Source organism: Gastrolobium bilobum, unplaced genomic scaffold (assembly GCF_033153095.1).
Source record: "Gastrolobium bilobum isolate Gb01-03AN ecotype WA unplaced genomic scaffold, APGP_CSIRO_Gbil_v1 utg18565, whole genome shotgun sequence".
NCBI classification, from domain to species: Eukaryota; Viridiplantae; Streptophyta; class Magnoliopsida; order Fabales; family Fabaceae; genus Gastrolobium; species Gastrolobium bilobum.
In genome coordinates this window covers 29,731-94,929 of record NW_026895576.1, presented here as the reverse complement: position 1 = coordinate 94,929, position 65,199 = coordinate 29,731, and the positions used below count along the sequence as shown (strand labels likewise).

At 33.2% G+C, this 65,199-nt stretch overlaps 3 protein-coding genes across 3 annotated transcripts in view; 2 read left to right on the top strand and 1 right to left on the bottom strand.

Moving 5' to 3' along the window:
- Positions 1-8,822: 8,822 nt before the first annotated feature.
- Positions 8,823-17,035, top strand: LOC133317492 (protein NETWORKED 1D-like). Its single transcript, XM_061519360.1, has 5 exons — positions 8,823-9,046; positions 9,425-9,486; positions 9,625-9,765; positions 10,794-14,980; positions 15,675-17,035. Exons 3-5 carry the CDS (start codon positions 9,663-9,665, stop codon positions 16,833-16,835), a joined length of 5,451 nt encoding a protein of 1,816 aa, XP_061375344.1. The 5' UTR covers positions 8,823-9,046; positions 9,425-9,486; positions 9,625-9,662; the 3' UTR covers positions 16,836-17,035.
- Positions 17,036-18,285: 1,250 nt separating this feature from the next.
- On the bottom strand, positions 18,286-24,834 carry LOC133317501 (sulfate transporter 3.1-like). The gene is made up of 12 exons (XM_061519370.1): positions 24,495-24,834; positions 24,113-24,320; positions 23,424-23,595; positions 23,154-23,219; positions 22,045-22,158; positions 21,436-21,552; positions 20,014-20,140; positions 19,478-19,764; positions 19,189-19,379; positions 18,993-19,078; positions 18,829-18,905; positions 18,286-18,711 (listed from the first exon to the last, which is right to left on the bottom strand). The coding sequence occupies exons 1-12, from the start codon at positions 24,832-24,834 to the stop codon at positions 18,526-18,528; spliced, it is 1,971 nt and encodes a 656-aa protein (XP_061375354.1). The 3' UTR covers positions 18,286-18,525.
- Positions 24,835-61,821: 36,987 nt separating this feature from the next.
- Positions 61,822-65,199, top strand: part of LOC133317449 (serine/threonine-protein kinase Nek4-like) — a 6,612-nt gene continuing 3,234 nt past the window's right edge. Inside the window, exons 1-12 of the mRNA XM_061519321.1 lie at positions 61,822-61,926; positions 62,014-62,135; positions 62,310-62,376; positions 63,040-63,105; positions 63,417-63,463; positions 63,579-63,624; positions 63,742-63,822; positions 63,928-63,970; positions 64,102-64,151; positions 64,228-64,309; positions 64,425-64,474; positions 64,686-64,759. Coding sequence (XP_061375305.1) covers positions 62,050-62,135; positions 62,310-62,376; positions 63,040-63,105; positions 63,417-63,463; positions 63,579-63,624; positions 63,742-63,822; positions 63,928-63,970; positions 64,102-64,151; positions 64,228-64,309; positions 64,425-64,474; positions 64,686-64,759 — 692 coding nt within the window. The 5' untranslated portion in view covers positions 61,822-61,926; positions 62,014-62,049. The remainder of the gene's footprint in view (positions 61,927-62,013; positions 62,136-62,309; positions 62,377-63,039; positions 63,106-63,416; positions 63,464-63,578; positions 63,625-63,741; positions 63,823-63,927; positions 63,971-64,101; positions 64,152-64,227; positions 64,310-64,424; positions 64,475-64,685; positions 64,760-65,199) is intronic.

Genomic DNA, 65,199 nt, shown 5'->3' with positions numbered 1-65,199 from the left:
TGTAATACAGAAATTGGTACTAATTTTGTAGAGAAATTTTTTTTAAAAAAATTATAATTGTTTTAAAAAAAAATTATAAATTTTTTCGACGAAATTTGTTTTTCGTTGAAAATCTTTACATAAGTTTTCGACGGAATTTCATTCATTTTCAGTGAAATTTTTTTGACAGAAATTTATTTTCCGTCGAAAATTATTACAAGATTTTTCGACGGAATTTTATTCATTTTCCGTTGAAAATTTTCGACGGAAATTTGTTTTCCGTCGAAAAATATTACAATATTTTTCTGAGGAATTTCGTTTATTTTCCGTCGAAAAATTTTGACGGAATTATTTTTCCGTCGAAACTTTCCACATAAATTATTCCGTCGTAATTTCCGTCGAAAATTTTCGACGGAATCTCTAATCCTGTTGAAAAAATCATTACCCACGAAGAAATATTCGACGACTTCATTTTCGTCGAAAATTCCGTCGATAACATTATTTTCGAAGAAATTTTAACCATTTTCGACGGAATTTTTTCGTCGAAAAAAAATCATTTTTTAGTAGTGGGTTCTTAATTTTAATTAACAAAATTCAACTCCTACAATAAGGGTCATAAGCACCCTTTTATAGACTATTTATAAAATGATCTAATATTTAAAATTCAAAATCTAAAATTCTAAAAATAAGGAAAGTTCTTAAAAATAAATATAATGATAATTAACTTCTAAAAATAAATAAATAATTATAATTATATTATTTAAAACACGTCTCAAATCTTACATCTCAAATCATGTCAAATGTGTTGTTTTTCTTTTCTTGGCAAACAAATCACAATCATATCTGCTATTTCATTTGGACTTGGATTTGATCGCAATTTATTATATTTCAACTACTGCTTCTTTTAATAATTAGGTCATATTTATTAGGCCACAATTTAGGTTAATTCTGAGCTTCTTGAATCAATGGTTGAGCCATATATAATGGGTCAATTGTAAGTGAATCATTTTCACCTGCTAAGAAAAGATTCGTCCTCGAATCTTCTTCATCTTCACTGATATCAATCTCTTTACGTAAAAACTCATAATTCTTCCTCTATTAGATCTTTACCATCAGAGTCTCCATCAATTTTATCATAGACTGTATTAACATCATAAACTGAAATTTCATCATAAGATGGATAATCATCAATCATCATAAAAGATATCATCATCATGAATTGTGTGTGTTATGATCATAGACATCAAAGTCATGAATATTTATTTGCATCTCGATATCTTGAAAAGTAGACTGATTTCCAGTTCGTATTTCTCAATATTGTCTCTATTTTAGAATCCCTAAGGGATTAACGTCTTCCTCTTCGTCATCATATGCATCCTCTAATTTCATTCCTTCTTTGCATTAAATGTTCAACTTTTTTTTTGGTAAAAATTAAATGTTCAACTTTGTCCACGCAAGTCGTCGCTCCAAATCTTGGATTGTCTTGATCTGAATCCGCACAAGTAGTCGCTCCAAAATTTAGATTTTCTTGTCCAATGCCTGCTCAAGTTCTCATTTCAAATCCTGGATCTCCCATCCGAGCTTTTCATTTTCTATGTCTCACGGGTTTACTTGATGCAGTTGTTCGTTTTTTAGAAACGAATCCACATCCCTTGCCTTCACGACTCCGCCATCCACAACCTCCACAATTTTGTTAAGCCTTTGGTTGAAGAAAACCTAATGCTTTGATACCAGATGATGCCAAAAGCGCATAAAAAATGATGGCTAAATAAAAAGTTAAGATTGATAAAAAAGTAATCCTTCGATTCTCAAAATAAGAAAAATTCCTAAAAAAAGTATAACGGTAATTAACTTCTAAAAATAAAGAAATAAATACAATTATATTATTCAACACACGTCTCAAATCCTATATCTCAAATAATGCCAAATTAGTTGATTTTCTAAACAAATCATAATCATTTATGCTGCTTTATTTGGATTTGGATTTGAACGCAATTTGTTATATTTCAAATTACTGCTTCTTTTAACAATTGGAATCACAACGCCCAAAAAAATCTTGTGCAATGGGTCAACTATAAGTGCATCAAGGAATATATAAATAATGGTTACTTTAGAATTTGACAGAGTAACATCTCATGAAATTAATGGATGCAAGATGCCTCTTCGTGGAGAAGAAAAGTATATATAGGTGGAAAATATTATCAAATGATATGATAAAGAGTCTAACAATTTTTCTCACTAACTCATTGTTGCGAGTGAGTAGGTGCACCACTACATTTACATGGTGAGTTATGTTGTGAGTGAGAGATCCTCTACATTGAAATTTATGTGCTTACTATAGAGAGACACGAATATGATCCCTTATTAGGTCTTTTGCATATTATAACTTTTTTTTTTTTTTTTTAGATTTCTCCCCCCGATATTCTCATAGGTTTTCTATGGACTAATCCGGAGTTCGGGCGGGTCTAGGAATAAGGTTTTAAACCCTTGCCAAAGATGATACTGGAGAGTGTCGAACATATGCTCTCACCTCACTTATTTAGCTCCCATGGCAAACTGAGCTATCATAATTTGGTGTAAGCGTCTTTTTTGTTTTGGAGTTACCCAACTCTAATTACATTTTTGAGGCGAGATGGCTCCCTCTGATATCTCCATATATTTTGACTCTTTGAGCCGGTTATGAGATTAATCAGAAGTAGGAGGCGGATCCAAAATGAAGATATTTAAGTCTCTTCCAAAGGTGGTGTGTGAGGATCAAACTGATGCCCTTTTTTTTTCACTACTCAACTCATTTGCTATCAAATGAGTTACCACCATTTAGTGTGTAAGCTCTTTTTAATTCAATATACACTCTATACGTTAGAATAATATAATAAGTGCGGTAAAAACATTCTATAAATAAGTGGTTATAGACATAGATATACAACGTAAGATGAAATACTACATGCATTATGTATCATCATGAATTTGAGATGTTACAGGTCCATTTTTTTATGCATTATCGTTATAATAAAAATATTATAAATGTTTTTTTAAAATGTTCTATGAATAACGTTTATTATTTTTATATTTATGATTATTGAATTTTAAACTTTTTTTTTTAGTATATGAATTTTTAATATTATATAGTAGCATTTTAATAATAATTAATGATTTAATATTAAATAAGAAGTCCACAACAAATAGGAACATAAAATAACAAAATCGCTACCTAATACTTAACAAGTCCATAGAGTTGAGACATTAAAAGAGGTCGAACTCATTTAATAATGGAAAAGTTCAAAAATCCCCTAATGATTTTGTTATTAATCACTTGTACTATTATGCTTTTTTTTTAAAAAAAAAATTCATCCAAACTCATCATTAATATCATTAGAAATTTTAACTAATCTATTTATTTTACCCTTATTAGAAGAATGGAATAAACTAATGACAAAAAAAAGGAAAAAATAAGATAAAAATGTTGAAAATTTATAACACTTATAGAAAAGACTAAAAATAAAAAAGACACAAAAAAGATTAATTGTGTCTAAATCAAAAAGAAGGAATTAGATTGAGAACAAAAAACGAAAAAAGAAAAAATGAGACCAGATATATTGAAAATTTATAACAGTAACACAAATGACTAAAAGTAAAATATATATATATTATATATATATATACCAAATAAAAACTGAAAATAGTCTAAATAAAAAAATAGACTGAAAATAAAAAAGAAATAGAAGAAAAATAAGACTAAATATATTAAAAATTCACAACACTGAGTTCTTTTTCTTGTATTTATTTTTTGTCTAATTTTTTCTTCCATTTTTTTTAACAATGACAGAGAAGACTAAAAGTGAAAAAACTAAAAATAGAAAAAAAAACCAAATATATGTAAATAAAATAAATAAAATAAAATGAGAATAAAAAATAAAAATAAATAAAAAATAAAATTAAATATGTTGAAACTTACAACAGTGATTTCTTTTTCTTCTATTTCTTTGTGTTTTATTTTTTTTCTTATTTTTTCTTCTATTTCTTTTTTGTCTTCAGTTTATTTTCTTATTTTTTGTTTAGAATTTTTTTATTTTTAGTCTTTTCTATTATTGCTGTAAGTTTTCAACATATTTGATTTTTTTTGTCCGTAAATTATTTTCTTCTTTTTTTGTTTAAACATATTTTATTTTTTTCTTTTTATTACTATTTTTTAACTTTTAGTCTTTTTCATAAGTGTTGTAAGTTTTCAACAATTTTTGTCTTATTTTTTCCTTTCTTTTGTTGTGTACGTGTTTATTCTCTTATTCTTTTTTTTTGTTTGATAAAAAGTTTATTCTCTTATTTTAAGAAGGGTAAAATAGATAAATTAATTAAAGTTTATAGTAATATTAAAGATGAGTTTGGAAGGAAGAAATCATAGAGGTAATTAATTGAAAAAAATTAAGAAGTATGTGATTTAAAACAAAGGGTTTGCTTTTTTTGCAGTTACTGCAGATAAGTTATCTGCAGTAAGTCCAATACGACGTCATTTTGGGACGGAAATCACGGTATTTTTGTAATTTTAATTTATTTCAGGTTATTATAGTATTTATAATTACAATTTTCTAATTTTTCAATCTAAAACGACGTCGTTTTAGAAGTAAATGCAGATAACTTATCTGCATTAACTGCAGGAATATTTTTCTCTAAATCAAAACCGTAAGTGTTAAAAAAAAAAAAAAAACACATAAGAGAGTTTTTAAACTTTTCCCTTTAATAATATATATTTGTTAGGATTTTCACAAAGTACTCAGTCCACTTCCTAGTGAAATACAAGCCTAATCTGACTTTGAATCCTTTGATATCAGAGTCACCCAGATCCAAGAGAAGTCCGTGGTGAAGGATCATCATCAGTGGATTAAAGCTACACCACCATATTAAGTAGGTCCAACACTATATTTTAGCTTAAAATCTTAAGGCATTGATTCGTGAGTTCTTCAATTTATATACACTTTACTTATTTCATTGTCAATCGTTATAAAATTCATCACACTTGAATATTCTAATAATATTTATAATTATTTTATATCTATATATATATAGGGTTTTATAATTCTCATTTAACATGAGAATCCAAATTTTCTTACACACCCTTCGATTTTCGTGCTGACATGGGTCCTACATATAATTTTTTCTAACACCTGGGTCCCACATGTTTTTTATCTCTACAACATGAGAATTGAATTCTCATTTAACATGAGAAAATCAAATCCCATATATATATATATATATACATATATATATATATACATATATATATATATATGTATATATGAGGTAGGATCCTTTGACACCGGTGTCAAATTTCAAATTTGACACCTCATCTGAGAGCCGTTAGATCAAAAAAGATCAATGGTGTCACATGCTGTCAAATTTGAAATTTGACAAATTTGACACCTCATCTGAGAGCCGTTAGATCAAAAAAAATCAATGACTCTGATTTGTAAGCATGTGACACCATTGATCTTTTTTGATCAAACGGCTCTCAGATGAGATGTCAAATTTTAAATTTGACACCGGTGTCAAAGGATCCTACCTCGTATATATATATATATATATATATATATTGGGGCGGCACCGCCTTTGCTTTATCCACCACAACAACCCCTTAAACTACAATTGTACTGTGTAATGTCCGCAGCACAATCCATTTGGCCTAAACAAGTGTCCTTATTTTTCTTCACACATTTTTTTTTCATTTTAAATATTTTTTTTTTTCATTTCAAATAACAAGTGTCCTTATACTTTTTATTTTTTCTGATATTTTATTTTCTTTTATTCCTTATAACATGTAGTTTATTGTATTCAACATCATTGCAGAGATCAAACGTTAACGGGAAGTCGGGAACTGCTTCGATATTATTTTAGGGTAAATATGTTATATATGAGAGTCAGTCTATCTTATATTGTGAAATAAAATTAAAGTAGATCCCATTAAAAAAAAAGTTCAAAATGAGATTTATATTGATTTTATTTCACAACATAAGATACATTTTCTTATGTAACATAAAATTAGTTTTACTCATTTTTTTAATGGATAATAATATTTATTGTTTCCAATAATCACCTACCAAGGTTTGGTAATTGCTGCATTTGATTTTTATTTGGCAAAATCCCAGAAGCCTAAAATTAAAAAAAAAAAACAAATTGAAAATGGAAATAGTACCTTCTACCTCATCAATCACCCGTTTTCAGTGTCAAAGTTCAAAATTATTTCCAAAATTCTTATCCAATTAATTACTTAATCACCATAAAATCAAATTAAGGCAATACATAAATGTGAGTATCATATTCAAGATTATTGACTAACTTAATAGATATGTTTTCTTATAAGGATATTTTAGGTCTAATTTTAATACGAGGAGAGATATTCTCACTATAAAATTTTTTTACTACCAACTTACTACCTATCTAATCACCATTAGATTAACATTTTTTCTTTCTTTAATTTTTTTTTTTTTTTGTATAACTTCTTTAAATTTTTTTTAACATTCTCTCTCTTTGATCCAACGGTGATCTGATGGCTAGTAAGTTAGTAGTAAAAATTTTTAGTAGTTAGAATAGGGGAATGTTATACTTACAACTTATTTTCTTTACAACCTCTTACAACCATATATCTTAACCGTTGATTTCCGCCAATCAACGGTTATCATTTATTGTGATTTAATAATTAATTAATAAATTTAATTTGTGAAAATTTTAACCGTTGATTAACGGAAATCAACGGTTAAGATATATGGTTGTAAGAAGTTGTAAAGAAAATAGGTTGTAAGTAGGGGTGAAAGTGGGCTGAGCTGGGCCAAGCTTTGCCCCGAAAAGCCCAAGCCTACGTCAAAAAATTTCAATTTGGCCTGGCCCAAGCCTAGTATGAGTCTAACTGTTAGCTTGGTTTGGCCCGTTTATAAAAAAACAAATGGTCTGGCTTGACCCGTTAGCCTGTTAATTTTTAACTTCCAAGTAGAACCATGAATCAACTTTACAAAGTACTCAAATTCAGTTGCTACACCAAAAATCATAATTTCAACGTCTAAACAGAATCATGAATCATAACAAAACTCATACAATATGCACTTAAGTCATTTTCGAAAGCAAAATGCTCAAACTAAATAACATATATTTCATCAGATCCAATAAACAAATCCATACTATGTAAATTAAAATAACTACATGAATCCAACAAACAAATCATGATGTTTGTAGTAAGGATAACTCTCCCAAAAATCATTTAATATATTCATTTATACAATCTAACATGTTGAGATGTTGGTTCCTCCTATAGAAGAAATAAAATAAGATTTCTATTAAAATATAGTCGAATATAATTAAGTTATAAATAATTGCAATTGATTAAATTTATATCTTTTTTTTTTTTTTTATAATCAAATTTATATCTTTTGTTTTTTCTTCAAGACATACTTACTCTATTTTATTTTATTTAAAATAAATAGTACAATATAGGCTGGTTGTGGGCTTATAGGCCCGGCCTTTTGAAAGTGGGCTTACGGTCTTTTTATTAAACAGACTTTTTTAAGGAACAAGCCTGGCCTATTATACAAAATATACTAGGTCAGATCTGGCCTGATGTAGGCCGAGCCGTATGCCACTGTAGGCCGGCCCGGCTCAGTTTCTCCCATAGTTGTAAGTATAACCTTCCCCGTTAGAATATCCTTTCTCTTTTAATATTACATGAAATTAAGGTATTTCCCTAAAAAAATTTAAGGATACATCATACATGTCTAAAGTCTACCTATAATTAAAATTTTCAGTCTAAATGTTTAAGGATAAATATTTAAATTTTTAAAATATAATAATTAAAAGAAACTCTTAATTACGATAATATCTAAAAAATTAATCTGCTAGCAATAATTTATAAAAATAGCTCAATGAAAAAAACCTAATAGTTAAGAAAATGAATTTTAATATAATCAAATATTAAATGCCAATGAGACATCAATATGCAAAAAACGGCTACTAATTACTAATTTAATTCATTTATTCAATTAAAGGTAAACAATAAATGCATTTAATACTTTTGAAATTATAACTTTTGAAATAATAAAATTACAGTTCTACAAACGAGTGTTAAAAAGACTTTTATTAAAGATTAAGCAAATAATATTCAAATTTAAATAATTTATTTAATATTTTTTTAATTCTTAATAAGCGTCTTAAAAATACTAAATGACATTTTTCATAAAATTGGTGAATTAATATTTTAAGAAGGTTAATTAACATACGGGCTTTATATTTCTCATGTGATAGGAATCAAAAACTTTTCTTATGCATACTCAACCAAAGTGGAACCCATTATGAGAAAGAGAAAAAATAAATCAAAAAAGTAAAAGCACGTGGATTGATGGGTGAGTAGGAATTTATTCTCCTCTCATGCAACATGAGAACTTCGTTACCCTTAACATTATACCTACCAATTTATCTGTCATAAAATTATTAAAATTGGGGGCAGGATATTCTTACACCGGTGTAAGAGTAGAAGTTTTACACTCAATCTTGACCATTGATCCACTTGTATCCAATGGTTCACATTACTAAAAAATTTGAACCATTAGATATAAGTGGAATCAGCGGACAAGATTAAGAGTGTAACTTACACTGGTGTAAAATGATCCTAACTCTTAAAATTGATATTTGAAGAAGGTTTGATAATTTACCTACCAATTTATTTCATTTTTTGGTGTTTACTTTTCTCGCTCCCTACTTTTTATTTTTCTTCTTTGATTGGCAATTTCCCTTTCACTGCTAGTGCTCAGGATAGTATATGCTACGCAGCATAAAACTTAAAAGACAAACAAAGCAGAGTAGGAGAGAGAGAGAGAGAGAGACACAATCACACAGACAGACAACATTGTGTATTGTGAAACTGTGTTTGTGTGCATAACACAGAGATCTAACCAACATGGGGTGACACAGAATTTTTTAAAAAATAAAAATAAAAAATCAATAAAGAATAAAAGCAGCTGAACTTGTTCATCGCCGCCGGTGGAAATCAGAACCCAATAACACAAAGTTTCAATTTTTACTTCAATTTTTGGTGAGTAACTTGATATCTGAATTATAGGCTTTTTGTGTTTCTCTTCTTGAAGAATTGATCTCTTTCCCATGCTTGTAACTGTAACCTCCTCCTCCTTCCCTCTGATCACTGCCTGTTCTCAATTCAGTTCTCATTTTTTTATTGATCTCTAGTTTCTTCTTCTTCTTCTTCTTCTTTTTTTTTTTGTGAATTTTAAGTTTAATCATTTTGGTTTGATTGATCAGGTTGTTCCAATTGTATGGTTTCCATTTCATGCATGATCATCATAATTATTGTTAAAATTTGATAATAGATTGTTGATTTGCCAAATTCTAATACTTTTTATTTTAGTTTTGGGTTTTCTGTTGTTTTAATTGGATTTTTTTTTTGCTTGATCAGGTAGTCTGTGCTCATCAGATATTTGTTCATTCAGTTTTGGAACTTGAGGTCCAATTGATCAGGTATTTTTTGTGCTGCTTCAGATCATTTGGAGAGAAAAAAAAAAGGGTGTGACTTTGATTCATCTGAAAGTGAACTTTTGTGTTCCTTTCGTTTTTTGTTTTGCATCTTTGAATCTTACAAGTATTAATTTCCTACAGCATTAGAAGACAAAGTGCTGGTGTCCTTTGCTGGAGTGATGGCGACTCTGTCTCATGCAGATTCAAGGAGAATGTATTCATGGTGGTGGGACAGCCACGTAAGCCCCAAGAACTCAAAATGGCTCCAGGAAAATCTAACAGGTAATGCCTTCTATCTTTGTGACTTTGGTTGCAATTCTGTTTAACATGTTCACATAATTATTTTTCCTGACTTGGCACCTTCATGTTTGGAGATTGAATTGCAACTTTTATTGTTTTCTTATCCAATGGGGAAATAAATGTTTCTGGCATCAAACTGGAAATGAAGGCTAATTGACCTTTTTTACCCCCTCTTTTATTTCTTTGCTATCTTATATAATTACTGAGATTGATATGAGGCCTTATAAATTATAGTTTAAAAATAAATTTTCTGCTAAAAGCTTTAGAATATTGGACTGGACAATGGAAGTATATTTCATCTTTGGTAATGTCTGGCACAATGATATAATCTGGTTTTAATTCGCTTCCAGTTTCACTTTGGAGTTTACTGGCAGTCATATGATGCACTCAAGTTGAGACGTATAGGCGATATATCGATTTTGATGGAAGAATTCTTCCAAAACTGAGGGCTTGTTTGAAATCTGATTTGAAAAACAGTTTTTTGATTTTCAGAACAAAAAGACCCGTTTGGTAAGGCCTGTTTTGTAAAAAAATAAATTAAAAACTGTAATTTTTTTTAAAAAAAATCAAATTTAGAGAACATGTCTGAGTTTTTGGTTTTTAACTTTCAAAATAAAAAAAAATAGAAAACACATGTTTTCATAACTATTCTACAAAAGAACAAAACAACCAGAACACAATCAAAAAGACCCTCATGTCTGTATTTGTATACATCTTTTTGAATCTTCTTCAAAATTGTTTTCCTTTTATAACTATAGATGTTGAAAAATGAGGTGACATGATTTAGTCCTTCCTATAGGGACATGTTACATGCACTTTGTGTGGTAGTCTGTTAATATGTTAAACCCATATCTACTTCCTTTATTACGTCTTTCTTTTCAATTATATCATTTATTTGTTAATCACTCTGAAAGACATGAAAATATTTGATTTTTCTGTTATCATCGATTTACTGCCCTCTGTCTTTAAACAAACGTGAACTTATCACAATGATATATCCTCTTGCGCAGATATGGATGCCAAGGTGAAGCAAATGATTAAGCTTATTGAAGAAGATGCAGACTCTTTTGCCAGGAGAGCAGAAATGTATTATAAGAAACGCCCAGAGCTTATGAAATTGGTTGAAGAGTTTTACCGGGCATACCGGGCACTGGCTGAGAGATATGATCATGCAACCGGAGTGATCCGCCAGGCCCATCGAACCATGACTGAAGCATTTCCTAATCAAATCCCTATGATGCTGACAGATGATTTACCTGCAGCTTCTCCCTTGGAGACTGAGCCACGTACTCCAGAGACACACCACCCTTCACGTGCATTTCTTGACACAGATGAATCACAAAAGGATGCTTCTGCTCATTTCCATGCTAAAACAGGTTTAAAACAGCTCAATGATCTCTTCATACCTGGTGAACATATAAATCTTGCGAAGTTTGTAGAAGGGCATGCTAAAAGGGGGCTCAATTTTCTTGAGACACAGGAAGAGAGTAGCGAGCTAAACAATGGAAGCCATGATACTAGCGCTCAAGTCTTGTCTGAGTCCGAACGCATGACAAAAGCTGAGACAGAAATTTTGGCCTTAAAGAAAGCCCTCGCTAAATTAGAAGGTGAAAAGGAAGCTGGCTTGCATCAGTATCAGCAGAGTTTGGAGAAATTGTCTAATCTCGAGTTAGAAGTGTCTCGTGCAAGAGAGAATTCTCAAAGTCTTGATGAGCGAGCAAGTAAAGCTGAAGCTGAAGTTCAAGCCTTGAAGGAAGCCCTCTCCAAATTACAGGCTGATAGGGAAGCTAGTCTTCTTCAGTACCAGGAATGCTTGGAGAAAATATCTAATCTGGAGAAAAATATTTCTTTTGCTCAAAAGGATGCAGGAGAACTTAATGAGCGAGCTACTAGAGCTGAAACTGAAGCTGAGTTCCTAAAGCAGGACCTTGCTAGAGTAGAAGCTGAAAAGGAAGCTGCCCTTGTCCAATATAAACAGTGCTTGGAGACATTATCAAAACAGGAGGAGAGATTAGAAGAAGCTGAGGAAAATGCAAGAAGGATTAATGAGCAAGCTAATATAGCTGAAAATGAAATTGAAGCTATGAAGTTAGAAGTTACTAAACTTAATGAAGAGAAGGAAGATGCTGCTCTCCGTTATCAGCAATGCTTGGAGATAATTTCCAGTTTGGAGCATAAACTCTCTTGTGCTGAAGAGGAGGTGCATAGGTTAAATTCCAAGATAGATGATGGGGTTGAAAAGTTACACAGTTCTGAACAGAAGTGTCTTCTCTTGGAAACATCAAATGACACTCTGCAGTCTGAATTGCAGTCTTTGGCACAAAAGATTGGGTTTCAAAGTGAAGAACTTAGTGAGAAGCAGAAGGAATTAGGTACACTTTGGACTTGCATACAAGAGGAGAGATTGAGATTCATTGAGGCTGAAACTGCTTTCCAAACTCTTCAGAATTTGCATTCTCAATCTCAGGAAGAGCTTAGATCTCTTGCTGCTGACCATCACAGTAAGGCAGAAATACTGGAGAATGTGGAATCACGTAGGCAGGCTTTAGAGGATGAAGTACACAGGGTCAAGGAGGAAAACAAAATTCTAAATGAGTTCAAATTTTCTTCATCTTTGTCCATAAAAAATTTGCAGGATGAGATATTGAAATTGAGGGAGACAATAGAGAAACTTGAACAGGAGGTTGAGCTGCGAGTTGATGAAAGAAATGCTCTTCAGCAAGAAATTTACTGTCTTAAAGAGGAGCTTAATGATGTGAATAAAGAACATGAAGGTACGATGGAGGAAGTCAGGTCAATTGGCTTAGACCCACAGTGCCTTGGCTCATCTGTGAAAAAATTGCAAGATGAGAACTCAAAGCTGAAGGAGACATGTGAGGCTGACAAAGATGAGAAAGCAGCTCTTCTGGTAAAATTGGAAATCATGGAAAAACTGTTGGAGAAAAATTCTGTTTTGGAGAATTCACTTTCAGACTTGAATGCTGAGCTGGATAGTGTCAGAGAAAAGGTAAAGGTCTTAGAAGAATCATGCCAATCTCTGCTTGTGGAGAAATCAACTCTTGCTGGTGAGAAGGCCACCTTGTTTTCTGAGTTACAAGTCACAACTGAAAAACTGGAGAAGCTCTCAGAAAAGAACAACCTTTTGGAAAATTCACTATTTGATGTGAATGCTGAACTTGAAGGATTAAGGGTAAAATCCAAGAGCTTAGAAGATAAATACCAGTCACTTGATCATGAGAAGTCCAGTATTTTCTCTGAAAAAGAAACCTTAGTTTCACAGTTGAACATTACTCATCAAACACTGAAAGATCTTGAGAAGCAACGCAGTGAATTGGAACTAAAGCATTTGGAACTGAAAGGAGAAAGGGAGTCTGCACTTCAAAAGGTAGAAGAGCTACTGGTTTCCCTATATTCTGAGAGGGAAGAGAATTCCAGAGTTCTGAAATTGAATGAAAATGAATTGGCTGAGAAGGAATTACAAATTCATATTCTACAAGAAGATGCAAATTGCCAGAAAAAGGAATACGAGGAGGAACTGGACAGAGCTATACATGCTCAAATTGAAATTTTCATCTTGCAGAAATGTATCCAGGATTTGGAGAAAAAGAACTTCTCCCTTCTAGTGGAGTGTCAGAGACTTTTGGAGGCATCCAAAATGTCCGAGAGAATGATATCTAAATTGGAGTCTGAAAATGTTCAAAAACAGGTTGATGTGAATTCTTTGTCTGAGAAAATTAGAATCCTAAGGATTGGGCTGCTTCAGGTTTTGAACACTCTTGACATTAACGGCGTGCATTTCTGTGAGGATATGCTTGAAGAAGACCAGATGCTTCTGAATCATATACATGGAAAGCTTCAGGAGAGACAGAAGTCTTTTGACACAATTTTCAATGAAAGTCAGCAAGTGGCTGTTGAGAATTCAGTTCTGATTACATTCCTTGGGCAGTTGAAAGTAAAGGTAGAAAATCTTGTGACAGAAAGAAGTACCCTTGATGAGGAGTTCAGGATTCAGTCTAAGCAGTTCTTGGCATTGCAAACAGAGGTCGAAAAGATATTGGAGAAGAATCAGGAGTTAAAGTTGACAATAAGCAAGGGAGAAGAGAGAATGGAAGTAATGACAACTGAAATAGACAATCTATGCAAACAGCTGTCTGACTTGGAAAAGAGTCACAACAACTTACAGGAAGAAAGTTGCAAGGTATCTGAAGAGAAAAAATCCTTGATGAGAAGATTTCTAGATCTAGGTGAAGAGAAAAGTAACTTGGAAGAAGATATTTCTGTCTTGATCCATGATACAATAGCTCAATCTAATATGTCTCTGATTTACCAGAACATTATCTTTGAGAAACTCCTGGAACTTAATGAGCTATGTGAAAATCATGATAAACTTGTGGCAGTAAATAATGACCTTGAGGGGAGATTAAATACAACGGTGCACAAATTAGAAAATGCAGAAATGGAAAATTCACATCTTAGAGAGTCATTTGTAAAGTCGAATGTTGAACTAGCATTAGTTGAATCTGTAAATGATCAATTGAGTTGTCAGATTAGGAATGAAAAGGAAATGTTGAGTCAAAAGGAAATTGAGCTTTTGGAAGCAGCCGAGACGCTTCGTGCTTTACACACGGAGAAAACAGAATTGCAAATAATGGTGGAAGATCTGAAGATTAAGTATGATGAGGCCAGGGGGATACTTGAAGAACAGGCTAATCAAATTCTAAAATTGTCCTCAGATAAGGATCATCAAAATGAAGAGCTTGGATACCTTTGTGAAGTGAATCAGAAGTTAGAGTCTGAAATGAAGCACCTACATCAAGAACTTGGAGAAACTAAACTGAGAGAAAAGAATCTGAGTTATGATGTACATAAGAGAACAAATGAGATTGAACAATGGGAAACTCTGGCTTCAACACTCTATGCCGAACTGCAGACTTCTTCCGTCAATGAAGCATTATTTGAAGGGAAGGTCTGTGAGCTAGCTGATGCATGTGATAATCTTGAACGCAGAAACTACTCCAAAGACATGGAAAGTGAGCAGCTAAAAGAAAGAATTTGCAAGTTGGAAGGTGAAAATGGAAGACTGTGTGATCAATTAGCTGCTTATGTCCCAGCTGTCAATGCTTTGAATGATTGTGTAACATCTCTGGAGATGCAGACTCTTGTACATGCAAAACCTCATGACTACAAAGAATCAGAGGTATTAACGTATTATTTAAGTATTTGGTTGTGACTCTCTTGTAGTTTCTGTATGTGTGTGATTTCTGTTGGGGTAGGACATTTGACAGGTTTGGGGTGGGTTAGATCCCCGTACTTGTTGCACTCCTGTGTGCTTTGAGGCATTGTATTGGGATATTGAGCTAAATGTCCAAGGTCAACCCCTTTTATAATGTCTTATCCCATGAAATATGGGGTGAAAATTTTGGAAGATCAGCAGCTACAATTGTGGAATGGTATCTGGTTTTGCAATTCATTTGTTTACCACATCCTTGTAAAATACTTTGCATCTTTCAACTAAATAATAGTTAACGTTGTTAAGATGTAGTCATTTTACATCGTTGATTATATGCGAGCATTTGGGTTTTTGACATACAGTGCATTATATCAGGGATTCTGATTTTTTTGGAATAGATCAGCTTCCAAATCCATTTAATTAAGATAGACTGATTTTTTCCCCATAATTTAGTTCAATAAACTACTTTGTACTATTTCAATGCTAGAGAACTTGTAGAATGTAGGCTGCTCCTTCATTGTATGTTAATGCCAGGTCATTGCTTGGTGATTTTGTAATAAAGTGAAATTAATTTCCTCTTTCTGAACTTTTATCCGACTATTATTTGCATTTTTTTTAAACATTAGATATAATATAGTTTGCTTATAATCACCATTTCCAGGTTAAAGATTTGGTGAATCACCAATACACTGAAAGTGGTCGACAAACAGGTGAAGGTCAGACTGTTATGGCCCCAGATGCACTCCCAGACTTCCAAGACATGCAGAGAAGGATCGAAGCAATTGCAATGGCAGTTAAGCAGATAAGTTTAAAACGCAATGATGAAATGAGAGAGATTCAAGAGTTGAAATCTAGAATTAGCTGGCATGAAGAGAATATCCAAGCAAGCAAGCATGTTACTCAAGTGGATGAAGTAAAGGAGCACCAGCATGAACCCACTAATGAGCAGAAGATGGGGAAATCAAGTCTAGATGTTCCTGCAGAAGAGATTGAAGTTCTGCCTAAAGACATCATGCTTGATCAAATATCCGAATGTTTATCATTTGGGATAAGTAGGAGTGAAACTCTTGACGCTGATGATCAGATGCTTGAGTTGTGGGAAACATCTGATAAGGATGGAATTATTGGCCAGCAAGTTGACAAGACACAGAAGATGGCTGCTGGACCGGCTGACTATCATAAAAGAGACAAATATCCTTCAACAGAGTCTTTGGTTGAAAAAGAGTTGAGTGTAGACAAATTAGAGATCTCAAGGAGAATGACACAGCCACATGAAGCAGGGAACAAGAGCAAGATCTTGGAAAGGCTTCATTCTGATGCACAGAAGCTATCAAATCTCCAAATAACATTACAAGATTTGATGAAGAAGGTGGAAAGTACTGAGAAGAACAGAAAAGGAAAAAGTGTTGAGTATGATAGTGTAAAAGGACAGCTTGAAGCTGCTCAGGATGCTGTCACAAAGCTGTTTGATGCCAACCTCAAGTTGATGAAGAATGTAGAAGAGGGTACCTTGTCTTCTGGTGGGAAGGCTGCAGCAGAGTCAGATGAGAGTGGAAGTGTCAGCAGAAGGAGACTTTCGGAACAGGCAAGGAGAGGATCAGAAAAAATAGGACAACTGCAGTTGGAGGTGCAAATGCTGCAGTTTGTGCTTCTGAAACTGGAGGATGGAAAAGAAAGCAAAGAAAAAACAAGAATGGCTGATCGAAGTCCAAGAGTGCTTTTGCGAGATTATCTCTATGGTGGAACAAGAACCAACAACCAAAAGAAGAAGAAAAAAGCACCCTTATGTGCATGTATTCAACCTCCCACCAAGGGAGATTGATTGTTACCATAGTTTAAAGTACCGGAGACAATTGAGATATTAGCTTTCTTGTTTGTAAATTTTCCTTTCTATAGATGCTTTAATAAGACCCTACATATTTTGATCCTGCTGTACATGTGCCTCATTTACTCATAAGAAGAGGCTGAGATGGAATTTTCGCCATTTCTTTTAATGTTTAATTCTGAATAATCTCCTCTTTTTTTCTCTGGTTTAGACGAGTGATTCATGTTTTGGCTATTACTTTCTTTACAATTGTGGCGCAAAAGACTATTAAGACTCAACAGGCTTGACTCAGCCCCATATAGTAACTAAAAGGCTCTTGCTGTGGACTCTACCTTTTTCGTAGTTCAATTTGTAATTGGGGGAAAAGAAAGGACTTCTCAGGGGAATGATTTGTGATATTTAATGACTTCTAGATTAGTGATGAGTTCTTTTCTTTTTATTTTTGTGTTAGTCATTAGGGTCTAACCACAAAAACAAACAACTACAAAGAACAAGGTCAGAGGGTAGCAATCCCCTTGGCATCACACAGCATCACATTCCTCAAATCAACAGGAGTTACAGGATTCTTATTCCTGGTTCATTCCCGGCTAAATTCTAACTACCTAATTCTACTCATTAGTTTAGTTGTGATGTTTTGATAGTACTTTTAGAGGTTTGAAAACGAGAAACTTATATATATATATATATATATATATATATATATATATATATATATAGGGTTATGATCATTTTACACCAATATAAGTTACACTCTTAATTTTGTCTGCTAATTCCAGTTATATCTAATGGTTCAAATTTTTTAGTAATGTGAGCCATTGGATACAAGTGGATCAATGATCAAGATTGAGTGTAAGATACACCGGTGTAAGAATATCCTGCCATATATATATATATATATATATATATATATATATATATGGGGCAAGATCATTTTACACCGGTGTAAGAATAATAAGTCTTACACCAAATCTTAACCATTGATTTTCTTCATCTAACGGTTAAGATTTATTAGATCTCATTCATTAATTAATTTTTAATTCCCAATAAATCTCAATCGTTGGATGCATGGAAATCAACGGTTAAGATTTAGTGTAAGATTTATTATTCTTACACCGGTGTAAGTTGATCCTATCCCTATATATATATCACAAATTTCAATCTCAATCTTTAATTGACTTTTACTTTATTTGTATCAGCTTATTGGTTATAAATGAATTCTATCCGGAAACATTTTATTTCTTATATTGATATTCCTGTTAAGTGCACCACATTCTCCCCTCCCAAAATAAGGTGATACATATGCATATAGCCTAATAATGTAAGCTTTACTTTTCTGTTGTTTTTTGGCCAGTAATAACTTAAGTTCAGAACTTGCGATCTGTAATCCACTTTAATTTGTTCTAGTTCTATGACGTTTCCACAGGAACACTTTTCAATTCTCAAGGCAATTACTTTACATTTGAATTGATTATCAAGCATGATACATAATGATTCAGCAGCCTACGAAGGAGATTCTATTCTAGCTTAGGATACGAAGTTGAGAAATTACAAGACCCATGCATCTTTCATTTTCCTATGCCTTAAAATCTGCGGAATGATTCACAAACTCTCTTGCCACATATTGTAATGGTTGAAACGAAAACAAGTAAGCTTTGTGAGCTCTTTAAAATATGCTTTGATATATGGCTCAGACATTGTTCCAACCCTCTGATTCATCTTTCCTGGGATTCGGTTTGCAAGCATGGAGCATGAAGTTGCATGCTCCAACAGCCTCTTCAACTGTCAGATAGATCCATTTCTGCCCTATATGTTCTTGGACCTTGGATTTGTTCAGTTTCTTCATCACCTCGCTTCCAGGATTGACCAAAACAAGCTGCATGCAAAAAATAAAATTAAAAAAAAAAAAAAACTAATCAAGCATGCTAAAATTGAAAATTCTATAAGAAAATATTGGTTCATAATTAACAGATAACATGAGAGAAAGAATTACTTGTAGCCCTCTTCTGTCTGCAATCTTCTTCACCTCTTCAAGCATGCTTATTCCACTTGTATCAATGTTCCCAACAGCTGCCAACAAAATTACACAGCAACTTAGACTGGAAATTCAATAACCAAATATTAATTACACTATATTTCTTAGGCCCATTTGCTTACCACTCATATCCATTATTACATACTGCAAACTTGTCTCCCCTGCAGTTTTAATTCTGTCTTCCTCTTCATCAATCCACCTTGTGATCCTATGAACAGTAACCAAGTTTTGAAACTAGGGTAAGTGTCCACTTCTATTGTAGGCCAGAATTTTTTTGCATGCAAGAGAATAACTAACTCCAAATTTACACCAACTTACCTTTCTCTCAAATAACTTGCATTGGCAAAATAAATTGGTGCATCAATCTGTAGAATTAGGATTCCAGAAACATGTTTTGCATTTGGATATTGCTCAACATTTCTGTATATAACAGAATTTGGAATGTTGCCCAAAACATGTGTCCTTGGCCTTGCAACAAATAAAAGTACCCGAAGTACAGATATTGCAACCTACAAGAAAACACATTAATTTCATAAACCTTTATATTAAACTCAGAAGTTAGTGAGAAACATAAAATTTAGCAGAGTGGGAGCTCATTGGTACATACTGCTATGACTAAACCGATTTCAACACTGCCAAACACCACGCCAATATATGCACTCATGCACACGACAAAATCAAATTTGTCAACCTTCCACAGATGGATGGCAGCTTGATAATCTATAAGGCCAAGCATTGCTGATACAATTATGGCTGATAGCACCACCAAGGGAGTGTAATGGAACAAGGGTGTTAGGAATAACAATGTCAACATGACTGCAATTGACATTACAATGTTTGACACCGCAGTCTTGCATCCAGCATTGTAGTTCACGGCTGAACGCGAAAATGGCCCTGAAACATTAATATTGGTTTTTTAAACCACATTTGTTAGCAGATGTAAAAAACGAAAAAGTAATTGATTGATTACTTTTCTTGTGGTTGATGGGTGAAAATAAGCCTGTAAATAAAGCTCATGCAAAAGGCAAAAAGAAGAAAAGGGTATATATATTTTTGTTAGCAATTGGTGATGTTCTGGCTGAGCAAAGCACCGAACTTGTGGGGTGTATAACATTTGGTTCTAATAGTTAATAAAACCTTTACCTGTTGTGAGGTAGCAAGAGGTGAAAGAACCAACTATGTTCATGGTTCCAATAGCTATCATCTCTTTGTTGCCATCAATATGGTAATTTTTAAACATTGCAAAGCTTCTTCCCACTGCTATTCCTTCCTGAACAATATCATCAATGATCAACACTCAAGACCTTGTTGACATCTACATTAACAAGATTAGCATATCTAGTACCTCGTCTATTGCATATGCCATTCATTTCCGAGATTAAAAGTTTGCTCTTCATTTAATAGGAAAATATGTAAAGTAGGGATAAAGGAAGATCAAAATGATTAACAATATAAGTTGTGAATAGATTAAGGGTGACATGCTTATCTTTTGGAAATTTGAGAAACACTGGGATGAAATGGAAAGGGGAGGAATTTAGCTGTTGGAGCAACAAGCTCTAAACTTTTTGGTTAGAATTTTGCTCTTTTTTAAAAACCCTTTATCAAGGGTTACGGTTTAATCTAGTTATAGCATAACATGGCCTCTAATTGTTTTGATTCTGACTCACTTGACATTGTCAGGATAAAATGTTAGCTTACAAACATTTTCCTTTAAGCACTTAGTATAATAATTTTATGCCTTTTGAGAATCAAACATGTAATTTAAATTTTAATATCACTTATAAGATCATGTTTACTAATATTGATTTAAAAGTTATAATTTTAATTCAAATAAAATTATTCTTAGTTAAGCTTGTTAACAAGTGTGTCGGGCATTGCGAGAAAACTTTGGATACTCCTGCTATAGGTAAATCTATGCCAAAAGGAAAAAGTTTTTAGAATTTAAAAAAAATTATAAAGGAAAGCATGGGCTAAAATAAAAAGAAAATTTTTCTCTTTAATAAAGAGGAGTACCGAGTTTGATACTCTCCTAGTATTAAAAAGGAAATTATTTTAAGAGAGAGAAAGAGATAGATAAAAGAAGAGAGAAAGTTGACAAAAAAATAAAAGTGTGGGTCCTATCTCTTTGTAAGAGTGAAAAAATATAAGTTATGTCATTTAAAAGGATAAACACTTTTTCCAATTTTGAAGATAGGCAGAACTATTTTACCTAAAGTTTTCTCCATGTGATCAGACGTGAATTTACGTGATTTTGCCTTTTGAAAGTTTTTTTTTTTTTTTTTAAAGGCACAATGAACCAAATTTGACTATCTAAATCACTTTCAAAGGGGGAGGACCATATGATTAGACTAAAATGCCACAAAATATAATAATGCCCATAATGCTATTGTTTAACATTGTCTAATTTATTTTGGCTAAGGATGTGACTTTTCAGAGTTGTGATTTGTCTCTATTACGTACGTTGTCACGGGCCACGCGTAACTGGGTTAACGTGTATCAATGGCATTACATTAGGCATGCATATATGATATACTAATAAAGAAAATGACGTTGTGATGCCCTTACCGCAAGTGCTATAATGCCAACGACAAGGCCTGTTTTGATAGCTGTGGTCATATAAGGCGACACAAATACCAAATGTGTGAGAGATGGTGGATTTAGCCCCTTCTTCAATTCTCCTATCTGAACATATATATATATATGTACAAATTACAATACACAAACAATACTCCACATCAGATCCCTAACTTTTTCTAAAGGCAATATCTTAAAAAATAGAAATATGATAATAACTTATAATCAGGTAAATACATTAACCCACATAATATTTAGACTTAATCATCGTGTGAACTTTGTACTCATGCTTTTAGAAAAATGATTCATCTGCTAGCTGGTCCTAATACGTATAAGGAATTTCATGGATGGACGGTATCTGTAGGACCCAAATCCAATACTATAAATAGTTGTATTATATATTTGATAAAATCATGATTATATAGCGTTTTAAGATGATATTTTCCCTAAAATAGAATTTGAATAAAAAGAAAAAAGAAAAAGTTTATTTAAACGATAGTTTGCAAGCTAGCAACATGGTATAATAATAACATGTATATATACACTCTAAATTCCACTGGGGTGTGTATGGTTATGAAACTTGTAATTGGAAATGCTCACCACTTGAACGCCGTGCTTCTCGGCGTGAGTGAAATAAACCAGCAGACTTCCCAGTATAACGGACGTCAACGGTGCCATTGCTGACACCCAAAAAAACCTTGGTTGCTTTTTGCTCTGCTTGTCAACGTCACAAACCAAAATTACATTCAATTTTGTATTTAATTAACTGAGAAAACTTAATCACACCTCTTAAATATCAATTCGGGTAAATGATATTATACAAGGCATGTTATATTTACAAACTTTTTTGTTTACAAACTCTCACAAACTACACTATCATGGGAGAACACGGTTACATTATGTTCTCCACGGGAGAAGATAGTGTAATTTGTAAAAAAATTCAAAAAAAATTTGTAAACGAATCCTTCCCCATTGTATAAATAGCAATTTTATAATTTTACTATAATATTAGAGATTAGTGTTTCAAAATAATTTTATTTTTTATACACACATAAAAGTGTGTGGGATCCATATTTTTGTTTCTCTTTTTTTCATATAGCTTCATATAGACCCACATACATTTATGTACGTATAAGAAATAAAATTATCTTGTAAAATATAAAAAATATTAATCCCTTAATATTATAGTATATATAATGCTTTTGTCATGGTTGCAACTGGAGACATCACGAAGGATATAATTAATGTCAATTGCCTCTGAGAAAATTTGTTGACTTTTTTTTTTTTGGTAATAAAATTTGTTGACTTTAACTAGCGGATAAAGAGACAAGTAGCTAGGTTAGGGTTGAAAATAGATTTCAATCAAAAGATTAAGCTGATATTAAAATCCCATTTCTAGAAACATTAGGCATAAATAAATGCAAAGAAAATAAGTAATAGGATTGGGATCTAATTCTTTCACAGTTAATAGTCATGGCTATTGCCTATTGGTGTGAATATATCATTTGGCTGTGCTTTTTTTCTTTGTTTGGTTAGCTTTAAAACCTTTACTTGGAAAAGAGAGTAAAGGATGAGCAAAAATAAATATATAAAAACATAGAATATTGTATAATATTCGGTTAATAATATTAATAAATAAATAGTTTTATAAGGGTATTAAATTAAATATTATATTTTATGCAAATGCATATGAATTTGGTATGACTTACGAAGTATCTTGTGACAAGTAGGAAGAAAATGAAGCAACACCCTAACACAGCGCTTTCCCACCTCCACTGCAATAAATAAATAAGGAAACAAACTCATTTTGGAGTCAAAAAGTAAACACGAAAACATTGCATGACATTCAACCAAATCATTAGTTAGAGCGACCGGAAGAAATTTTTATTTTAAAATATAGTTATATGATACTATAATGTTGGAGCTAGTAGGTAAAATATATAGCTATTAGAGTGTTTCAACTTTAAATTTGTATATACCTGATGAGTTTGGCTAAAAACAGAGCGCATCACTGATACAAGATCAGCCCCATGTGTGAAATGCTCAAGGCCCAGAATCGATTTTAGCTGCTGCAGGCAAACCACCGTGGCTGCTCCTCCCATGAACCCTACTATGGTTGCATGTGACAAAAAATCCACGATAAAACCTAACCTGCACTCCTCAAATGTTGCACATGATTAATTAATACTGGTGTGTGATTAAAATATTTGAGGAAATAAATGTTATTGATAAATTAATACTATCATATCAAGGAAATATAAGATTGAAAGGAGAATCTTATTTTGCTGTTAGGAAAAAACTATTCTCATGTCACATGGGGTAAGTTTTCTTCCTACGCATTCTTCGATAACCGTGGAATATTTTTTTTTTTTAGGTAGTGGGTCCCACCACTATGTTTCTACAACATAAAATTTCTTCTTTCATGCAACATGAGACTAGATAAGCCCTTGCTATTATTTTATACTTTATCGTACAGAATAACATTACTTTTAATAGTAACTTATCAGTATATATCACTTTTTTTTATTATACATAGATATATTAAAACTAGTTAAAATTATTCAACAAAAAAGTAATTACTACATAATATTGAGTTTAAAACAAATGTAAAAGTTGCTTGAATAGAAAGTGAGTTTAGAGTATTATAAATTATTAATAAAGATTCTACCTAAACAGACCCAATGCAGCTTGCAAAACTCCAGCAAAGAATGTTGCAGTGAAAGCAAGGTGGAGGAAAAGCTTTGGGTTTTCGTTGGGATTAACCTCATTACTCAACATGGAACCCATGAGAAGCGATCCAACGGCCACAGTCCCCACTGCCAAATCCCTTGAACTACCCATCATGGCATAAATCAACGGTGGTATAAAGCTCGAATCTGCACACATATTTACCACATATACCAAAATAAAAAATAAAAAATTATTAGTGAAACTTACCAAAATATTTAATATGATAATGGGTTGTGAGTAATTGAGTTAGTCAAATTATAAAAGGCTAAGTAGTTAATTGTTGATGATGAGTAGCAACTAATAATTAACTAACTACCCACATAGTCCAAGAATTGGAGGGAGGTTGGCGAGCTTGGCATAACTGATGCCTTGTGGAATAGCCAAGCTAGCGATGGTGATGCCAGCTATAAGATCAGATTTCAAGAACTGAAAGGTGTAGCGTGGTCCCCACTCAAAGATTGGGAAGAAGTACTGAAGCCCAATCACCAATCTCTTTGATGCTGTTTGGTTCTTAAACCTCCTTAAAGGATCATCTGGAAAAAATGTCTCCTTTAAAGAGTACTTTAGAGACTTCGAAAATGGCTGAGGCGGTGGAACCTCCACACGGTTTGCACTTTCAACGTTCATTCCCGAAGGGTACACACAATCTACGTTACCCATGTCTTCAACACACACACACAACAGTATTCACAAGTTTTCTTTACATATGGGAGTGTTGAGACTGAAGTGGAGTTGTTAATGATATGGGTTTATATAAGGGCTTTTATGGGGCAATTGGGCATGGTAATTTTGTCCATGTGTGTGTGGAAAAGATTCTCTTGAAATATTTAGTGCGCTATGATGGACCCACTTAAGGTCACGAGGTTAGTGGGGAGGCTACACAAACACGTCCTTTTATTCTCTGAAATGTATTGTGAAGTCTGGACCTGCCCGCCTCGTGCTATATATTTTGATTTTCTTATTTGTGATATGAATCACATAATGCTCATAATAATTTGTGTGCCAAACAAGGTGGAAGCAAAATCAAGGAAGGTCACGCATCTTGTTTGCGAGTTTGGAATATGGCTCTTCACTCTTGAGTCCTGAGTCCCTACAATTGTAAGTTGAACCTTTCACCCAATTAAGTGACGTGGTATGGCACCGTTTACGGAATGTGTTTGACGGTTTGTTTGGTAGTTTTGTCGATTTTATGTCCGATAATTTTTTGTTTTTTAATAAAAGATGTTTAAGTGAATCAACCTAATATAAACTACCCAAAAATTTTACCATATTATTTTTAGTTTATTATTTGAGAAATAGAAAAAAAATAAAAAAAAGTTAAATAATATGCACACACAAAACTTGAGATTTTTTTTTTTGATTTAAGTGGAGGAGAAATCGTACGATGTGTTAGGTAAATATCCTAAGAAGCATATATATAAATAAACACTATTTTATTACGATTAAACTTATATTAAACTGCTATTTGTTGATAAAGTTTACACTCGTTCTACCGGTAGCTATTGCTAGTGTTGAGCGAGTTTTTTCTGCAATGACTTTTGTTAAGGATAAGTTGCACAATCGGATAAGTGATGATTGGTTTAACGCATGCATGCTAACTTATGTTGAACGTGATATATTTGATAAGATTGATGATGAAGATATAATGCAATATTTTCAAGGAATGAAGAATCGAAGAATGCTTTTGTGATCATTCTATTGTAACAGCTTAGTTGACTCTTGATTTTTTTTTTATGTTAAGTTAAAGTTTTCTTTTCTTTTCTTGTTTATATTTTTTTAATACATTTAAATTTTTCTTTAAAAAAAATCTATATTAATTCAGTCTATATTAATTTAAATTATTTTATTAATTAATTATTTTTAGGAGTGTTAATTAATTTAATTTGATTTAGTTTAAGTAAGTTAATTTTTTTTGAATCGTTAAATAATGTAATTTATTTTAGGAGTGTTAATGAATTAAATGTAATTTATATATGTTAATTATTTTAGTTTAATCGATATTAATTTAAATTATTTTATGACACAAACGTAACATGCTATGCTGCATAACACATTTTTCACATGTCAGAATTGCCACGTGTCAGAAGCTGACTAAACATGTTATGCTGCATAGCATGTTTGATGTCACGTAATCGATTTACGTGGCCATGCACCTTTTGCCACGTGTCAACACCTGACTCGCCAGGTGTTGTAGGAGTTAGGTGACATGGCATTTTGAAAAAAAAAAAATACAAAGCGTGACATTTAGGTAATTTTTTGCAAAATGACACTTTGGTCATTGTCCCTTATTCAAATCATTCCAATAGAAGTATAAATGGCCAGGCTGCATATCAAAGGATATATATATATATATATATATATATATATATATATATATATATATATATATATATATATATATATAACCCAACCCTAATTACTTTTTTTAGGTTAGTTAGCTCCTCTCAGTATTCTCACAAGTTTTGACTTTTTTGAGTCGGCTATGAGACTAATCTGGAGTGCATGGTGAGTCAGGGATGAAGATATTTAAATTCCTCACAAATATGACATGTAGGGATCGATCCGAGGCCATTTTCTTTCAACTTACTCAACTCTCTTGTTACCAACTGAGCTACCATCATTTGGTCAAGGGCATACAATTTGATTTACTTTTGACTTGACTTGACATGACTTGTTTTGGAAATAGTATAAAATTGAGCTCATTAAAAGATTTATTTTGAAAGACCTAGCCTATATATTTTAATAAAATAATATTTTATTATATTTTATCTTTTCTAACCCTCCTTTAAACACCTATGCTTCTTCTAACCTAATTCTTTTACCCATCTCTACCGCAATTTTTTAGAAAACACATATCTTATTAACCCTAAATTCCTTAGTTGCCATCACTTGATCCATCCACAACCAATATCCCAATTTTCTTTTTTATTGAGTGGGGTTATTTAATACATGAATGAGCCAATACGCTTGTTTATTTTGAAATTTAATTAAATCTTCTGCAACATTGTCATTATTTATTTTATTATTTTAGCAAAATAATAAAATTGCTAATATTTTGGGTTGCGGTGTGATTTTAGCTATTTGTTCTAGGGGAAGGATATTATGACAACCAAGTTGTGTTACTACCAAGTGACTACCAATCAATCTTACCATTAGATCGATTATATTGATCCAACGGTTATATTTATTTCCATCTTTGTATGGTCATGATTTCTCAAATTTAATTCTTTATATTTATTTTCACCTTTGTATGGTTATGATTTTCCATATTTAATGTTTCCACTTTAAATATGGGGAATCATGACCATACAAAGATGGAAATAAATATAATCGTTGGATCAATATAATTGATCTAACGGTGAGATTGATTGGTAGTCACTTGGTAGTAACACAACTTGGTTGTCACAATATCCTTCCCCTTCGTTCTATTTTGAATTTTCATCAACTTAAACATACAAAACAAACAAAGTAATCATAGCCTATAATTTATATATGAGGGTCTTTTTTGAATTTGTGATGGATCACGATTTCAACTAAATGAGTCCACTTTGAATTTCTTAGGGACCTCAAAACTATTTTTTTTTGTAAAGAACTTCTTACGATGTAAAGGAAGAGAAGGACGATTCATATCGGTGGAAAGGAAAAATGAATTAATTAATTGAAGTTGTTAACTGTACACATATATATAACTACATGTTAAACTAACTAACTAACAGAATTAGTTCTAATGGGCCTAATGGGCCAGCAACAAATTGAACATATATCAACACCCCCCCTCAAGTTGGGAGGTGTATGTTTAACAATCCCAACTTGCTCAAGAAAACGTGAAAGGGAGCTGGATGTAAAGCTTTGGTGAAAGGATCAGCCAATTGCTGGGAAGAGGAGATAGGCAGCAAATGAATGAGCCCAGCTGCAATCTTTTCACGTGTTACGTGACAGTCAAGTTCAATATGCTTGCTACGTTCATGGAACGAAGGATTGTGGGCCAAATGGATAGCAGCTTGATTATCACAGTAGACCATAGCAGGAGAAGAAAAGGGAACTCGTAAATCCTGTAGAAGGAATGCAAGCCATTGTATCTCACAAGTGAGAGTAGCTAAAGCTCTATATTCAGCCTCGGTAGAATAACGGCTAACAGTAGTTTGTTTCTTGGACTTCCATGAGATTAAGGAGGATCCTAAGAACACACAGAAGCCAGTAGTTGATCGGCGTGTATCTGGGCATGTGGCCCAGTCAGCATCCGTAAATCCACGAAGAGATAACTGAGTCTGTGAGGAAAAGAATAAACCCTTTGCTGGACACCCTTTCAAGTAACGAAGAACTCTACAAGCTGCAAGAAAATGAGCCTCCATGGGGTTGGCAACGAACTGACTCAATTGCTGAACAGCAAATGAGATATCTGGACGTGTATTGGTTAAGTACAACAGTCGTCCTACCAACCTGCGATAACTAGCAGGATCAGAACATGGCTTCCCCTCATTCTGTTTCAATCTGACATGGGGATCCATAGGAGTGGATGCAGGTTTGGCTCCAAGTAATCCGCTATCATTGAGGAGCTCTAGTGTGTACTTCCTCTGGTTGAGCACCAAACCTTTGCTGGATCTTGCTACTTCAAGCCCAAGGAAAAATTTTAAAGGTCCAAGATCCTTTATGCGAAACAAATCATCCAGGTGATGCTTAACAGATGTGATTTCCTCCATATCAGTACCAGCCAAGATCATGTCATCTACATAAACAAGGAGGGTTGTGAAAGACTCACCTTTAGCCTTGATGAAGAGAGAATGGTCACCAGAAGATTGTGAGTAGCCTAGAGCCTTCAATGCAGTGGTTAATTTGGCATTCCATTGTCTGCTAGCCTGCTTTAACCCATATAGGGACTTTGTAAGTTTGCATACATGCTGTGAACTAGGGGCTTGAACTCCTTCAGGTACCTTCATGTAGACTTCTTCAAACAAGTCTCCATGCAAGAAGGCATTATTGATGTCAAGTTGCTCAAGATGCCAATGACTGGCAGAAGCCAAAGAAAGCAATAATCTGATGGTGGTTAACTTTGCGACTGGGGAGAAAGTTTCAAAATAATCAACCCCCTCCATTTGATTATAACCTTTTGCTACTAGCCGTGCTTTGTAGCGAGATATGGTGCCATCAGGGTGGTGTTTAATTTTAAAAACCCACTTGGATCCTATGGGACGCTTTCCTTTGGGCAGTTCAACAAAACTCCAGGTCTGATTATGATTAAGGGCTGTAATTTCCTCATTCATAGCAGAAATCCATTCAGGAAATTGAGCTGCTTGCTTGTAGTTTAGAGGTTCAACAGAGGAACTAATGTTGTGACAGAAAGAGGTATGGTTAAGGGAACACTTGTTATAAGAGACCACAGAAGATATGGGATAGGAACATGAAGCAGAAATGTTGCATTTGTAGTCTGCCAAATGTTTGGGTTGAATCCTGGTCCTTTCAGAACGCCTTAGTACTGGTGGAGAAGGATGGCTGGCATCAAAAATGTTAGGGTCTGGTATAGTGTCATGGGGAACTAAAGAACTGGGATAGGAGCTGTTATTTTCAGAAGAATCAGCAATGACAATGTCTGGAATAGGAGGAGTAGCTGCAGTGTTTGGTCTCTCTCGAAGGACAGGAAGGATAGTAGGTGGTTGTGTAATAGCACATGGAGATGAAAATGACAAGTCATACTCATTGCTTGAATGCTGACTAATGGGCCAGATATCCAAGTTACAAGATTCCCTCTCTTTACCCAATGGAAAATGATGTTCATAGAAAACAATATTTCGTGAAGTAAAAATCTGTTTGGAGTGTAGATCATAAACCACATAACCCTTTATTCCATCTCTATGCCCAATGTAAACACATTTTCTTGCCCGAGGATCAAACTTTGTCCTTCCTGCTTCAATGGTGGAAACATATGCAAGGCATCCGAATGCCTTGAGGTGCATGAGAGGACATGGTTCATTGAAAAAGCAATTCATAAGGAGATTTGTTATGCAGTCGTGGTGTGTTGAGCCTGTTTATGAGGTGGATGGCATGTGTGATGCAGTAACACCACAAACTCTTTGGAAGTTTACTCTGAAAGGAAAGTTCCCGTGCTGTATTGAGGATATGCTGATGCTTCCTTTCAACAATGCCATTTTGTTGAGGGGTCTCTACACAAGATGTTTGATGAACTATACCTTTCTGCAAGAAAAATTCGTGCATCATAAACTCTTGTCCATTATCACTTCTAAGTGTTTTGATGGTTTTATTAAACTGATTCTCAATGAGATGCACAAAATCATGAATATGACTTCTGGCTTCGGATTTTGCTTTCATGAGTATGCCCCAGGTAAATCGAGTATGATCATCTACTATTGTTAACAAATATCTGTGATTGTGGATTGAAGGCACTGAATATGGCCCCCAAATGTCTATATGTATGAGATCAAAAGCAGAATTAGATACACTAACGCTGGATTGAAAAGACAGCTTTCTTTGTTTGGCTAAATGACAAATATCACATGGACTGTCTATTCTCTTACAAGTGATAAAAGGGTACCACAACATCATAGATTCTAATACAGAATGAGAACAATGTCCTAAACGGAGATGCCAAACATCAGTTGCATGAGTCTCAACAGATAGACTCTTTTTATTTTCAAAATTGAAATCTATTGCCTGATTGCTTGTTATATTTCTATTGTCTTTACTGTGTGCAGGTTGGTTGATGATGTATAAGCCTCCTTGTAGTCTAGCAGAACCAATCATCTTCAGGGAGGGAAGCTGTTGAATTGAACAAACTTGATGCTGAAAAATTATTTGGCAATTAGATTCATGTGCCAACTTGTTAACCGAAATGAGGTTCACCTTAAATTGCTCAACATAGAGTACATTGGTCAAAATAAGTGAATTGGAAATTCTAACTGTACCAGAAATATATGAGGCTACTCGAGTACCATCAGGTAAGCATATATCAATTGGTTCAATTCTCCTAATTGAAGTCATACTTTCAAGACAAAAAGTAATGTGATCAGTGGCCCCAGTGTCAAGGATCCATTGTACCTTTGTATTACCTGATGAAGAATTACCAAAAGCTTCTGCATTCATTGCTCTTGTCTGAACCATGTTGCTAGCATGAGCATGAGGTGCAGGCTGAGTGACAGGCTGATTCGATGGTTTTGGCATTGAATGTTGTATCATCTCCATTATGGCTTGATACTGATCACGAGTGAAATTTTCTTTCACATCAGTATGTGCAGCACCAATATGTGCAATGTTGGCCTCATTATCAAATATTTCATTTAAGACTGCATTAGCTTGCCTAGGATATCTTGGTTTGAAACCAGGTGGATACCCATGCTTCTCGAAGCAAGTGTCTACAGTGTGACTAGTTTTGCCACAATAGGTACATAACCTTGATCCATTGGATCTTTCTCTTCCATTATAAGTGGTCCTACCTCTGCCACGATAAGATTGAAACTGAGAGCGTCCTCTGCCACCATAAGGCTGCTCTACTGAATTAAAAAATACCTTGGTAGATTCAAGGTTTGGAATATTTCCCTCCAATTGCAGTTGCCTTTCCTGCTGAACAATGAGAGAAAAAACACGATTGATGGAAGGAATAGGATCCATCAACATAACTTGAGACCTCACATTAGAGAATTGGTCATTAAGACCCTTGAGAAATCGGATTGAATAGTCTCTATCACGAATCGCCTTTATTTGAGCTGAAACTCCACAGCATGGCTGAATGCATTTGCATGTTGGAGTAGGTTGCATTGATTCCATCTCATCCCATAGGATTTTCAAACGAGTATAAAAGTCAGAAACTGAGCTTTCTCCCTGATGAAGTTTATAGATCTCATCTTGTAGATCTGAGATTCTAAATATATCTGACTGTGAAAACCTTTCCTTAAGGTCCTTCCACACATCAGAAGCACGATCCATCCATAATATGGATTGTGAAATAGAGGTAGTGATTGAACGATGCAACCACGAAAGCACCATGGTATTGCATCTCTCCCAGGCTGCATACCTTAGATCAGATTCATCTGGTACTGCAATTGTACCATTCACAAACGACATCTTGTTCTTTGATATAAGAGACATAGTCATGGCCCTAGCCCAGCCATGGTAATTCTTTCCATTCATGAGTGTTGAAACCAAAACAAGTGAGGGATTCTCATTTGGATGAAGAAAAAATGGATTACCTGGATCTGCAAGATCACAATCAATCTTCTGTTTTCTGGAGTTTTCTGGTATTTTTGGTGATTCGGATTCATCATTTTGATGAATAACAGTTCCAATTAGCGGATCTGAAAAAATGAAGCTCTGATTCGCCATAGTATAAGCACTTGAGATTCAGCAGAAAGGAAAACGAAAAACTTAGGAATCAAGATCTAGAACCGATTCAAGGAGTGAGATTTGGAACGAAGGATGTAGGCGAATATCAGAGCTCCATGCAGTGCTCTGATACCATCTTACGATGTAAAGGAAGAGAAGGACGATTCATATCGGTGGAAAGGAAAAATGAATTAATTAATTGAAGTTGTTAAATGTACACATATATATAACTACATGTTAAACTAACTAACTAACAGAATTAGTTCTAATGGGCCTAATGGGCCAGCAACAAATTGAACATATATCAACAGAACTAAAATAGAGATTGTGTTTTTTTGTTAGGGACAAAAAATGATATTTACTCTTAAATCTAACACAATAAACTAAGCGTTTTTATATTATAAAAGATGATTTTATCTTTTTATATATATATATATATATATATATATATATATATATATATAAATATGAAGTATATATATATTTTTATTCTTTTCACATGATTCTATGTGAATCTTACATATTTTTACATATATGTAAAAAATAATTTTACATAACAAATATTAATCTCGTAAACTAAACTTATGGAACCTTAATTCACCCTTTCTTTCTAAATGGAAAGGTCAAATTTGCCAACTTACAAATCATTCACGAAAAGTCACTTCACTACAACGCAGTTTTAGTTTTGACCAAACTACCAAATCACAGAATGATACGCTTACTCGTTTGACAAGACATGAGTGCCATCATTGGAATGGTCGCATCTATTGTCAATGATACAATTATACAAAGAAATAAAAACAAAATTGCTGTTCGAATGAGCAGTCTAAACACCTTTCTGTTCTGTCAACGTTACTTGCACCATTCAGATAAGCTATATATATAGCTAATGTCTACAGACTACAATGACATTCTAAACCCATGAAATGTATTATCTACTTGCAAAATATTTTTTTAACTGTGTTTTTCCTTTCCAACATATTTCTTCTAATTTTTTCTAATGAGTTTTTGTTTGTCAATACAATTTAAATTTTGGGATTCAATAGCTAGGGAAAGCAAAAATAATGTATAAAATTATATCAATCTTTGTCCATTGTTCTTGTATATCACCCCTGAAAATATAATACTGTTAAAAATTTAATAGAAATTTTTTTATCGTCCATATCATCCTCCGAGGCTCCAATTACTCGAATCAAACTAATAGAATAATGATGGAGAAATTAAAAAAAAAAATCTTTGAAATGAGATTAAGTTATTTATTACTCGATGATCACTTATAACAAAAAAAAAATGGGTGGGTCAAAACTAAGCGATCGATAATAATCTTAGTATTAATTTCACATAAGACAGTCATTTTTTTTCGAGTCATGTTATTTTACATTTAATTGCTTATGAATATAATTTTATATGTGCAAGTTATAAAACACGTGATACAATATAAAGCAATGATAGTTTCAATGATATCAAGTACTTATTATTCAATGTCTTATAAAATTGTTTTAACAATTCTTGTGATAATAACAAGTGTCATTGCTTTCAAAAGAAAAGTACACTGATATCGATAATGGCATAATAAATTGGGTCACGTAAAGAGAAGAAAAAAAACTTATACGCAAGTTGTAAGTAGATGATTAGCCTTTTTTAAACAAGTAACTCAACAAATTACAAAAAAAAAAAAAAAAAAAAAAAATTATTTTGGGGTGGGTTGGGGGGGGGGTTGATTATTAGTAGATCGATGTGTTTGCAGATGTTATTAATTTCTTTAGAATCATACGCTTTACAATATTCTAAGTATAATGTCCAAAACCTGATTAATACAAGAAAATCCCGTGACCAATGTGACATCCTGTGGAGATGTTTCTAAGACAACGAAAAGATAATATATAAAATATTTTAATTGACCTGCTCGGTCAAGTTTTGTGACACTACGAAATGGAGAATTGTTAAAACTTAGAGCATGCATGACTCGCTTAAAAACTTGGACCATATAAGAATTATTACTTAGTCTTACGCAATGTGAGTGCATGCCATAATATTGACTTTATTGCATAATTTAAAAACAAAATTATGTTTTGGGTGCACTGTTTCAATGTCACAGACATGAGACTCTTTTCCCATAAGACAGAAAAAGATACTGAAGAGTTGTATAAATTTTCTCTCTCATCTGGTAAAATGATTGGATAATTCCTAATTATACTTTTAAAGTCGTTGGGTGCTGTGAGTCTTGTTGTGCTCTATGATAGATAATAATAATACTTTTAATTAACTACTATTTTTCTTTGGCATGTGTAAGCTATAAATAAAACGTTAATTTTTTTTAATTTTTTTTTGCTCTATGTCAATATGAGATTTACTCGTAGATTTTGCGTTTAATGATTCGCTTTATTTCTTCAGTGCATCTTCAAATATATACAATTGAAAGGTGCAACTTGACTTATATTTATAAACTTTGAGATCTCACATAGTGCTGTATAATTAACGGATCTATCTATTGCAAAACTGAGCTGGATTATATTATATATGGATGTCTTGCTGCTCTTCTTCGCCGCTGATGAGCACGTACCAATTAATTTCACTCCATTTGAATCCGAATTTTTTTTGAAAGAGGATGTTACAACTCTTCATATTAAATTTTTACATAATCTTGTTATATAATAGAACGTTATTATTTTCTTTATTACAATAAGAGATTCACTTATAGATTTTGCATTTATTGAATAACTTTATTACATGAGTGCATCTTCAAATTCACGATTGCAAACGCAACTTGACTTATCTTAAAAACACAAGAGATCTCAGATATTTAATCAATTTACTTTTAATCAAGAACAAGTGTAGCTATGGATTCGACTTCCACAACAGTTTTCTAAGAGTCTAATTTTCATGTAATTATCATTCAAATCAATTATTGACAATCCTTTCTAATTTAACTAAACCCCAAATTCCCTTGGTGGTTTTAGTTCTTTACTTTAGTCCAAGACCCTAATCCCTTAGGGCCTTTTTCCAGAGCAAGCCTTAAGGTCAAGAATCATAAGTCATGGAATTTATAAGCCTATGCCTATGACATACAAACTCTCGCAATTAACCAAACAAAATAAAGAAAGCAATATTCCTATTAACATGCAAGCTTATAATGCCTATTCAAGATTGATCGGATCATAAACGAGACTAGAAATTACAAACAAATTAATTGCATAATTGAAACATGAACAATAATTACAAGAAATATTAAACAGCGTTCAAGAATCATTGATTCTGTCTCGCCCTAACTACATAAAAAGAAATAGCCTAACATGTTCAAGAAAACAAGAGCAAAAGATGAAAAATAAAGAAAGTTCATGATAAAACTTGATTAGTGATTATCCACGGTGAAGCCTTGATGTTTCCTTCCTTTTTCTCCTCTACAAAAGCTCTTCCTCTTGCTCCCCCAAGAAGTCTTTGACGAGCATATAATAATATTGATTTTTCTTTAATTCTTCAATTCTTCTTGAATTTCATATCTTCCAACTTCAATAATTCTTAATATTATAATTTATCATATTAAACTTGAAAATAACACAAAAAGAAGTCAGAATCATATTCAAATATTAAAACTCTAATTCTTTTGTATTTAATTAATTTACACTATGCTCTTGACCATTTTTAGCATTATTTAACATATCTTTTATCCTAGAAACATATGTGTATTTGACACTTATATATATATATATATATATATATATATATATATATATATATATATATGTTTAATTTATAATTTATTCTAAAATCCATTGTTAATCTCTTTTCTTTTCGTTTTTCTACAAATTACTCTTGCAGTTGCATATATACAAAATCTAAAATTGAAAATTGATTTTAAGATCAATTTTAGATTTTAGATTTTGTATATACGCAACTGCAAGAGTAATTTGTAGAAAAACGAAAAGAAAAGAGATTAACAATGGATTTTAGAATAAATTATAAATTAAACATACAAGATAGTTTCTTAAAGACATTACTCATGTTATTTTAGTCCTAAAAATTTGTGTCTATTTAAATCATCGTTGGAAATTATCAACCTGTTAACAAATTCACCTTATCGAAATTGTCAACTTATTAGCAAGTATTTTATTTTTCAAAATATTAATGTTTATAATGTTAAAGATTAATATAAATCATTAAAAATGTCATCACCTAACACCTTAAGGTTTTGGGTTGAAGTGATTCTTTACATGGTATCAGAGTTTCAGTGACCAATGAGATCACGAGTTCGATCCTCACCGCCACCATTTTCAGGTGGAATTAAGAAAAGCACAAGGCAGACCAAAAAATGGGCTTGTGCAGCACAAGGCAGACCAATAATGGGTTTGTGCCATATCCACGTTTCAAGCCCAAAGGGCTCTTGCGTGAGGGGGTGTGTTAGAGAATAAAATAAAAAATATTAAAAAGACCCTCACTTAAAACCTTGGTTTTGGGTTGAAGTGGTTCTTTAAATGGTATAAGAGCATTCGAAATCTGACCGCCTCCCACTTTCTTTGTTGTGGAATTTCCACATGTAGATGGGCTTGTATGTTGTCCACTCTTCAAGCCCAGTGGGCTCTCGTGTGAGAGGACGTGTTGAGATATATAGTCCCACATTGGTTGTATGTGCAACTAATGTGGCTTTTATAAGGCCTTAGGCACTCCCACTCTTTGAGCTAGCTTTTGGGGTGGTGACCTCAAAATTCTTAACATGGTATCAGAGCTAGCTTTTGAGGTGGTGTATCCCAAGGTTCTTTACATATAAATAAAGAGTTTCCAAAACTAAAACGATACAAGTAACATATTTGAAGAACCATGTGCATGTATTTACTATTAACTCATATATTATCAGTTATATATGTGTTTTTTCTTTTAAAATAGGATGGTTTCTGACATTCTTTTTAAATCCGATTTTTATTATTATCATTATTTTGTGATATGGTGTTGGGTTACTGACAAATGTCCACGGCCATTGATGTTTGCTACCTTTCTACTAATCCGTACTAGATGGTCCTGCTTTGTAAGCACGATATGAATAATTGAGTGTGGGCATGGCCGGTGAATTCATTCCGATTTGGCTCAGTGGCTCCATCTTCCACTTTTCGTGGTGCAACTTCTACCGGAAGGTTTAGCCCAAGGCCCACCATTCCCATGATCCCTTGATCAATCGCTCTCTAATACCTCATTGTACGTGAACCAACTAATTCGATTGTAATGTACACCATATTTAAAAATGGTATAAGATTTATGTTAAAGAATGTAAAGTTGTGTCATTTGAGAGAGAAAGAGATACATAAAGGAGGAGAGAGAATTGACAAAATAAAAATAAAAATGATGTGGGTCCCACCTCTTTGTGAGAGTGAAAGAATATAAATTGTGTCATTTAAAAAGATAAATATTTTTCCCAAGATTTATTGGAAGAAAACTAATTGCGTATTATGCATATATGAAAAACCTCTAGTTTGACGACTCGTTTGGATGGAATTTTTGGTTCAAAATTTTTTTAAAATAAAAAATAAAAAATTTAGAACAATTTTATTTAAATGTATGCTTTTAAAAAAAGAAGAAATCATAAAAAAATGTTAAAAAACTGTTTTTTTATAATTAAAAATTTTAGCTTCTAAAAAAAAGTCAAAAGACAAATATTTTTTCAAAAATTAAATATTTTTAAAAAATTCTAAACACCTTTGATTTTTGTAAAAAGTATTTATAAAATAAATATGTTGAGATATATAGTCTCACATTGGTTGTATGTGCAACTAATGTGGAGTTTATAAGGTCTTGGGCACTCCCACCCTATGAGCTAGATTTTGGGGTAGTGTATCCCAAGGTTTTTTTACATGGTATCAAAGTCTCGTGTCCCGGTTCGAATCTCGCCGCCCTTCTTTACATGGTATCAGAGTCTCGTGTTCCGGGTCTCGCCGCTCCTCACTTTATTTCTAGTGGAATTTCTTTCTTCGCACAGGTAGGTGGGTCTGTGCATTGTCCACTCTCGCCGCCCTTCTTTACATGGTATCAGAGTCTCGTGTTCCGGGTCTCGCCGCTCCTCACTTTATTTCTAGTGGAATTTCTTTCTTCGCACAGGTAGGTAGGTCTGTGCATTGTCCACCCTTCAAGCTCAGTGGACTCTCGTCTGTTGAGATATATAAAATCTTTAATATAGCCCCACCCAACAACTTAAGCTTTTGGGTTGAATTGGTTCTTTAGAAAATAAGACATAAAAAAATATTTTTTTTGAAAGTCCATCCATCCACCCTAAATGTCTCTAACTATTGACAACCGCATTATGAAATCTTTTCAAAATAAAAAAACTCAGAAACCACAAGTTATTATCCGGAGTTGCATCAACATCTAATCATGCTCTAAATTTCGTCATACATTAGTTTTCAAAATTAGAAAATTTGGATTCCACTTAAATTCAATTCTTTTTACATATTTTTATCTAAATCGTGATACTTTACCTTTTATAGAAAGGATGTATACGTCCATACAAATCCTCATGCTTCACCAAAGATTATCTCTTAGCTTTAGCATGTGTACGTCCATTCATAATTAAATTTTGTTTTTGTTTTTTTTAGGTGGAATGAAAGCACGTGTACATCTTATAGCTTGTTTTTCTACGCTAGTCATTATTAGGTTTATGTTCGCTTTTTCACCGTCCAGGGCTCCAGGCCTATACCTCATCTCCAAAATTCACACATCTAGCGCTTTTCATCATCATGGTTAAAAACTGCTTGTAAACGTTAATATTTCCAAATATGCTTCGCTAGGTATTCCACTCTTCACTCACTCACAAATTTTTATCATCCAAGATTTCTTTATCTTAATATATAAATTTTTTTACTACAGTAAATCAGTGCAAACAAAACTACCGAGGTTTAGAAAAGGTGTACAATATGGGTTTGAGTTGACTTCATCTGCATTATTGATTGACTTCCTGTTTAACAACATTCAAGGAATCAACTTAAACAGTGAATGTCCAATATATTCTTAAGAGAGTACAAGAATAGCTTCGGATCATAAACTTGGGTGGCTACCGTAAGTCCCTAACAATATAGATTGCAGTGGCCACTATGATTTGCATGATGACACAAAGATCTAGTCGGTGAGGATATATGGCTCCCATGTTGTTGCAGTTAGGATATCTCCACGTGGCTGAAACCCACTATATCTAAAATGGAGAAACCGTACGTTGAGCCACCAATTATAGATATTTTGTTTTTTTTAATATCATTCTGCAACTAATCTAATTATTCAGGATGAGTTTCGAGATTAAAATTTTAAAGCCCTTCAAAGATAATATTGGAAAAAATCAAACAAATTATAGATCATTATTTCTAACAACGTCACTCAAGAGATGGTTAAGATTCACCCCTATTTAAGAAAATATTTTCAATATTTCATAATACTAAGTATTTGGTACATTATCTATTAAAAATATAAAAAATAATTCATCTAATATCATTTCTCCTACTCCTGCTTTTGAGGTTAATGCCACGTAAATCTCACTTTTTACTATTTTAGATAAAAGAATACATACTACAAAAACAATGAAAATAATTAACCCTATTCACTCCTTCTAGATTGCAAGAGCATTGAACTCTGTCTTATGCAAATAATACTGGGACTAGGGATTTCGACGCTTGGTCCAGAGGAGTCAAGAGGAGTTTTCAATATCAATTATCATCTTAGTGGAATGTGGGAAAAGAAAAGCCCATGGTCATAATTAGAAGATAAATAGAGGTGTGGGGTGGGTGGGGTGTGACCACCTAAGGTGGAAGGAGTCAAGCCCTAGTTAAAGATTATGAGGAATGAAGGGTTTAGAGCTGATACAATTAATTCTTGATATAGAATACTCGCAGAAAAAAATGAGAAATTGAGAGGTGGATTTGTTGTCTATGATTAAGCTTGATCTCAGTTGAAAAGGGAATGTATGGTACTAATTTTAATTTAGTCTATTGAATTCAGAATGACATCGTTGAATTAATGATAATGGTGAAAGTTTTGACCCCACCTACAAGTATAATATGCAGAGAGAGAGAGAGATAAGAAACTGTACTTAAATTTACCACTACATTTTTTAACCATTTAATATTGTAATTTATGTTAGTTTTCCAGCAATAGCTGACTGAAAAGGATAAGAACGGGAGATCATAATCTAATTTAATAATGACCGATGACTCTATTATTTTCTACACCAATAGCGTCAATAAGGGTTTTTTTCACAAAAAAAAAAAAAAAAAAAAAACGGCAGCATCTATGAAAGAGAACTATATTGATTTGCCAACAAGCCAGTGAAGTCATGAAAAGGGTGAAAGGAAATGTCACTTGGCAACTACTTCACATGGGTGCTTTCAGAATGATTCACTACAAGAAAAAGTCTTATTAGTGACAAAATTTTATGAAATTTCGTCACAAATTTTTACGTCGCAAGTAAATTTCGTCACAAATTCCTATGTCGCAAATTTATTTGTGTCGAAAATTGTCATTTGTGACAAGATTTATGACGAAATTTTTTTGTCAAATAAACTTTTTTCTTGTAGTGATTTCTTGATGCATATTATCCATGTATTTTTATCCACAATTTTTTATGGGTTAATTGTATGTCCTTTAAAATGAAGTTGTGTCATTTTAATTTTTTACACTATATACTACCTCTAATTTATAATATTAAAAATTAAAAGGATACAACTTGTGCCCTTTAAGAAGATTAACTTTTTCCCATTTTTTATATATGTTTTGTATCCATCAATATCTCCTCCTTCCCTTTGTTGCTTAATTATTATTAATATTTTGCTTTTTTGTCATTGGAAAGAATCAAAACGGGGCATGAAATGTTGACATGCGTTAGAAACACCTTTAAGCTTTCTTCAATTTCTTTAACAATTCTGCAGGCCTTTCGTTCCAAACTGCAGGCGGAGTTTATTTAAGTTTCTTTCAAGTAGTAACTACTTAAAATATTCAAATTATCAACTGAAGATATATGATAATTTTATAGTATATTTGTAACGTATCTTTTTTATATAATAGCCTTTTTGAACAAACTCATTTATTTTGTGTTAAAATTCAACTTTTCATTAAAAAAATCGGTGCCATAATAATTAAACTCTACATCACTTGTCATGAACCAACTATTCTAGAATCTCATACAAAGGCACACAAACTATTTTATATAACATATCCAACATAAACCACCTTCCGTCATGCTTCTAGTTTATTGTTACTTGTCACATTGTGCTAAACTATCACGCACCACTACTTGTGACCAGAATGAATCACATGAAATAGGTACAAATCCACTGCAAATGCAATTTAAGTTGAATAGTGGTCCAACAACAAATTAGAAACACCCCATTTGGATTTTCTGAAGAGGGTATATGACCAACTACAGTTCTGCAATCTCCCATGCATGCAGATTTATTGACCCCACCATGCTATATTTCCCCCCCTTGAAATGTAGTCTTATCACGTAATGTTATGAGGTTATCGAGTTCTAGGTGTGACAATCCAAGGTCCGATACCCATTAAATTTGTAGCTGGAAGATTATCGATCGAGTATATAAATACCAAAATAACAGTAAACCATATTGGGCTTCCTCCTTCAATGCTAAGCCTAAGTTCATTGAGGGATTTTTTAAAAAAACTCTAAACCTTAAATCCTAGATTTCACCTCCTCAATATATTCATTAGTTGTGGGTGGAGGCTAGGTTAGAGAGAATAGATTTGAGAGAAAAAAATATTTGAGTGATTTGTGAGCAAAGCTTTAAGCTTTGTATTTGAAAAATCTATAGAGAGAGTTTGAGTGAAATATCTCTAGGTAGTTTAATTATCACCATTATTGGAGAGGTTGAGTTAACTATCACATCGGTGTATTTTGATTCTTTGTATTCATTATTTTCATAGTGGACGTTTAATCTAGACTAGGTCCCGTGAGTTTTTACTTCTTCATTGGAGAAAGTTTTCCCACGTTAAAATTTGTTTGTGTTCTCTTTCTCTCTCTCCTGTCTGTGTTTTTTATTTTCTGTTGCACTGCCCGACCTGGTAAAATTTAAGCTCAGGTAATTGCCGAGATCCGAGATCCGACCAAAACTAGTTCTTTAATTTCTTGTCCTTAAATTGATGGCTTGTATGCGTACCACAGAGAAAAGTCACGGCTCATAGATTATGAAGAACCATGTGGACGTCCACAATCTTCAGCTGTCTTTACATTAATTTGTTGAATATTTTCTCAAGGAAAACTCAAGAAATAATTAATCAATTTGCCATCAAAGTCCCTTCATTCGCATGTAGCATAGAAACACGTGCATAAATAAAAATCTTCTTGCCTATAATATTTAGTAGTGGATGAATAAGATATAAGGCTTTTTTTTCTGCATTAACTTAAACCAAAAGGACTTTATGGTTTGGTAATTTATATAAGGTAGGATGCCTTACCTTGCCTCCCTCGTAGAATAATTCTTTATAATAGGCCCTATATCTTAAGAATTAGATCTAACTTCATTCCTGGTTAGTTTACAAATATTTCTGAACTAAGCAAATAATGATTTTGAGTTTCACCATTGTCCTAAATAAAATTCATAGTTTGATGACTCGGTAAAAGTTACTGAAATTGTGGGATATAAATAAAGTCTAACAATTGCTGCACATTTTTTTTTTTCCATTTATGTGAATGGTTCCCTTTTTTTTTTTGGGTGTGTGTGTGTGAGAGCCATAATTGAGCTAGAACCCATTTCATAACTAATTTTTGAATTGTTGAAACTTTTGGGGATACGTGTTGGACCTAAGCCCAACAAGCTAAAAACGCTAACTTAAAGAAGACACTACCCGGGCCCGGGGTACCCAAATAAAAGTTATCATATCATAGTTCCAACTTCCAAGGACGGTTAAGTTTTGATTAATTTTATGACCATTTTTTAAAGACTCAATAAAATTTTAGCTATAAATTATTTTAATAATGAATAAAAAAAATTTAAGTACATGCTTGGATAGTTGCTTAAAACATTTTAAAATAAATTTTTTTCTTATTTTTTGAATTTTTTATAAATTATTTTAGTTCAAATATACACTTTAATGACAGGAATGTTTGATTGATAAACTCCAGAATAATTGAACTTATTTTATAAACAACATTTTTCATGTCGTGTAACTCGTCACATGTAATAAAAAATATTTGGTTTGAAATGAAATGGTTAATAATGAGTGAATGATAGTTATTGAAAAACAAAATTTGTAAAAATACTTATTTCGTAAGTGAAATTCACTCGCGGATAAATTAATTCAAATTTTTTTATCATATTTATATAATAGTGAGCGAGTTTTATTAATTTTTTCTCATTTTCTCTTTACAATGAAATTCATTCAATTTTATGTTTATGTGAATACTATAGAAAATATTTTTCCGGGGAAAAAGCACTGCATTTTATCATGGAATTAATATTTTTCATGTTCCATATAAATTAATAAAGGGTTCATTTTTTCTACGGTCAATGTAAATAAATTATATACAGTGAGCCCAAAACGATGTAGTTTTGAAGCAAAAATCAAGGTATTTTGTAATTATAATTTATTTCAGGGTTATAATAGTCTTTTTATTATAATTTTTTAATTTTTTAACATAAAACGACGTCGTTATGGGAGCGAAGGTAGATAACTTGTCTACATTCACTTTAAAAACATTAAATTATACACACAAATGAGTAGAGTCTAAGTTTCTATATTTTTCATGTTACATATAAATTAATAAATTATACACACAAATGTGTAGAGTCCATGTTTCTACATGCAAAGAGAAGAGAGATCATTATCTCGTATAGACACTAATCCCTATTATTATACTAGTGTCAGTAAAATTCAATGAACCAAATGAAATGTCAGTGTAGAAGAGCGGCAAAAGAAAAGAATAGGTATGTACCAAAAAAAAAAAAAAAGAATAGGTAGAAATTGATTCAAATATGTATAGGATATAAGAATGGTTCAAAGTCAAAAAGTGTTATGAGTGAAAAGGACTGAACAAAGAAAGAGAAATAAAATAAGAGAGCACTGTGTAAGGTTGGGGTTTTTGGGGGCCTAACGCTCCACATTTACTTGCACTTCAATTCATCAATTCACATTCTTCCCATTTTGCATACCAAAAAGAAAAAAGAAATGTTTCCATTTTCCTACACAAAGGTGATGGATTTTCTCAGCAAGTGACGGGGATGGGTGCTTGTAATATTAATAACGCCTAAATTAATTCAAAGTTATTCAATTTTCTTAGGTTAGGTAAGGTATATAAAAAAAAAGAGGTTGGCAAGTTAGCCTGGGCGAGCTGATGAGTTGAAAAACTCAGCGTCGAGCCCATCTTGTCACCTCTATCAAGGGGCATTCTCTTGCATTCTCTTTCTCTTACACAGCAGTCATTGTACGCTGATAATGGATGCAAACCGACTCGTCTCAAGAACAAGGTCAGTCCACATGTGGTACAACTCTAGTCTGCAACACACCCGTCCCTTCACTCTATAGATTTCAGTACCTATTTTCCATTCCCTCCTGCATATCCCAAGTTAGGAGGGATGCTAAGTAATGCCAATTCCTGCAGATTATTCCACGTTAGTCATTATATCTCCATGAGATAAAATAAAATCCTAACAACTAGGAAACAGAATCCTAATTAACAATCTGATAAAATCAGCTCTAAAAAATAAACTAAACAAATTTCAAACAAACTAAAAATCAAATCTAACTAATTATTAAATTCAAATGAAAACAGCAACACAGATAAATATCAACATAAATCTGATCTTCATGATTCGTATATCTAGATTTCTAACAACAATATATATATATATATATATATATATATATATATATATATATATATATATATATATATATATATATAATTGAAACGTACTCTCTGTCCTAGAGGGCAGGGAGGATGTGGCAGAACATGAGGAGGAGGAGGTGGCAGAACACGAGGAGGTGGCGGAACACGCTGTGCCACGTTCACGGCTAGGCACAGGAGAGGATTGTACCTGATTTCATCAGCAGCAGTGCTGCTATTGTCTCCAGCAGATTTCAGCAATGCCAATTCCTGCCTATTTCGTGTTATATCTTCATGAGATAAAATAAAATCCTAATAACTAGGAAACAGAATTCTAATTAACAATCTGATAAAATCAGCTCTAAAAAACAAACTAAACAAATTTCAAACAAACTAAAAAAGAAATCTAATTAATTATTAAATTCAAAGTAAAACAGCAACACAGATAACTATCAACATAAATCTGATCTTCATGATTCGCATATCTTGATCTCTAACAACAATATATATTGTATATATATAAATGAAATGTATAATACTCGAGGCTAAGGAAAAGGTGACAGAACAGGTCGTGGAAGGTGAAGTCTCCTCTCGCAGCTAGACTCAGAGGAGAAGTGTAAGTAAAACCTCCCTGCATTTTTCAATTGAACAAGCATAATTCACCAAGTGAAGGTCGACATGAAGATTGGAACACTCATATAGAGATTGGAACATACTCTGTTAGATAAGCCATGTGGAGGTTGACATGAAGTAGCATCAATACCCATCCATACTCTCCATACAGATGGTGGAACATATGGCTATGGAGGACGGTGGCCTCCACCCAAACCTAGGGCACTCACAAGGGAATTGTAACCCGAACCTAGGGCCCTCGTAAGGGAATTGTAGGTCCCCCTAGAATCCTACACTTTTTCAATTGAATATGCACAGTTAAACTGTAATATTATATTACAGTCATATATAGCTAAATCCCCTTCTTCACCCGAAATGTCATGGCCTTATAAGTTTAATCTATTTAGCCGAGGGTAGTGTTTCACCAAATGTGGTATTCACAATTTGTCTGAGACATAATGTTTTCAAAATTCAAGCATAATTCAAAACAACTTTTATCCAACAAATATAAATACCACATTAATCAAATTTTAAGTCATTAATATAATACCTATACAACAGTTAAAAATTAAATAATAACATTCATAAATTTAAGACTACTAACCTATAGCTTTTTAAATAAAAATATCACATTAATATAATTTCAAATCAATATACAACCTTTAAAAACTAAATACTAACATTAATCAAAATTAATCCCACTAAACTACCGTAAATGGCTAGGGATTGAGTGTAAGCTATATATACAGTAAAGTTCAATATACAACTTGTCAGTATCGTTTTCATTGGCGTGCATTGTAGACCGCAAGTCAAACGGTCAAAGATGACATTCATGAGAGACGTTATACAGAATCTTTATGCATGCTAAATACTAACATTAATCAAAATTAAGCCCACTAAACTATCATAAATGGCTGGGGATGGGAGTGTATGCTATATATACAGTAAAACTCAATATACAACTTGTCAGTATCGTCTTCACATGCGTGCATTGTAGACAGCAAGTCAAACGGTCAAAGATGTCATTCATGCAGAGACGTTATACAAGACCTTTATGCATGCTAAATACTAACATTAATCAAAATTAAGCCCACTAAACCACCGTAATTGGCTGGGGATGGGAGTGTATGCTATATGTACACTAAAACTCAATATACAACGTGTCAGTATCGTTTTCACTGGCGTGCATTGTAGACCGCAAGTCAAATGGTCAAAGATGTCATTCATGCATAGACGTTATACACGACCTTTATGCTTGCTAAATACTAACATTAATCAAAATTAAGCCCACTAAACTACCGTAAATGGCTGGGGATGAGAGTGTATGCTATATATACAGTAAAGCTCAATATACAACTTGTGAGTATCATTTTCACTGTCGTGAATTGTAGACTGCAAGTCAAAGGTCAAAGATGTCATTCATGCAGAGACGTTATACATGACCTTTATGCATGCTAAATACTAACATTAATCAAAATTAAACTAAACTACCGTAAATGGCTGGGGATGTTAGTGTATGCTATATATACAAACTAAATATACAACTTGTCAGTATCGTTTTCACTGGCGTGCATTGTAGACCGAAAGTCAAACGGTCAAAGATGTCATTCATGCAGAGACGTTATACAAGACCTTTATGCATGCTAAATACTAACATTAATCAAAATTAAGCCCACTAAACTACCGTAAATGGCTGGGGATAGGAGTGTATGCTATATATACAGTAAAGCTCAATATATAACTTGTCAGTATCGTTTTCACTGGCGTGCATTGTAGACCGCAAGTCAAACGGTCTAAGATGTCATTCATGCAGAGACGTTATACACGACCTTTATTCATGCTAAATACTAATATTAATCAAAATTAAGGCCACTAACCTACCGTAAATGGCTGGAGATGGGAGTGTATGCTATATATACAGTAAAACTAAATATACAACTTGTCAGTATCATTTTCACTGGCGTGCATTGTAGATAGCAAGTCAAACGGTCAAAGATGTCATTCATGCAGAGACGTTATACATGACCTTTATGCATGCTAAATACTAACATTAATCAAAATTAAGCCCACTAAACTACCGTAAATGGTTGGGGATGTTAGTGTATGGTATATATACAGTAAAACTAAATATACAGTAGCTAGGATCAACATTAGGGTTTAAAGTTTAAACATACGTGGGTGATTTCCTCTGATTGCGATGAGTCCATTTTCTCGTAAGCACAATGTAGGGTTTAGGATTCGGAGGGAAATAATGCTATTAAATATTTATATCCGATGACGATATATGTGCTTTGGCCCAAGCACTTGGAAACTTTTGAAAATAAAAAATAAAAAATAGCTTATATAGTTTGACGGAGAAAATCTGTTTATATAAAAAATTGAAAAATAGACCAATGTAATAGTCATTAAAATTCAATGAACGAAATGAAATGACCGTGTTAAAGAGCGAAGAATAGAATTGGCAGAAATTGACACAAATATGAATACGATATAGGAATGGTTCAAAGTCAAAAATTGTGATGGGTGAAAAAGACTGAACAACGAAAGAGAAATAAAATAAGAGCACGGGTGTGTATGCTATACAACTTGTTAGTATCGTTTTCACTGGAGTACATTGTAGACCGCAAGTCAAACGGTCAAAGATGTCATTCATGCAGACACGTTATACAGGACCTTTATGCATGCTAAATACTAACATTAATCAAAATTAAGCCCACTAAACTACCGTAAATGGCTGGGGATGTTAGTGTATGGTATATATACAGTAAAACTAAATATACAACTTGTCTGTATCGTTTTCACTGGCGTGCATTGTAGACAGCAAGTCAAACGGTCAAAGATGTCATTCATGCAGAGACGTTATACATGACCTTTATGCATGCTAAATACTAACATTAATCAAAATTAAGCCCACTAAACTACCGTAAATGGCTGGGGATGGGAGTGTATGCTATATATACAGTAAAACGCAATATACGACTTGTCAGTATCATTTTCACTGGCGTGCATTGTAGACAGCAAGTCAAACGGTTAAAGATGTCATTCATGCAGAGACGTTATGCAGGACCTTAATGTGTGCTAATTTATACCAAAAAAAAAAACAGTAGCACAGTGGGTCAAATATGTCATTGATGCAGAGACGTTGTTCAGGACCTTTATGCATGCTAATTTATACCAAAAAACAAAAAAAAATACAGTAGCTAGGATCAACATTAGGGTTTAAAGTTTAAACATACGTGGGTGATTTCCTCTGATTGCGATGAGTCCATTTTCTCGTAAGCAGAGTGTAGGGTTTAGGATTCGGAGGGAAATAATGCTATTAAATATTTATATAGGATGAGGATATATGGGCTTTGGCCCAAGAACTTGAAACTTTTGAAAATAAAAAATAAAAAATAGCTTATATAGTTTGACGGAGGAAATCTGTTTATATAAAAAATTGAAAAATAGACAATGTAATAGTCATTAAAATTCAATGAACGAAATGAAATGTCCGTGTTGAAGTGCGAAGAAAAGAATTGGCAGAAATTGACACAAATATGAATACGAAATAGGAATGGTTCAAAGTCAAAAATTGTCATTGGAGAAAAAGACTGAACAAAGAAAGAGAAATAAAATAAGAGCACGGGTGTGTATGCTATACAACTTGTCAGTATCGTTTTCATTCGCGTGTATTGTAGACCGCAAGTCAAACGGTCAAAGATGTCATTCATGCAGAGACGTTATACAGGACCTTTATGCATGCTAAATACTAACATTAATCAAAATTAAGTCCACTAAACTACCATAAGTGGCTGGGGATGGGAGTGTATGCTATATATACAGTAAAACTCAATGTACAACTTGTCAGTATCCTTTTCACTGGCGTGCGTTGTAGACCGCAAGTCAAACGGTCAAAGATGTCATTCATGCAGAGACGTTATACAGGACCTTTATGCATGCTAAATACTAACATTAATTAAAATTAAGCCCACTAAACTACCATAAGTGGCTGGGGATGGGAGTGTATGCTATATATACAGTAAAACTCAATATACAACTTGTCAGTATAGTTTTCACTGGCGTGCATTGTAGACCGCAAGTCAAAAGGTCAAAGATGTCATTCAAGCAGAGACGTTTTACAGGACCTTTATGCATGCTAAATACTAACATTAATCAAAATTAAGCCCACTAAACTACCGTAAATGGCTGGGGATGTTAGTGTATGGTATATATACAGTAAAACTAAATATACAACTTGTCATTATCATTTTCACTGGCGTGCATTGTAGACAGCAAGTCAAACGGTCAAAGATGTCATTCATGCAGAGACGTTATACATGACCTTTATGCATGCTAAATACTAACATTAATCAAAATTAAGCCCACTAAACTACCGTAAATGGCTGGGGATGGGAGTGTATGCTATATATACAGTAAAACGCAATATACAACTTGTCAGTATCATTTTCACTGGCGTGCATTGTAGACCGCAAGTCAAACGGTCAAAGATGTCATTAATGCAGAGACGTTATACAGGACCTTAATGTGTGCTAATTTATACCCAAAAAAAAACAGTAGCACAGTGGGTCAAATATGTCATTGATGCAGAGACGTTGTTCAGGACCTTTATGCATTCTAATTTATACCAAAAAAGAAAAAAAAATACAGTAGCTAGGATCAACATTAGGGTTTAAAGTTTAAACATACGTGGGTGATTTCCTCTGATTGCGATGAGTCCATTTTATCTTAAGCACAGTGTAGGGTTTAGGATTCGGAGGGAAATAATGCTATTAAATAATTATATCCGATGATGATATATGGACTTTTGGCGCAAGCACTTGGAAACTTTTGAAAATAAAAAATAGCTTATATAGTTTGACGGAGAAAATATGTTTATATAAAAAATTGAAAAATAGACCAATGTAATAGTCATTAAAATTCAATGAACGAAATGAAATGTCCGTGTTGAAGAGCGAAGAAAAGAATTGGCAGAAATTGACACAAATATGAATACGATATAGGAATGGTTCAAAGTCAAAAATTGTCATGGGTGAAAAAGACTGAACAACGAAAGAGAAATAAAATAAGAGCACGGGTGTGTATGCTATACAACTTGTCAGTATCGTTTTCACTGGCGTGCATTGTAGACCGCAAGTCAAAAGGTCAAAGATGTCATTCATGCAGAGACGTTTTACAGGACCTTTATGCATGCTAAATACTAACATTAATCAAAATTAAGCCCACTAAACTACCGTAAGTGGCTGGGGATGGGAGTGTATGCTATATATACAGTAAAACTCAATGTACAACTTGTCAATATCGTTTTCACTGGCGTGCATTGTAGACCGCAAGTCAAAAGGTCAAAGATGTCATTCATGCAGAGACGTTTTACAGGACCTTTATGCATGCTAAATACTAATATTAATCAAAATTAAGCCCACTAAACTACCGTAAATGGCTGGGGATGTTAGTGTATGGTATATATACAGTAAAAAAAAATATACAACTTGTCAGTATCGTTTTCACTGGCATGCATTGTAGACAGCAAGTCAAACGGTCAAAGATGTCATTCATGCAGAGACGTTATACATTACCTTTATGCATGCTAAATACTAACATTAATCAAAATTAAGCCCACTAAACTACCGTAAATGGCTGGGGATGGGAGTGTATGCTATATATACAGTAAAACGCAATATATAACTTGTCCGTATCATTTTCACTGGCGTGCATTGTAGACCGCAAGTCAAACGGTCAAAGATGTCATTCATGCAGAGACGTTATACAGGACCTTAATGTGTGCTAATTTATACAAAAAAAACAGTAGCACAGTGGGTCAAATATGTCATTGATGCAGAGACGTTGTTCAGGACCTTTATGCATGCTAATTTATACCAAAAAACAAAAAAAAATACAGTAGTTAGGATCAAAATTAGGGTTTAAAGTTTAAACATACGTGGGTGATTTCCTCTGATTGCGATGAGTCCATTTTCTTGTAAGCACATTGTAGGGTTTAGGATTTAGAGGGAAATAATGCTATTAAATATTTATATACGATGATGATATATGGGCTTTGGCCCAAGCACTTGGAAACTTTTGAAAATAAAAAATAAAAAATAGCTTATATAGTTTGACGGAGAAAATCTGTTTATATAAAAAATTGAAAAATAGACCTATGTAATAGTCATTAAAATTCAATGAACGAATTGAAATGTCTGTGTTGAAGAGCGAAGAAAAGAATTGGCAGAAATTGACACAAATATGAATACGATATAAGAATTGTTCAAAGTCAAAAATTGTCATGGGTGAAAAAGACTGAACAACGAAAGAGAAATAAAATAAGAGCACGGGTGTGTATGCTATACAACTTGTCAGTATCGTTTTCACTGGCGTGCATTGTAGACCGCAAGTCAAACGGTCAAAGATATTATTCATGCAGAGACGTTATACATGACCTTTATGCATGCTAAATACTAACATTAATCAAAATTAAGCCCACTAAACTACCGTAAACGACTGGGGATGGGAGTGTATGCTATATATACAGTAAAACTCAATATACAACTTGTCAGTAACATTTTCACTGCCGTGCATTGTAGACCGCAAGTCAAACGGTCAAAGATGTCATTCATGCAGAGACGTTATACAGGACCTTAATGTGTGCTAAGTTATACCAACAAAAAAAAAACAATAGCTCAGTGGGTCAAATATGTCATTGATGCAGAGACGTTGTTCAGGACCTTTATGCATGCTAATTTATACCAAAATTCTAAAAAAAAATACAGTAGCTAGGATCAACATTAGGGTTTAAAGTTTAAACATACGTGGGTGATTACCTCTGATTGTGATGAGTCCATTTTCTCGTAAGCACAGTGTAGGGTTTAGGATTCAGAGGGAAATAATGCTATTAAATATTTATATACGATGATGATATATGGGCTTTGGCCCAAGCACTTGGAAACTTTTGAAAATAAAAAATAAAAAATAGCTTATATAGTTTGACGGAGAAAATCTGTTTATATAAAAAATTGAAAAATAGACCTATGTAATAGTCATTAAAATTCAATGAACGAAAAGAAATGTCCGTGTTGAAGAGCGAAGAAAAGAATTGACAGAAATTGACACAAATATGAATACGATATAGGAATTGTTCAAAGTCAAAAATTGTCATGGGTGAAAAAGACTGAACAACGAAAGAGAAATAAAATAAGAGCACGGGTGTGCATGCTATACAACTTGTCAGTATCGTTTTCACTGCCGTGCATTGTAGACCGCAAGTCAAACGGTCAAAGATGTTATTCATGCAGAGACGTTATACAGGACCTTTATGCATGCTAAATACTAACATTAATCAAAATTAAGCCCACTAAACTACCGTAAACGACTGGGGATGGGAGTGTATGTTATATATATAGTAAAACTCAATATACAGCTTGTCAGTAACATTTTTGCTGCCGTGCATTGTAGACCGCAAGTCAAACGGTCAAAGATGTCATTCATGCAAAGACGTTATCCAGGACCTTAATGTGTGCTAATTTATACCAAAAAAAAAAAACAGTAGCATTGTGGGTCAAATATGTCATTGATGCAGAGACGTTGTTCAGGACCTTTATGCATGCTAATTTATACCAAAATTAAAAAAAAAATACAGTAGCTAGGATCAACATTAGGGTTTAAAGTTTAAATATACATGGGTGATTTCCTCTGATTGCGATGAGTCCATTTTCTCGTAAGCACAGTGTAGGGTTTAGGATTCGCAGGGAAATAATGCTATTAAATATTTATATACGATGATGATATATGGGCTTTGGCCCAAGCACTTGGAAACTTTTGAAAATAAAAAATAAAAAATAGCTTATATAGTTTTACGGAAAAAACTCTGTTTATATTAAAAATTGAAAAATAGACCTATGTAATAGTCATTAAAATTCAATGAACGAAATGAAATTTCCGCGTTGAAGAGCGAAGAAAAGAATTGGCAAAAATTGACACAAATATGAATACGATATAGGAATGGTTCAAAGTCAAAAATTGTGATGGGTGAAAAAGACTGAACAACGAAAGAGAAATAAAAAAAGAGCACGGGTGTGCATGCTATACAACTTGTCAGTATCATTTTCACTAGCGTGCATTGTAGACCGCAAGTCAAACGGTAAAAGATGTCATTCATGCAGAGACGTTATACAGGACCATTATGCATGCCAAATACTAACATTAATCAAAATTAAGCCCACTAAACTACCGTAAACGACTGGGGATGGGAGTGTATGCAATATATACAGTAAAACTCAATATACAACTTGTCAGTATCATTTTCACTGGCGTGCATTGTAGACCGCAAGTCAAACAGTCAAAGATGTCATTCATGCAGAGATGTTATACAGGACCTTAATGTGTGCTAATTTATACCAAAAAAAAAACAGTAGCACAGTGGGTCAAATATGTCATTGATGCAGAGACGTTGTTCAGGACCTTTATTCATGCTAATTTATACCAAAAAACAAAAAAAAAATACAGTAGCTAGGATCAACATTAGGGTTTAAAGTTTAAACATACGTGGGTGATTTCCTCTGATTGCGATGAGTCCATTTTCTCGTAAGCACAGTGTAGGGTTTAGGATTCGGAGGGAAATAATGCTATTAAATATTTATATACGATGATGATATATGGGCTTTGGCCCAAGCACTTGGAAACTTTTGAAAATAAAAAATAAAAAATAGCTTATATAGTTTGACGGAGAAAATCTGTTTATATAAAAAATTGAAAAATAGACCTATGTAATAGTCATTAAAATTCAATGAACGAAAAGAAATGTCTGTGTTGAAGAGCGAAGAAAAGATTTGACAGAAATTGACACAAATATGAATAAGATATAGGAATTGTTCAAAGTCAAAAATTGTCATGGGTGAAAAAGACTGAACAACGAAAGAGAAATAAAATAAGAGCACGGGTGTGTATGCTATAAAACTTGTCAGTATCGTTTTCACTGCCGTGCATTGTAGACCGCAAGTCAAATGGTCAAAGATGTTATTCATGCAGAGACGTTATACAGGACCTTTATGCATGCTAAATACTAACATTAATCAAAATTAAGCCCACTAAACTACCGTAAACGACTGGGGATGGGAGTGTATGTTATATATACAGTAAAACTCAATATACAACTTGTCAGTAACATTTTTGCTGCCGTGCATTGTAGACCGCAAGTCAAACGGTCAAAGATGTCATTCATGCAAAGACGTTATACATGACCTTAATGTGTGCTAATTTATACCAAAAAAAAAAAACAGTAGCACTGTGGGTCAAATATGTCATTGATGCAGAGACGTTGTTCAGGACCTTTATGCATGCTAATTTATACCAAAATTAAAAAAAAAAGTACAGTAGCTAGGATCAACATTAGGGTTTAAAGTTTAAACATACGTGGGTGATTTGCTCTGATTGCGATGAGTCCATTTTCTCGTAAGCACAGTGTAGGGTTTAGGATTCGCAGGGAAATAATGCTATTAAATATTTATATACGATGATGATATATGGGCTTTGGCCCAAGCACTTGGAAACTTTTGAAAATAAAAAATAGCTTATATAGTTTTACGGAAAAAACTCTGTTTATATAAAAAATTGAAAAATAGACCTATGTAATAGTCATTAAAATTCAATGAACGAAATGAAATTTTCGCGTTGAAGAGCGAAGAAAAGAATTGGCAAAAATTGACACAAATATGAACACGATATAGGAATGGTTCAAAGTCAAAAATTGTGATGGGTGAAAAAGACTGAACAACGAAAGAGAAATAAAAAAAGAGCACGGGTGTGCATGCTATACAACTTGTCAGTATCATTTTCACTGGCGTGCATTGTAGACCGCAAGTCAAACGGTAAAAGATGTCATTCATGCAGAGACGATATACAGGACCATTATGCATGCCAAATACTAACATTAATCAAAATTAAGCCCACTAAACTACCGTAAACGACTGGGGATGGGAGTATATGCAATATATACAATAAAACTCAATATACAACTTGTCAGTATCGTTTCCACTGGCGTGCATTGTAGACCGCAAGTCAAACAGTCAAAGATGTCATTCATGCAGAGATGTTATACAGGACCTTAATGTGTGCTAATTTATACCAAAAAAAAAACAGTAGCACAGTGGGTCAAATATGTCATTGATGCAGAGACGTTGTTCAGGACCTTTATTCATGCTAATTTATACCAAAAAAACAAAAAAAAAATACAGTAGCTAGGATCAACATTAGGGTTTAAAGTTTAAACATACGTGGGTGATTTCCTCTGATTGCGATGAGTCCATTTTCTTGTAAGCACAGTGTAGGGTTTAGGATTCAGAGGGAAATAATGCTATTAAATATTTATATACGATGATGATATATGGGCTTTGGCCCAAGCACTTGGAAACTTTTGAAAATAAAAAATAAAAAATAGCTTATATAGTTTGACGGAGAAAATCTGTTTATATAAAAAATTGAAAAATAGACCTATGTAATAGTCATTAAAATTCAATGAACGAAAAGAAATGTCCGTGTTGAAGAGCGAAGAAAAGAATTGACAGAAATTGACACAAATATGAATACGATATAGGAATTGTTCAAAGTCAAAAATTGTCATGGGTGAAAAAGATTGAACAACGAAAGAGAAATAAAATAAGAGCACGGGTGTGTATGCTATACAACTTGTCAGTATCGTTTTCACTGCCGTGCATTGTAGCCCGCAAGTCAAACGGTCAAAGATGTTATTCATGCAGAGACGTTATACAGGACCTTTATGCATGCTAAATACTAACATTAATCAAAATTAAGCCCACTAAACTACCGTAAACGACTGGGGATGGGAGTGTATGTTATATATACAGTAAAACTCAATATACAACTTGTCAGTAACATTTTTGCTGCCGTGCATTGTAGACCGCAAGTCAAACGGTCAAAGATGTCATTCATGCAAAGACGTTATACAGGACCTTAATGTGTGCTAATTTATACCAAAAAAAAAAAACAGTAGCACTGTGGGTCAAATATGTCATTGATGCAGAGACGTTGTTCAGGACCTTTATGCATGCTAATTTATACCAAAATTAAAAAAAAATACAGTAGCTAGGATCAACATTAGGGTTTAAAGTTTAAACATACATGGGTGATTTGCTCTGATTGCGATGAGTCCATTTTCTCGTAAGCACAGTGTAGGGTTTAGGATTCGCAGGGAAATAATGCTATTAAATATTTATATACGATGATGATATATGGGCTTTGGCCCAAGCACTTGGAAACTTTTGAAAATAAAAAATAAAAAATAGCTTATATAGTTTTACGGAAAAAACTCTCTTTATATAAAAAATTGAAAAATAGACCTATGTAATAGTCATTAAAATTCAATGAACGAAATGAAATTTCCGCGTTGAAGAGCGAAGAAAAGAATTGGCAAAAATTGACACAAATATGTATACGATATAGGAATGGTTCAAAGTCAAAAATTGTGATGGGTGAAAAAGACTGAAAAACGAAAGAGAAATAAAAAAAGAGCACGGGTGTGTATGCTATAAAACTTGTCAGTATCATTTTCACTAGCGTGCATTGTAGACCGCAAGTCAAACGGTAAAAGATGTCATTCATGCAGAGACGTTATACAGGACCATTATGCATGCCAAATACTAACATTAATCAAAATTAAGCCCACTAAACTACCGTAAACGACTGGGGATGGAGTGTATGCAATATATACAGTAAAACTCAATATACAACTTGTCAGTATCATTTTCACCGGCGTGCATTGTAGACCGCAAGTCAAACAGTCAAAGATGTCATTCATGCAGAGATGTTATACAGGACCTTAATGTGTGCTAATTTATACCAAAAAAAAAAACAGTAGCACAGTGGGTCAAATATGTCATTGATGCAGAGACGTTGTTCAGGACGTTTATTCATGCTAATTTATACCAAAAAACAAAAAAAAATACAGTAGCTAGGATCAACATTAGGGTTTAAAGTTTAAACATACGTGGGTGATTTCCTCTGATTGCGATGAGTCCATTTTCTCGTAAGCACAATGTAGGGTTTAGGATTTGGAGGGAAATAATGCTATTAAATATTTATATACGATGATGATATATGGGCTTTGGCCCAAGCACTTGGAAACTTTTGAAAATAAAAAATAAAAAATAGCTTATATAGTTTGACGGAGAAAATCTGTTTATATAAAAAATTGAAAAATAGACCTATGTAATAGTCATTAAAATTCAATGAACGAAAAGAAATGTCCGTGTTGAAGAGCGAAGAAAAGAATTGACAGAAATTGACACAAATATGAATACGATATAGGAATTGTTCAAAGTCAAAAATTGTCATGGGTGAAAAAGACTGAACAACGAAAGAGAAATAAAAAAAGAGCACGGGTGTGCATGCTATACAACTTGTCAGTATCATTTTCACTGATTGTAGACCGCAAGTCAAACGGTAAAAGATGTCATTCATGCAGAGACGTTATACAGAACCTTTATGCATGCCAAATACTAACATTAATCAAAATTATGCCCACTAAACTACCGTAAGTGGCTGGGGATGGGAGTGTATGCTATATATACAGTAAAACTCAATATACAACTTGTCAGTATCGTTTTCACTGGCGTGCATTGTAGACCGCAAGTCAAAAGGTCAAAGATGTCATTCATGCAGAGACGTTATACAGGACCTTAATGCATGCTAAATACTAACATTAATCAAAATTAAGCCCACTAAACAACTGTAAATGGCTGGGGATTTTAGTGTATGATATATATACAGTAAAACTAAATATACAACTTGTCAGTATCGTTTTCAGTAGCGTGCATTGTAGACAGCAAGTCAAACGGTCAAAGATGTCATTCATGCAGAGACGTTATACATGACCTTTATGCATGCTAAATACTAACTTTAATCAAAATTAAGCCCACTAAACTACCGTAAATGGCTGGGGATGGGAGTGTATTCTATATATACAGTAAAACTCAATATACAACTTGTCAGTATCATTTTCACTGGCGTGCATTGTAGACCGCAAGTTAAACGGTCAAAGATGTCATTCATGCAGAGATGTTATACAGGACCTTAATGTGTGCTAATTTATACCAAAAAAAAAACAATAGCACAGTGGGTCAAATATGTCATTGATGCAGAGACGTTGTTCAGGACCTTTATGCATGCTAATTTATACCAAAAAACAAAACAAAAATACAGTAGCTAGGATCAACTTTAGGGTTTAAAGTTTAAACATACGTAGGTGATTTCCTCTGATTGCGATGAGTCCATTTTCTCGTAAGCACAGTGTAGGGTTTAGGATTCGGAGGGAAATAATGCTATTAAATATTTATATATGATGATGATATATGGGCTTTGACCCAAGCACTTGGAAACTTGTGAAAATAAAAAATAAAAATTAGCTTATATAGTTTGACGGAGAAAATTTGTTTATATAAAAAATTGAAAAATAGACCTATGTAATAGTCATTAAAATTCAATGAACGAAATGAAATGTCCGTGTTGAAGAGCGAAGAAAAGAATTGGCAGAAATTGACACAAATATGAATACGATATAGGAATGATTCAAAGTTAAAAATTGTCATGGGTGAAAAAGACTGAACAACGAAAGAGAAATAAAATAAGAGCACGGGTGTGTATGCTATACAACTTGTCAGTATCGTTTTCACTAGCGTGCATTGTAGACCGCAAGTCAAACGGTAAAAGATGTCATTCATGCAGAGACGTTATACAGGACCTTTATGCATGCTAAATACTAACATTAATCAAAATTAAGCTCACTAAACTACCGTAAGTGGTTGGGGATGAGAGTGTATGCTATATAAATAGTAAAACTCAATATACAACTAGTCAATATCGTTTTCACTGGCGTGCATTGTAGACCGCAAGTCAAAAGGTCAAAGATGTCATTGATGCAGAGATGTTATTCATAACCTTGTGTGCTAATTTATACGAAAAAACAAAAAAAAATACAGTAGCTAAAGGATCAACATTAAGGTCAAAGCTGTCATTGATGCAGAGATGTTATTCAAAACCTTTATGCATGCTAAATACTAACATTAATCAAAATTAAGTTTACTAAACTACCGTAAGTGGCTGGGGATGGGAGTATATGCTATATATACAGTAAAACTCAATATACAACTTGTCAGTATCATTTTCACTGATGTGCATTGTAGACCGCAAGTCAAACGGTCAAAGATGTCATTCATGCAGAGACGTTATACAGGACCTTTATGCATGCTAAATACTAACATTAATCAAATTAAGCTCACTAAACTACCGTAAGTGGCTGGGGATGAGAGTGTATGCTATATATACAGTAAAACTCAATATACAACTAGTCAGTATCGTTTTCACTGGCGTGCATTGTAGACCGCAAGTCAAAAGGTCAAAGATGTCATTGATGCAGAGATGTTATTCATAACCTTAATGTGTGCTAATTTATACGAAAAAACAAAAAAAAAATACAGTAGCTAAAGGATCAACATTAAGGTCAAAGCTGTCATTGATGCAGAGATGTTATTCAAAACCTTTATGCATGCTAAATACTAACATTAATCAAAATTAAGTTTACTAAACTACCGTAAGTGGCTGGGGATGGGAGTGTATGCTATATACAGTAAAACTCAATATACAACTTGTCAGTATCGGAGGGAAATAATGCTATTAAATATTTATATCCGATGATGATATATGGACTTTGGCGCAAGCACTTGGAAACTTTTTAAAATAAAAAAATAAAAAATAGCTTATATAGTTTGACGAAGAAAATCTGTTTATATAAAAAATTGAAAAATAGACCAATGTAATAGTCATTAAAATTCAATGAACGAAATGAAATGTTCGTGTTGAAGAGCGAAGAAAAGAATTGGCAGAAATTGACACAAATATGAATACGATATAGGAATGGTTCAAAGTCAAAAATTGTCATGGGTGAAAAAGACTGAACAACGAAAGAGAAATAAAATAAGAGCACGGGTGTGTATGCTATATAACTTGTCAGTATCGTTTTCACTGGCGTGCATTGTAGACCGCAAGTCAAACGGTCAAAGATGTCATTCATGCAGAGACGTTATACAGGACCTTTATGCATGCTAAATACTAACATTAATCAAAATTAAGTTCATTAAACTACCGTAAATGGCTGGGGATTGGAGTATATGCTATATATACAGTAACACTCAATATACAACTTGTCAGTATCATTTTCACTGATGTGCATTGTAGACCGCAAGTCAAACGGTCAAAGATGTCATTGATGCAGAGACGTTATTCAGGACCTTAATGTATGCTAATTTATACAAAAAAACAAAAAAAATACAATAGCACAGTGGGTCAAAGATGTCATTGATGCAGAGACGTTATTCAGGACCTTTATGCATGCTAGTTTATACCAAAAAACAAAAAAAAAAACACAGTAGCTAAAGGATAACATTAGGGTTTAAAGTTTAAACATACGTGGGTGATTTTCTCTGATTGTGATGAGTCCATTTTCTCGTTAGCGCAGTGTAGGGTTTAGGATTCGGAGGAAAATAATGCTATTAAATATTTATATACGATGATGATATATGGGCCTTGGCCCAAGCACTTGGAAACTTTTGAAAATAAAAAATAAAAAATAGTTTATATAGTTTGACGGAGAAAATCTATTTATATAAAAAATTGAAAAAAAGACCTATGTAATAGTCATTAAAATTCAATGAACCATATGAAATGTCCGTGTTGAAGAGCGGTAAAAGATAAAAATTGGCAGAAATTGATTTAAATATGAATAGGATACACGAATGGGTTCAAAGTTAAAAAGCGTCATGGGTGAAAAGGACTGCACAAGGAAATAGAAATAAATTAAGAGCACGGGTAATAAGGTTGGGGTTTTTGTGAGGGCTTAACGCTCCACATCACTTCAATCATCAATTCACATTCTTCTCTATTTTTTGTTTGGATTAGGTTTCCTTCAAATTCGGTTTTACACTTCATGAATGCAAAACTAACTTGTACGTGTGAAATCGTCTTAGTATGAAACCCTGTGAATACTTCATTTCGTGGTGATGGAACTTACTAAATGCCGTTAATGTTTCCAGGAATGTGAGGTAAAAAGTGAAGTGATTTTAGTGGAAATGGAGCAGTATGAAATTCTAGAACAGATTGGTAAAGGTTCCTTTGCTTCTGCTCTGCTGGTCAGGCACAAGCACGAAAACAGAAAGTGAGCTTCGTTCCTAACTCTTTGTTTAATTAAATGTGTGATTCGAGATATCTTTTTTGCTTTGCAGGTTAAATTGTTTAAGTAATATGTATGAACTCGTGTGTTATGTTTAGTTATACTCACTGATAAGCTCGTATATCGTTTTGTATTTGTTATTTTGTATTTTGTATTTAGGTATGTCCTCAAGAAGATCCGTCTTGCTCGCCAGACTGACAGAATCCGTAGATCTGCTCGCCAGGAAGTAATGCTCCTAACTGAATCTCAGTTCATAAACGGGGGCTTACTTCTTTCTTTGAATAATTTTACTTACTTGTGCATTATGTATGTTAGATAAATACACCTATGTTTGGGATAAAGGTGTTGTTCATGTTGATGTTGATGTTTTGCAGCTTGAGAATTTAATATTGATCTTTGAGTCCAGGTTTTATAATTCATTTTAGTCAATGTAATATTTAGAATACTTTTCTTTCTATTTATCGGTTTTTGTTTTAGAATGTGAAACGGGATACTTAGGCTATGTTTGGATTGATGGAGTGGAATAGAATGAAATTAAATTAGTTGTTATTGTTTTGATTGTTTGAAATAGGATATAATGGAACTGGATGATGGAATGCATTTATTCCATTCTATCAAATACCCATATTTTTCTTTGCCCCAATTTGGGGGGGAATGGGATGGAACCACTCTATATAGGACCAATAATAAAAAAGTTATAACTCTTACCATTCTGTCCACTTTCCAAATAATGGAACAGATACTTCACTCCATTCTATCATGAAATATCTAAACAATTTTATGGAAATTTCATTCCATTCCACCTATCATTGAATATCCAAACACTGCCTTATGTTGTCTTTTTAATCTAAAAGATTCTAAGATGCTTTGTTGATTCCTTGTTTTGCAGATGGAGCTTACCTCTAAAGTTCAAAATCCATTTATTGTAGAGTATAAAGATTCCTGGGTAGAAAAGGTCGGACTTTTTATTTTTAATCAAAACTTTTGAATTTTGTTGCTTTTTGTTGTTCTGTTGTCATGTTGTTTATTTGACTTACTAAGAGTTCCATGAGTCTAAATTTTGGTTTATGTTGTCAAAAGTGACTTATTCTGGACTTGAAAATTTTAATGATTTTCTATTCACTTGTTTCTTGACAAATGCTGATTTTTTATCATACTAATGAAAATCTTGGTGGGGGAACCACTCTTTGTAACACAGCATATGGATTTATAGTTCTTAATTAATTTGTAATTCTGAAATTGCCAAGCTGGTATCTTCACTTCCAGGGTTGTTTTGTATGTATCATCATTGGATATTGTGAAGGAGGAGATATGTAAGTCATTATTCTCATTGAATTCAAGAATTTGAGGAACACAGAACATTTATGAAGACATTTTATCTTTTAACTGCGAATTATGTAGTCCTTCTATAATTTCTTTGTTGTACAGGGCTGAAGCTATTAAAAAGGCTAATGGTATTCATTTTCCTGAAGAGGTTGGTCAGCCTTGGAGCAACTCCTTTTACTTCTGAACCCGGAATGAATAATTTTCATTCCTATGTGAAAGCTTTTTAGCACTTAATTAATTAATATCTATCAACTTTTGCTTGCAGAGGCTTTGTAAGTGGCTTGTCCAATTGCTGATGGCACTTGATTACTTGCATGCAAATCATATTCTTCATCGTGATGTCAAGGTGAATGATTTCTCTAAGTTCAATAACTGAAGATGTTATGTCGCTAGGTATCTGAAATCTTCGAGGACTCACTTTATATTGATGTTTTATCTACATTGGTTTCAGTGTTCGAATATATTCTTGACTAAAGATCAAGATATACGTCTAGGTAATGGCTTCCTTCATTCTATCGTCACACTGCTCTTAGACTTCATGGATTTGTTTGGAGTCTGAACATCTCTAAGTGTGCCTTGTTTTAGTATCGTATCCTTATGTTATGTATGTTGGATTTGGATGCAGGTGACTTTGGTCTTGCTAAAATGTTGACATGTGATGATCTTGCTTCCTCAGTGAGTGTTATGGCCAAGATATTCTTTTGATCACTTTTACTTGATCTCTTACTGTGTGTTCTTTCTCTACACCTAGGTAGTGGGGACTCCAAGTTATATGTGCCCAGAGCTTCTTGCTGATATACCCTACGGTTCTAAGTCAGATATCTGGTCTTTGGGTAAGATAGATTTATTTTGTACTCATGACATAACCTAGGGTTAATTATACTTTCCTTTCACCTGTTTTACAGTATGTTTTCAATTGCAATTGACATCAGTTATAACATTTGTCAGGATGCTGTGTATATGAAATGGCTGCTCATAAGCCAGCTTTTAAAGCTCTTGTAAGTTAATATAAGGTTGAAAGTTATATCTTTTTTATTATTTTTAACAAAACATTATTTGCAAAACTTTTTCAGCATGGGAATTGGATTTAGTACAGTGATTCATTTGAAACGTCGAATATTATGTTGTTTCATCATCAATGTCCATGGTGATTCATTTTAGAACACAACATGAAATCAGTGACTTTTTTGTTGTCTTCTATTTGAGCAGGATATGCAATCATTGATTAACAAAATAAACAAGTCTTTAGTGGCTCCATTACCAACAGTGTATTCTGGTTCTTTGTGAGTACTCTATTTCCGAAGAATCTTATGTTCTTTAGACTCTTTATCTGTCTTTCCCCCATTTTATATAACAGTTATGTTGGTACCTATACCTACAGCATTTGAATAATGTCAATGCCTGGTTTATTGGGGAAGGAATGCATGCATTGTAGATACTGATAAAATCAGTGATCACTCTTCGATGCATTCATAGTTTGTCAAGCCTACCATTAAATTTGTCTTACCATTGGCTGATAGGATTTCAAAATTGATGCGGATTGGAAATCTAAGTGCTCTTGCATCCAAAAAGTGTTCTATGTTAAGAATTATGTCATTTTAAAAGCATGTCTACACTACAGCTCTCAATTCACTTAATATGACCCTTTTGTTACGACTGAAAGATGACATGTAATTCAGTATGGGATTTAGTTTACCATTATGCATTTTGCAATGATAACTCT

Bases quoted from the DNA above. Each gene is read 5' to 3' on its own strand.
- LOC133317492 (XM_061519360.1), top strand. From the start codon at position 9,663: ATGGCGACTCTGTCTCATGCAGATTCAAGGAGAATGTATTCATGGTGG. The intron at 9,766-10,793 runs GTAATGCCTTCT...CCTCTTGCGCAG, and splicing joins GCTCCAGGAAAATCTAACAG to ATATGGATGCCAAGGTGAAG. The intron at 14,981-15,674 runs GTATTAACGTAT...CACCATTTCCAG, and splicing joins ATGACTACAAAGAATCAGAG to GTTAAAGATTTGGTGAATCA.
- LOC133317501 (XM_061519370.1), bottom strand. From the start codon at position 24,834: ATGGGTAACGTAGATTGTGTGTACCCTTCGGGAATGAACGTTGAAAGT. The intron at 21,553-22,044 runs GTGAGCATTTCC...ATATATGTTCAG, and splicing joins AGAAGCACGGCGTTCAAGTG to ATAGGAGAATTGAAGAAGGG. The intron at 19,765-20,013 runs GTAAAGGTTTTA...TTAATGTTTCAG, and splicing joins CTCTTGCTACCTCACAACAG to GGCCATTTTCGCGTTCAGCC.